Source organism: Aegilops tauschii, chromosome 5 (genome assembly GCF_002575655.3).
Source record: "Aegilops tauschii subsp. strangulata cultivar AL8/78 chromosome 5, Aet v6.0, whole genome shotgun sequence".
Classification (NCBI taxonomy): Eukaryota; Viridiplantae; Streptophyta; class Magnoliopsida; order Poales; family Poaceae; genus Aegilops; species Aegilops tauschii.
In genome coordinates this window covers 347,438,796-347,491,610 of record NC_053039.3, presented here as the reverse complement: position 1 = coordinate 347,491,610, position 52,815 = coordinate 347,438,796, and the positions used below count along the sequence as shown (strand labels likewise).

The 52,815-nt window shown below is 46.1% G+C and overlaps 4 protein-coding genes and 1 long non-coding RNA gene across 8 annotated transcripts; 1 reads left to right on the top strand and 4 right to left on the bottom strand.

Annotated features, from left to right (window-relative positions):
- Nucleotides 1-721: 721 nt before the first annotated feature.
- Nucleotides 722-21,473, top strand: LOC109772486 (glutamate receptor 2.7). Its single transcript, XM_020331172.4, has 4 exons — nt 722-1,078; nt 17,238-18,526; nt 19,368-20,069; nt 20,713-21,473. Exons 1-4 carry the CDS (start codon nt 793-795, stop codon nt 21,085-21,087), a joined length of 2,652 nt encoding a protein of 883 aa, XP_020186761.1. The 5' UTR covers nt 722-792; the 3' UTR covers nt 21,088-21,473.
- Nucleotides 12,324-14,205, bottom strand: LOC120965139 (uncharacterized). The gene is made up of 2 exons (XR_005757416.3): nt 13,909-14,205; nt 12,324-12,661 (listed from the first exon to the last, which is right to left on the bottom strand). It is a non-coding gene; the product is annotated as an uncharacterized lncRNA (long non-coding RNA).
- A 222-nt stretch (nt 21,474-21,695) lies between the features above and the next one.
- On the bottom strand, nt 21,696-23,471 carry LOC109772473 (transcription factor MYB36). Its single transcript, XM_020331157.4, has 2 exons — nt 22,771-23,471; nt 21,696-22,655 (listed from the first exon to the last, which is right to left on the bottom strand). Exons 1-2 carry the CDS (start codon nt 22,904-22,906, stop codon nt 21,841-21,843), a joined length of 951 nt encoding a protein of 316 aa, XP_020186746.1. The 5' UTR covers nt 22,907-23,471; the 3' UTR covers nt 21,696-21,840.
- Nucleotides 23,472-41,543: 18,072 nt separating this feature from the next.
- On the bottom strand, nt 41,544-46,403 carry LOC109772451 (transcription initiation factor TFIID subunit 10). 4 transcript variants are annotated; one of them, XM_020331133.4, is made up of 7 exons: nt 46,131-46,403; nt 45,600-45,805; nt 45,460-45,524; nt 45,115-45,177; nt 44,915-44,972; nt 44,757-44,807; nt 41,544-41,808 (listed from the first exon to the last, which is right to left on the bottom strand). In XM_020331133.4, exons 2-7 carry the CDS (start codon nt 45,735-45,737, stop codon nt 41,728-41,730), a joined length of 456 nt encoding a protein of 151 aa, XP_020186722.1. In that variant the 5' UTR covers nt 45,738-45,805; nt 46,131-46,403; the 3' UTR covers nt 41,544-41,727. The 4 variants fall into 4 exon arrangements, with proteins under 4 accessions (XP_020186722.1, XP_020186723.1, XP_020186724.1 ...); XM_020331134.4 differs by having other exon boundaries at nt 45,600-45,832; nt 46,131-46,388; XM_020331135.4 differs by having other exon boundaries at nt 45,600-45,770; nt 46,131-46,383.
- Nucleotides 46,404-47,240: 837 nt separating this feature from the next.
- LOC141022850 (uncharacterized) lies at nt 47,241-48,199 on the bottom strand. The gene is made up of 2 exons (XM_073499123.1): nt 47,628-48,199; nt 47,241-47,565 (listed from the first exon to the last, which is right to left on the bottom strand). Exons 1-2 carry the CDS (start codon nt 48,197-48,199, stop codon nt 47,241-47,243), a joined length of 897 nt encoding a protein of 298 aa, XP_073355224.1.
- Between the last annotated feature and the right edge of the window lie 4,616 nt (nt 48,200-52,815).

Sequence of the window (52,815 nt, the reverse complement as noted above, 5' to 3'; positions counted from 1 at the left end):
AACCACGGCTCATCCTCATTAATTAAAATTATTTGATTGTGTGGTTGATTGTTGTTGCTGCTGCTGCAGAAGAGGCTGACTATTAGTTCACGACCGTCCGGTCCGGTGTTGGAGGAGAGGGGGCGGACTACTGGTAGGGTCAGCAACTTAATTTGAACGCCCATGCGGCTTCCATGGCACTGCAGCCACACCTAAAAATGATGACATGGATAATGGATTGGTTATTATTTCAGCACCTTGGTGTAACGTGTGAATTACCTATTACAGTAGATTTGTTTTTCTTGCGGGTGTGTTGTACCGGATGAGTCGATTGAGAAAATTGCAAAAAAAAAAAAAATTGCACTTTTTTGAAATATCATGAGTTTTTCCTCGTCAAACTAAAAGCAAGCTTTTTCTAAACTGATTGAGACCTGAGAAAATCTTGACTGGGGCGTAGACGGACGACCCTGGATAACTAATCAGAGCACGGCATCGATCTCGGCCGAGCAAAAGTACGACAAGTATACCCAACGTACGCCGACTTCCACGATGCATGGCCGGCGGGAATAGTGCCACCATTGTCGCACACAAGAGACAACCGATTGAGAGCGATGGAGCTTGGAGGGAGGAAGATGCATAGTGAGATCGAGCAGCGGGTCAACGGTACGAAACAAGGAAACGTATTGTCTCGCACCGTGGCGCGTACGTGCATGTAAACTGTAAAGGCAGCCAGGAAGCAACTCTAAAACGAAAAGTCGTTTCATTCATCAAACGTAGCAGCGAAGCCTTCTTCGGCCAGGCATCAATCGATCCATGAAGGCGACGAGGCTTCTTCGGGTCCTCCTCCTCGCTCTCGCGCTTCTCGTCGGCGCTTCCGGTGCCGCGGCGCAGGGGGGCGGTGCGGTTCCTCGCCGGCGGCCGCGGACGGTGGACGTGGGGGTGATCCTGGACAGGACGACATGGCTGGGGAACATGAGCTGGACGTGCATGGAGCTGGCCATGGAGGACTTCTACGCCGACGCGGGCCACGAATACAACGCCACGCTGAGGCTCCACCTCCGGGACACCGGCCCCAACGCCGTCGACGCCGCCGCCGCAGGTACTCAAAACCCGAGCATTAAAAATAGCTGATCATGCATGCATATATCCTGGCCTAGGCATCCCCTTATGGCATCTCCAACAACCCCTCGATGCACCGCGCGCTAAAAATTACTTTGCCGCGCATTTATCGCCTGGTTTGGCGCAGCGGGCAGCGCTCGCTTCAGCTGCCGCGCTAAAATGCAGCGCGCGTAGCTTCACCAGCGCGCAAAAATATAGCGCGCGCGACTCTCGCACAAATAACATATGCGCTTCAAACACAAGCAAAAAGATCAAACACAAACAAAATAAATCAACAATAAATAGTTCAGTTTCATTATTTACAACTCAAACAAATAGTTTATCGTTCAATACAACAAAAAGTTCAACAATACAACAAATAGTTCAACAATACAACATCAAACGCACAAATCATGATGCTCTTCGTCGGCCATTCCAAGCCCGCCACTCCTCAATGAGACCCTTCTGAAGATCATCATGCACTGCGGGACGTCGAATGGCATGATAGGAGGCAACAAAACGGGCCACCCTTTGAGCCCTCCGCCGCACTCGCACGGGATGTCCCAAAAGCTCATACTGAGAGTAGTCTACATCTTGGCCACGCTCATTCTCGATTATCATGTTGTGCATGATCACACAAGCGTGCATGATGTACCAAAGCATCTTTTGATCCCAAAATCTAGCAGGTCCTCCCACAATAGCAAATTTGGCTTGCAAAATCCCAAAAACTCTCTTCACATCTTTTCTAGCCGTCGCCTGAGCATTGTGGAAATCAAGATTTTTCTTACCTTCCAGTTTTTTCAACGGCTTCACAAATGTTTGCCACTTTGGGTAGATGCCATCCGCAAGATAGTAGCCACAGTTGTATGTACAACCATTTGCTACAAACTGCACCGATGGCAGATCACCATTTGCAATCTTATTCATCAGTGATGACCGGTTGACCATGTTGATGTCATTCAAAGTGTTGGGGAACGTAGTAATTTCAAAAAAAATCCTACGCACACGCAAGATTATGGTGATGCATAGCAACAAGAGAGGAGAGTGTCGTCTACGTACCCTCGTAGACCGTAAGCGGAAGCGTTAGAACAATGCAGTTGATGTAGTCGTACGTCTTCACGATCCGACCGATCCAAGTACCGAACGCACGGCACCTCCGAGTTCAGCATACGTTCAGCACGATGACGTCCCGCGAACTCCGATCCAGCAGAGTTTCACGGGAGAGTTCCGTCAGCACGACGGCGTGATGATGGTGATGATGTTGCTACCGACGCAGGGCTTCGCTTAAGTACCGCTACGATATGACCGAGCTGGAATATGGTGGAGGGGGCACCGCACACGGCTAGGAAAAATCAACAGATCAACTTGTGTGTCTAGAGGTGCTCCCCTGCCCCCGTATATAAAGGAGCAAGGGGGGAGAGGCGGCCGGCCAAGGAGGGCGCGCCAAGGGGGGAGTCATACTCCCACTGGGAGTAGGATTCATCCTTTCCTTGTTGGAGTAGGAGAAGGGAAGGAAGGGAGAGAGGAGGAGAAGGAAAAAGGGGGGCGCCGCCCCCCCTCCTTGTCCAATTCGGACTAGAGGGGGAGGGGGCGCGCGGCTGCCCTGGCCGCCCCTCCTCTTCTCCCACTAAGGCCCATAAGGCCCAATATACTCCCCCGGGGGTTTCGGTAACCCCCCGGTACTCCGGTAAATGTCTGAAACCTCCCGAAACTCTTCCGGTGTCCAAACATAGTCATCCAATATATCGATCTTTACGTCTCGACCATTTCGAGACTCCTCGTCATGTCCGTGATCATATCCGGGACTCCGAACTACCTTCGGTATATCAAAACACAAAAACTCATAATACCGATCGTCACCAAACTTTAAGCGTGCGGACCCTACGGGTTCGAGAACTATGTAGACGTGACCGAGACACGTCTCCGGTCAATAACCAATAGCGGAACCTGGATGCTCATATTGGTTCCCACATATTCTACGAAGATCTTTATCGGTCAGACCGCATAACAACATACGTTGTTCCCTTTGTCATCGGTATGTTACTTGCCCGAGATTCGATCGTCGGTATCTCAATACCTAGTTCAATCTCGTTACCGGCAAGTCTCTTTACTCGTTATGTAATGCATCATCCCGCAACTAACTCATTAGTCACATTGCTTGCAAGGCTTATAGTCATGTGCATTACCGAGAGGGCCCAAAGATACCTCTCCGACAATCGGAGTGACAAATCCTAATCTCAAAATACGCCAACTCAACAAGTACCTTCGGAGACACCTGTAGAGCACCTTTATAATCACCCAGTTACGTTATGACGTTTGGTAGCACACAAAGTGTTCCTCTGGTAAACGGGAGTTGCATAATCTCATAGTCATAGAACATGTATAAGTCATGAAGAAAGCAATAGCAACATACTAAACGATCAAGTGCTAAGCTAACGGAATGGGTCAAGTCAATCACATCATTCTCCTAATGATGTGATCCCGTTAATGAAATGACAACTCATGTCCATGGCTAGGAAACTCAACCATCTTCGATTAACGAGCTAGTCAAGTAGAGGCATACTAGTGACACTATGTTTGTCTATGTATTCACACATGTATTATGTTTCCGGTTGATACAATTCTAGCATGAATAATAAACATTTATCATGAAATAAGGAAATAAATAATAATTTTATTATTGCCTCTAGGGCATATTTCCTTCAGTCTCCCACTTGCACCAGAGTCAATAATCTAGTTCACATCGCCATTTGATTTAACACCAATAGTTCACATCACCATGTGATTAACATCCATAGTTCACATCGCCATGTGATCAACACTCAAAGGGTTTACTAGAGTCAGTAATCTTAGTTCACATCGCCATGTGATTAACACCAAAAGAGTACTAAGGTGTGATCATGTTTTGCTTGTGAGAGAAGTTTAGTCAACGGGTCTGCCAAATTCAGATCCGTGTGTATTTTGCAAATTTCTATGTCTACAATGCTCTGCATGGAGCTACTTTAGCTAATTGCTCCCACTTTCAATATGTATCCAGATTGAGACTTAGAGTCATCTGGATCAGTGTCAAAAACTTGCATCGACGTAACCCTTTACGACGAACCTTTTGTCACCTCCATAATCGAGAAATATATCCTTATTCCACTAAGGATAATTTTGACCACTGTTCAGTGATCTACTCCTAGATCACTATTGTACTCCCTTGCCAAACTCAGTGTAGGGTATACAATAGATCTGGTACACAGCATGGCATACTTTATAGAACCTATGGCTGAGGCATAGGGAATGCCTTTTATTCTCTTTCTATCTTCTGCCGTTGTCGGACTTTGAGTCTTACTCAATTTCACACCTTGTAACACAGGCAAGAACTCTTTCTTTGACTGTTCATTTTGAACTACTTCAAAATCTCGTCAAGGTATGTACTTATTGAAAAAACTTATCAAGCGTCTTGATCTATCTCTATAGATCTTGATGCTTAATATGTAAGCAGCTTCACCGAGGTCTTTCTTTGAAAAACTCCTTTCAAATACTCCTTTATGCTTTCCAGAAAATTCTACATTATTTCCGATCAACAATATGTCATTCACATATACTTATCAGAAATGCTGTAGTGCTCCCACTCACTTTCTTGTAAATACAGGCTTCACCGCAAGTATGTATAAAACTATATGCTTTGATCAACTCATCATAGCGTATATTCCAACTCCGAGATGCTTGCACCAATCCATAGATGGATCGCTGAAGCTTGCACATTTTGTTAGCACCTTTAGGATCGACAAAACCTTCTGGTTGCATCATATACAACTCTTCTTTAAGATATCCATTAAGGAATGTAGTTTTGACATCCATTTGCCAGATTTCATAAAATGCGGCAATTGCTAACATGATTCGGACAGACTTAAGCATCGCTACGGGTGAGAAAGTCTTATCATAATCAACCCCTTGAACTTGTCGAAAACCTTTCGCAACAAGTCGAGCTTTGTAGACAGTAACATTACCGTCAGTGTCAGTCTTCTTCTTGAAGATCCATTTATTCTCTATGGCTTGCCGATCATCGGGTAAGTCAACCAAAGTCCACACTTTGTTCTCATACATGGATCCCATCTCAGATTTCATGGCCTCAAGCCATTTCGCGCAATCTGGGCTCATCATCGCTTCCTCATAGTTCGTAGGTTCGTCATGGTCAAGTAACATGACCTCCAGAACAGGATTACCGTACCACTCTGGTGCGGATCTCACTCTGGTTGACCTATGAGGTTCGGTAGTAACTTGATCTGAAGTTTCATGATCACTATCATTAACTTCCTCACTAATTGGTGTAGGAATCACTGGAACTGATTTTTGTGATGGACCACTTTCCAATTCAGGAGAAGGTACAATTACCTCATCAAGTTCTACTTTCCTCCCACTCACTTCTTTCGAGAGAAACTCCTTCTCTAGAAAGGATCCATTCTTAGCAATGAATGTCTTGCCTTCGGATCTGTGATAGAAGGTGTACCCAACTGTCTCTTTTTGGGTATCCTATGAAGACGCACTACTCCGATTTGGGTTCGAGCTTATCAGTATGAAACTTCTTCACATAAGCATCGCAACTCCAAACTTTAAGAAACGACAACTTTGGTTTCTTGCCAACCAAAGTTCATATGGTGTCGTCTCAACAGATTTAGATGGTGCCCTTTTTAACGTGAATGTAGCTGTCTCTAATGCATAACCCCAAAACGATAGTGGCAAATCGGTAAGAAACATCATAGATTGCACTATATCCAATAAAGTACGGTTATGATGTTCGGACACACCATTATGCTGTGGTGTTCCCGGTGGCACGAATTTGTGAAACTATTCCACATTATTTTAATTGAAGACCAAACTCGTAACTCAAATATTTGTCTCCGCGATCAGATCGTAGAAACTTTATTTTCTTGTCACAATAATTTTCCACTTCACTCTGAAATTCTTTAAACTTTTCAAATGTTTCAGACTTATGTTTCATCAAGTAGATATACCCATATCTGCTCAAATCATCTGTGAAGGTCAAAAAATAACGATACCCGCCGCGAGCCTCAACATTCATCGGACCGCATACATCAGTATGTATTATTTTCAATAAGTCAGTTGCTCGCTCCATTGTTCTGGAGAATGGAGTCTTAGTCATCTTGCCCATGAGGCATGGTTCGCAAGCATCAAGTGATTCCAAAAGCCCATCAGCATGGAGTTTCTTCATGCGCTTTACACCAATATGACCTAAACGGCAGTGCCACAAATTAGTTGCACTATCATTATTAACTTTGCATCTTTTGGCTTCAATATTATGAATATGTGTATCACTATGATCAAGATCCAACAAACCATTTTCATTGGGTGTATGACCATAGAAGGTTTTATTCATGTAAACAGAACAACAATTATTCTCTAACTTAAATGAATAACCGTATTGCAATAAACATGATCAAATCATATTCATGCTCAACACAAACACCAAATAACACTTATTTAGGTTCAACACTAATCCCGAAAGTATAGGGAGTGTGCGATGATGATCACAGCAATCTTGGAACCTCTTCCAACACACATCGTCACTTCACCCTTAACTAGTCTCTATTTATTTTGCAACTCCTGTTTCGAGTTATTACTCTTAGGAACTGAACCAGTATCAAAATGCCAAGGGGTTGCTATAAACAATAGTAAAGTACACATCAATAACATGTATATCAAATACACTCTTGTTCACTTTGCCATCCTTCTTATCCGCCAAATACTTGGGGCAGTTCCGCTTCCAGTGACTAGTCCCTTTGCAGTAGAAGCACTCAGTTTCAGGTAGGTCCAGACTTGGGCTTCTTCACTTGAGCAGCAACTTGCTTGCCGTTCTTCTTGAAGTTCCCCTTCTTACCTTTGCCATTTTCTTGAAACTAGTGGTCTTGTCAACCATCAACACTTGATGCTTTTCTTGATTTCTACCTTCGTCGATTTCAGCATCACGAAGAGCTTGGGAATCGTTTCCGTTATCCCTTGCATATTATAGTTCATCACGAAGTTCTAGTAACTTGGTGATAGTGACTAGAGAACTCTGTCAATCACTATCCTATATGGAAGATTAACTCCCACTTGATTCAAGTGATTGTAGTACCCACACAATCTGTGCACATGCTCACTGGTTGAGCTATTCTCCTCCATCTTGTAGGCAAAGTACTTGTCAGAGGTCTCATACCTCTCGACTCGGGCATGAGTCTGAAATACCAATTTCAACTCTTGGAACATCTTATATGCTCCGTAAATCATGGTGCACTAAACTATCAAGTAGTCATCATACCGAGCTTTGTCAAACGTTCATAACGTCTGTATCTGCTCCTGCAATAGGTCCGTTACCTAGCGGTGCATCAAGGACATAATACTTCTGTGAAGCAATGAGGATAACCCTCAGATCACGGAGCTAGTCCGCATCATTGCTACTAACATCTTTCAACTTATTTTTCTCTAGGAACATATCAAAAATAAAATAGGGGAGCTAAACGCGAGCTATTGATCTACAACATAGATATGCTAATACTACCAGGACTAAGTTCATGATAAATTAAAGTTCAATTAATCATATTACTTAAGAACTCCCACTTAGATAGACATCCCTCTAGTCATCTAAATGATCACGTGATCCAAATCAACTAAACCATGTCCGATCATCACGTGAGATGGAGTAGTTTTCAATGGTGAACATCACTATGTTGATCATATCTTCTATATGATTCACGCTCGACCTTTCGGTCTCCAGTGTTCCAAGGCCATATCTACATATGCTAGGCTCGTCAAGTTTAACCCGAGTATTCTGCGTGTGCAAAACTGGCTTGCACCCGTTGTAGATGAACGTAGAGCTTATCACACCCGATCATCACGTGGTGTCTCGGCACGACGAACTTTGGCAACGACGCATACTCAGGGAGAACACTTTTATCTTGAAATTTAGTGAGAGATCATCTTATAATGCTACCGTCAATCAAAGCAAAATAAGATGCATAAAGGATAAACATCACATGTAATCAATATAAGTGATATGATATGGCCATCATCATCTTGTGCTTGTGATCTCCATCTCCGAAGCACCGTCATGATCACCATCGTCACTGGCGCGACACCTTGATCTACATCGTAGCATCGTTGTTGTCCCGCCAACTATTGCTTCTATGACTTCGCTACCGCTTAGTGATAAAGTAAAGCAATTATAGGGCGATTGCATTGCATACAATAAAGCGACAACCATATGGCTCCTGCCAGTTGCCGATAACTCGGTTACAAAACATGATCATCTCATACAATAAAATATAGCATCATGCCTTGACCATATCACATCACAACATGCCCTGCAAACAAGTTAGATGCCCTCTACTTTGTTGTTGCAAGTTTTACGTGGCTGCTACGGGCTGAGCAAGAACCGTTCTTACCTATGCATCAAAACCACAACGATAGTTCGTCAAGTTACTGCTGTTTTAACCTTCTCAAGGACCGGGCGTAGTCACGCTGGAGAAACTGACACCCGCCAGTCACCTGTGTGCAAAGTACGTCGGTAGAACCAGTCTCGCGTAAGCGTACGCGTAATGTCGGTCCGGGCCGCTTCATCCAACAATACCACCGAACCAAAGTATGACATGCTGGTAAGCAGTATGACTTGTATCGCCCGCAACTCACTTGTGTTCTACTCGTGCATATAAAATCTACGCATAAACCTCGCTCGGATGCCACTGTTGGGGAACGTAGTAATTTCAAAAAAATTCCTACGCACACGCAAGATCATGGTGATGCATAGAAACGAGAGGGGAGAGTGTCGTCTACGTACCCTCGTAGACCGTAAGCGGAAGCGTTAGAACAACATGCTTGATGTAGTCGTACGTCTTCACGATCCGACCGATCCAAGTATCGAACGCACGGCACCTCCGAGTTCAGCACACGTTCAGCTCGATGACGTCCCGCGAACTCCGATCAAGCAGAGCTTCACGGGAGAGTTCCGTCAGCACGACGGCGTGATGACGGTGATGATGTTGCTACCGACGCAGGGCTTCGCCTAAGCACCGCTACGATATGACCGAGGTGGAATATGGTGGAGGGGGGCACCGCACACGGCTGGGAAAGATCAACAGATCAACTTGTGTGTCTAGAGGTGCCCCCTGCCCCCGTATATAAAGGAGCAAGGGGGGAGAGGCGGTCGGCCAAGGAGGGCGCGCCAAGGGGGGAGTCCTATCCTTTCCTTGTTGGAGTAGGAGAAGGGAAGGAAGGGAGAGAGGAGGAGAAGGAAAAAGGGGGGCGCCGCCCCCCCTCCTTGTCCAATTCGGACTAGAGGGGGAGGGGGCGCGCGGCTGCCCTGGCCGCCCCTCCTCTTCTCCCACTAAGGCCCATAAGGCCCAATATACTCCCCGGGGGGTTCCGGTAACCCCCCGGTACTCCGATAAATGTCCGAAACCTCCCGAAACTCTTCCGATGTCCGAACATAGTCATCCAATATATCGATCTTTATGTCTCGACCATTTCGAGACTCCTCGTCATGTCCGTGATCATATCCGGGACTCCGAACTACCTTCGGTACATCAAAACACAAAAACTCATAATACCGATTGTCACCAAACTTTAAGCGTGCGGACCCTACGGGTTCGAGAACTATGTAGACATGACCGAGACACGTCTCCGGTCAATAACCAATAGCGGAACCTGGATGCTCATATTGGCTCCGACATATTCTACGAAGATCTTTATCGGTCAAACCGCATAACAACATACGTTGTTCCCTTTGTCATCGGTATTTTACTTGCCCGAGATTCGATCGTCGGTATCTCAATACCTAGTTCAATATCGTTACCGGCAAGTCTCTTTACTCGTTATGTAATGCATCATCCCGCAATTAACTCATTAGTCACATTGCTTGCAAGGCTTATAGTGATGTGCATTACCGAGAGGGCCCAGAGATACCTCTCCGACAATCGGAGTGACAAATCCTAATCTCGAAATACGCCAACTCAACAAGTACCTTCGGAGACACCTGTAGAGCACCTTTATAATCACCCAGTTACGTTGTGACGTTTGGTAGCACACAAAGTGTTCCTCTGGTAAACGGGAGTTGCATAATCTCATAGTCATAGGAACATGTATAAGTCATGAAGAAAGCAATAGCAACATAGTAAATGATCAGGTGCTAAGCTAACGGAATGGGTCAAGTCAATCACATCATTCTCCTAATGATGTGATCCCATTAATCAAATGACAACTCATGTCCATGGCTAGGAAACTCAACCATCTTCGTTTAGCGAGCTAGTCAAGTAGAGGCATACTAGTGACACTATGTTTGTCTATGTATTCACACATGTATTATGTTTCCGGTTAATACAATTCTAGCATGAATAATAAACATTTATCATGAAATAAGGAAATAAATAATAACTTTATTATTGCCTCTAGGGCATATTTCCTTCACAAAGATCCAGGCATTCCAAAGGAAGCATGCCAAATCCAAGTCTCTTGATAGGCCACCGCTTCAAGGATTATAGTGGAACCCTTTTTTTGCCGTGGAATTGCCCATGCCATGCCTTTGGACAATTCTTCCAACTCCACCTGGGAAGCCGCGAGCTTTGTTCATCTCCAATAGCCTTGCAGCGTCTTCAGCATTGGGAGATCTCAAATACTCCTGGCTAAACACTTGCACAATTCCGACTGCGAAGCGCTTGACACACATGATGGCTTGGCTCTCACCCATGGCCAAGTGATAATCAACTAGATCAGCCGGGATACCATATGCCAACATACGCAAAGCGGCTGTCACCTTCTAAAAGGTGCTATGCCCGAGCTCTCCGGCGGCATTCCTCCTTTGTTGAAAAAATCGGTCATGGCTCGCTAGTTTCTCTGCAATGCGCCTAAACAACTCGGCGCTCATCCTAAACCGGCGACGAAAATACGACTCGGGGTATGTGGGATTCTCCGCAAAATAATGCCTGATCAATTTGTTGTGGTTATAGATCCTATCCCTCCAAATTTTCTGCCGACCCATAACCAAACCACCGTGCTTTGGTTTTTTATTGATCTGCATAGCTAGGATCATTGCAAGATCCTTCTCCTCTTCCATATCAAATTCTTCTTCGGAAGAATCATACGACGAACTCATCTACAATGTTCAATATAAACTAGGCTATAAAACTTACAATCAACATGCACCAAATTCATGAAGTTTGAGCAATACATACCTTGCGGGCGTTTTGTCGAACACCTTGCGGGTGCCGAGCAGCAGTGAGCGGCCGGGCGCTGTTCGTCGGAGGACTGCCGTGCGCGAGGGGCGGCGGTGACTAGAGGAAGACGGAGGAAGCCGCCACGGCGCGGGATAGGCCGGGGAAGCGCCGGAACGGTCGCCGGAATAATGGGATGCGCGGGCGGCGGTCGCGCCGCGGCCGGATGGGGTAGGTGGAGTTGCGAGCGAGCGCTCGAGAGTTCAGCGCGCGGGAGCGGGCGCAGCAAATAAGCGACGTGCGATGGCGTTTCGGCCCGCGCGCTGAACTAGATATGCCGCGCGCGGTTTTTGCGCCTCCGCTAGAGCGCCCGGAATGGTAGCGCGCGCAAAGAAAAACACTGATTTTTCAGGGCAGCGCTTATATAGCGCGGCTGTTGGAGATGCTCTTATCCTCCATGGCAAACAAACAGAGAAAAGGCTTATCCCCTTGCGCCGACCATCCAGTTCTGTTGATACAGGGTTGTGTTTCCTCACCATTTTGCATGTATCTGTTGCTGTTTTCTCGTTGGCTCAAAGCAAAAGCACTGTACCTAGCTAGGACCGATGTTTTGTTTATTTTTATTAAACGTGACGTGAGCAGTTTCATATCCCAAAAGATTGGACGCGGTCTCCGCAACGGAGTGGACACAGATGACTCTCGGGGGCACCTCCATGGAGCCCTTTGTTCTCAAACATCCAAATATAAACTTTCTAAGCTTAAAAAAATACACAAGTACTTATACATGTATGCTAAGTCTGTGTAAAATTTCATTACGAAATACATCTTTATGTGGCATGTATAAAAAAAATCATGTACTTTTATAGTGAATAGTACATGTGCTAGAAATACTCTTTTTTTTCATTTTTGTGTAGCTTGCATAAAAAAGTAATCCCGTCATGAAACTTAGCAGACAAAAGTAGCATACATCTATGTATATGTGTATTTTTCTAAAGAATTTTTTTAAACTTAAAATTTTGAATTTTGAATTTTTCAAATAAAGAGCTCCATTAGGCATTTCCCCAACGAATAAAATTAGATCAAAGGGGGAGGAGCCCCGCGACATTGTTTTAAAGAGAGAATGTGAGACACTGAATTCGACCTAAGAGGGGGTCGAACTCATGTCGGCTGGGCGAAACCACAACGCCACAACCACTGGGCTATGAGCCCATCCACTTTCCCCAACGATTAGACCTATGCTTCATGCACGCAAATGTTTCTCCATGCTAGTCCCTTTGTCTACTCTACGGGTCATATCCCTTTTCGTCTAGTCTACTGATCTCAATCGAGTCTTGGTTCAGTCAAGGCCGGCCCTAGCATTTCGGAGGTTGTAGTGCGAATGAGCTCCAATGGACCTATACAGAGTAATATAAATACTTTCATCAGTAGCATATCATGAAATTATTATTGACATAAATATTAAAATATAATTTTAATAAATAAATATATAAATAAAGTGTTAATAGACCATGTATATGTGAATACACGATGCAAATAATGATTATAAGATACATGTACTCAAACATAAATAAATATTGAATAAATACAACACAGTGAAGTGTGTGTGTGTGTGTGTGTGTGGGGGGGGGGGGGGGGGGGGGGGAGGGGGCGGCGGGCAAATGCCCTCTGTCCACCGCATAATATAGTATTGACGTTATGTTATGTAAATCATTTTTTTCTAAATTATTTTAGGTATATACTCCCTTCGATCTATTTACTCTGCGTATAAGGTTTGACTCATATACAAGGAAAGCATTGATCCCATTTGGGAACAAATTTTAGTTATAATTATATTAGTTGTGCTACGGCACATCAAGTGCACCTGTTGCGACATATGTGCAGAGTTCACGGGAACAAAGGTTGTGTCAATAGATTTGATAGAATTGTATGGAAATATTTTGTTAGGAAAGTTCAGGGACCACTTTTATGGGTTTTTTGGTTCTTGTATGATTTTGTTCCCACCATGACAAGTTTGTGTACTAATAGTGGTATTAACTCTTAATATCACCATAAGTACATGAAGTTGCACGATGTTAACAAGTACATACATACATAAACTTAAAAAAAAAAATAGAAGTGATCACTTAACTCCTGATGTGGTAACAGTTTGGTACATACCTGCCCTGCAGTTGCTACCAAATTGAATGCCATGTCATCATGACACGTGACACGCGTCTGTGCTATTTTTTTCTTCTTCACAAAACCAACTCACCTTATTTTGTAAATGCATTATAAGGTCATGGGTTCCCCATTCCCCAAATCCACCCGAGTCAAAATCCGCATGATCTCAAGTACTTACCATAATCTTGTTTGTTCCCCTAAATCCTATCAGATCTGAACCACAAAACCAATTCCCCCTAAATATTTTCACTAATTTGGCATAAATCAGTTTTCTAAACTAATTCCCCTTAAAGCCAACCACCACATCCAATGGATCTAGCCAAAATCGATATGTTATACGGGTACATACAGAAAGTTACCAATGAAAAATAACCTATCTTTGCATGAATAATTAAGAACATGAACTGATCATGTGTGGGTAAAAAAATAACGAATTTGAGGCACGGGTCTCTCGATGGAAACCGCCAGATAGAGAACATACCTTACTTCAAGGGGAAGGTGCCAGGATCCTAGGGGATCGGCTCCATGTCGCCAAGGTCGCTACCGGCGATCTCCAACACGTTGTCGCCCAACTATCGACTCGGAGGCGCCTGAGGTGGAAGGTGAACAAACTAAGGGGTTTGAGAAGGGTTGTCTAACAATCTAACCTAATATGTGATATTTCATGGCCACACGGGGGGCCAGTTTTACAATATATCAATCCGCCCACTCAGTCCTTGAGGACTCCTCGTAAATATAGTTTTTCAATTAGGAGGGTTTCTATAAAAAAATATGCACACGCCGGATGCTGCTTGATGAAGTGGCATGCCACGTAGACTGATGGGCCAGTTTTGTACCAAATTGATACCGCATCGGGAGTTATTTGACTGCTTTTCTAAAAAATCAAGTTTTTGTATGGATCTATTAACACTATGCAAGTTCATGTACTGCGAGTGTAATTAACTCATTCCGTTTTCTCAGACTAGTTTGCCCCTGTTTTTACATGTATTAGGAAGTTGGTTATTATTAATTTGTTTGCGGTGATTGGCTTTCTATCACCGTATCTTCAATTCTCTCAACTGATTCTCTCACCTGCTCTGCATGACACGCAAAAAAGAGGCTAGTATTTATTTCATTGGTTGCATGCAAGCAGATTAGTATGGGCAGCAGAGGAAAGAATGGGTGCAAAAAGGCAACACACAGAGAAAATGTAAAAGAAGGAAACAGATATACACAAAGAAAAAAGAAATGAAGAAAGTAGATGTATTTTGAGCCTTTATTCAAGATGTGCCATAGGCTGCTGGACCTTTCATGAAATCAGTAGTTAAAGGGTACTCTTTTTTTTTGCTGGGAGTTAAAGGGTACTCTTTGCAGAGGTCACTTCCACAATTTCACGCGTTGATAAGTGGTGCACTGCATGTGCGCCACTTGTCGCAACATAGGAATTTTCTCTTTTTCGTAGATTCGTCTATTCAAAACATTTTATCTCTTGAATTGTGTGCCCAAATTCTGAACCATTTTTACTATTGGATTTCTCGCATTGAGATTTTTGAAATTAGATCTCATGCTAATAGGTTTCAACGATCTTTTTATCACAAAAAACGGAAGAAAAAACTAGAGTCGAAAGCATGTTTTTTTTTTACTTTTTTCCTTTTCGAGAAGCATCTCGCGGAAGCAAATATGTACCTTCACGAGACGCAAATATATGCCTCTTGTGAAAAAACACGTTTCATTTTCTTTTCCGAGAGACACAACCGTGCTTCCCATGAAAGCAAATCTATGCTTCTCATGGAAGAAAACAAAAATGTTTTTTTTCTCTTTCCAAGAGGCATAGCTCTGCTTCTCCAGGAAGCAAATACGTGCCTTCACGGGAAGCAACCCTATGCTTCTCGTGACTGCAAAATCTAGAAAAACCGGTTACATTTTTTTAATAAAAAAAATCTTGAGAAAGCGCCCAGCATGCCCCACGTGGCAATGGCTCGACATATCACTTGGCATGCTGTTAGGCCGCCAAAGTGACCCTTGCGGGGCTCTCGGAAAGGCTATACCTTACTAATTGCTCTACATCTATTGCCATGGGGCCGTGGGTTCAATCCAGGTCCATCAACCTTCCATGCAAGAAAAAGAACAGAGAGCAACTCACTGTGGGGTACCCCTTGCGGGAGCCCCTCAAGGGCCACTTTCGGCGGGCTGAAAACACGCCATTTGGCACGCTCCCATCCGCCGTCACGTATCACGTGCTCGGCACTCTCTCGGGATTTCATTTTATTTTAATTTTTTGTACGCATTTTTTGATTTTTTTTTTGACTTTTCGGTTTTCCTCATGTTTTGGGCAAAAGAATGCTTTTTTTTAAAAAAAAGTGTTTTTTTTCTTTCGTGAGAGACACAAATTTATTTTTCTTGGAGGCACATATTTGCTTCCGAGAGAAGCACAACTATTTCTCTCGGAAAAAAGAAAAGAACATGTTTTTCTTTGCTTTCATGAGAGGCACACATTTGCTTCCATGAGAGACACAGTGTGCCTCTCTGAAAAGAAAAAAAAATACGTTTTTTTATTTTGCGAGAGGCACATATTTACTTTTGATGAAGGCATAAATTTGCTTCCGCAAGAGACACAGCTGTGTCTCCGGGATAAAAAAAAGCATGTCTATTTATGTTTTGCTTTTGTGAGAGGCATATATTTACTTCTCATGACGGCATATATTTGCTTCCATGAATTGTGTCTCTCAGAAAAGGAAAAAATATATGTGATTTTTTTTGCTTCCGCGAGAGACATTACTTCTCGTGGACGCACATATTTGCTTTCGCGAGTGTGCCTCTCGGAAACAAAAAAGCGTCACATATTTGTTTCTGGTGGAGGCACATATTTGCAATCCCGAGAGGCACAACGCCTCTTTGAACTAGAAAAAATAAACATGCTTCTGGCTTGATATTTTTGTGGAAAAGGAATTCGTCAAAACCTATCAGCATGGGATCTAATTTTAAAGATCTCGACACGAGAAATTTAATGGTAAAAATCGTTCAAGATTTGGACGCGATGTTTAAGAGATAAAACATTTTGAATAAATGAATTTATGAAAAGTGAAAAACTCATAGGTTGCGATAAATGCAGTGCGTCACTTGTGGCAACCTCGAAAGGTAAGAGTGACCTTTGCAAAGGGTACCCCTTAATTAAGATATCTCGAAAAGAAAACTTCTGACTGCTCTGGTGGTATGGGCTGGATATGGGCCAAATCTTCTGCGCGAGGCCATTCGAGATTTCCCCCAGAATCTGGCCCACAAAGCTATCCGAGCCTTCTCTCTAAAAAAAACTATCCGACCCGGCGACTGCAAGTCCGGCGGCGGCGCTCGCCTCGCCGTTGCATTTTTCTAGTATTCTCTTCCCACCCTGCCGGCGGTCCGAGCTCCGCTGCTGGTCTCGCCCTGGGCTCCTGCCTCCTTCTCGTCCTGACACCACCCCGCTGCGCGCAGACAAGGTACTCTTTCTTCTCCCGACCTCCATCTCCAATCGATTTAGAAAGCGCTGTAGCCCTTGAATCCCAATTCGAAGACCTTCTTGATGTTCCAAATTGTACCCATGCGGTGGATGGCAGACATTGGAGTTGGAGCTCAAATATGGCGAGTTCGGCGTTTGAACACTTGCAAAATTAGAGCCGTTTAGCCAACCGAGCTCTCTCCAACTTTTGATTATTATTAGCGCGCCGTTAGTGAGGGTAAATCCTGCATTGCGTGTTTTTTTCCACCATGGATTTGCAACAAATTTATGAATCATGTATTATGAATGAGAGCCACTGCTGTGAAATCTCGTCCTAAGAAATATCAGCATTGCAGGTGTTGATCTACTGAAAAATGTGGGCGTGCAAGCGATCGTTGGGCCGCAGACTTCAACTCAGGCTAAATTTCTTGCACGACTTGGGAACAAATCATCGGTTCCAATCATTTCCTTCTCCGCAGATTGCCCGTCACGATCCGGACTAACTCCATACTTCATCCGGACCGCATGGAACGACTCCTCTCAAGCAGAAGCCATCGCCTCGCTTGTTCAGAAACACAATTGGAGGGAAGTTGTCCCTGTCTTTGAGGATGATGATACCAACACCAAGTTCATTCCTGACCTTGTTGATGCCCTCAAACAAGTTAACACGCGTGTCTCTTACAGGTGCAAGATCCATCCTTCAGCTACAGACGATGCTATGAAGACAGCTATCTCAAACTTAAGACAAAATTGGACAAGTGTATTTGTTGTGCGAATGTCACATGCTTTGGCCCTTAAGTTTTTCCAGCTTGCTAAGGAAGAAGGAATGATGGGCCAGGGATTTGTCTGGATTACTGCGTATGGCTTGACAGATATCTTTGATGTGGTTGGTTCTCTGGCTCTAGATGTGATGCAAGGAGTTCTTGGGGTGAAACCTCATGTTCAAGATACCGTGAAACTTCAAAACTTTACACAGAGATGGCACAGCAAGTACCGATTAGAAAATCCAGGCACCTCGTTAAGTGAACCCACAGTGTCTGGTCTCTATGCTTATGATACCATATGGGCGTTAGCATCAGCAGCAGAGAATGCTACATATGTGAATTTAGACTTTGGGCCGTCTGTAACAAAGAATGGGTCCACTGATTTTGACAGAATAGATACTTCAAAGGCTGCTGAAAAACTGCGAGGTGCACTACTGAAGACCAAATTTTCGGGCATGAGCGGGATATTTCGTATTGAAGACACACAGTTAGTATCATCAAATTATAAGATAATCAACATTATTGGTCAGGACAGAAGAGAAGTTGGCTTTTGGACTCCAAACTTTGGTATCTCTGGTAGTCTAAATATGAAGTCTGATATTAACACCATCATATGGCCAGGAGATAATAAAACTCTTCCTAGAGGCTGGCTATTGCCGAGGAATAAAAATCTCACAATAGGTGTACCTGCAAATCCTGGGTTTGGCCAATTTGTAAAATATGAAGGTGGCCCCGAAGACAAAGGGTTCTGCATCAAAGTTTTTGATGAAGTAGTTGCTAATTTACCCTACCAAGTACCATATACCTACCGTGGATTTAATGATGGGAAAGGAAATAGTAATGGAACATATGATGAACTTATCTACAAACTTTATCTTAAGGTATACACAGACTTCTCTTTGCTCTGTTTTGCTCATTGACATGATCTCTCCTAGACAGAGGAGCTAAAGCTTGGAAATAATGATCGAGAAGATCAGAAATAACTATTCGAGTTGTGTTTTTCTTATTGCTTTTCTCAAGTATACAGAACTAATGGTTTACTCCTAATCAATTATTCGTCTGCAAACATGTATGATTAGCCTACCCCAACTTGTTTGGGACAGAAAGGCTTTGTTGTTGTTGCTGTAAACATGTGTCATATATGATTACATCTCGGTACTTGTTCATGAGGGCCTACCATACTGTCTGTTTAGTCAGTGTGCATAAAAGATCAGTGTACCTTGCCAATTTTACTGCTATCAGATCACAATTGGGTCAGATTCTTTCTTTTGTACACTTATGTTACATGAGAGTTCTTAAAACATTTGCTTCCTCTTCTAGGGAATTTATTGTTGTAAGTGCGTGCATTTAAAGCAGATCTGTATCATTATACGTGGTGGTTTTATTTGAATACTACAAGCAGATGGCAGTTTCCTTGGTTTTTATTTAATCAACTTCTAGTTTCTTAATTACAATCTCCAATCAGAAAAAAACATATAATTCCTCCTTGCACGGATTATTTTTCTCTTGGACATGACACAAGTGCACACACAAAAGAAACATAACCAAAAATAAAATAATCATCAATTCATCACCCATCATAAATATGTAAGATAAATGCTTTTGAATTATGATGATTAATAGTTCAGCTTGACTGTATATTTTTATTGCATAATAAACTTGTAGAGCCATATATCCTGTACACGGAAGTTTCTCAACTCACCTCATACCTGTTCTTGGCAGGAATACGATGCAGTGGTTGGTGATGTAACAATCTTGGCCAACCGCTCTTTATATGTGGACTTTACTCTTCCCTATACAGAGTCAGGGGTGCGCATGCTGGTTCCAGTCCTGGACCGGAGACAGAAGACTGCATGGACATTCCTAAAGCCTCTGACAACTGACCTTTGGTTAGGAACTGGGGCCTTTGTTGTTTTCACTGGTTTTGTAGTCTGGTGTATTGAGAATCACGAAGATTTCAAAGGTACCCCAGCTAATCAAATTGGATCGGTCTTCTACTTTTCCTTTTCAACGCTCGTATTTGCTCACAGGGAGAAGATCAAGAACAACTTATCAAGAATTGTAGTAGTTGTTTGGCTTTTTGTGGTGCTGATAGTGCAGCAGAGTTATACCGCAAGTTTAAGCTCAATTCTCACAGTGGAACAACTTAAGCCAACAGTCACCAATTTAGATGAAGTTATCAGGAAAGGGAGCCATGTCGGCTACCTCAATGATTCATTCTTGCCTGGGCTTTTGAAAAGTTTGAAAATTGATGAATCAAAGATGATTGCGCTTAACTCTGTTGAGGAATACAACGACGCCTTGTCAACTGGAAAAGTTGCTGTCATTGTTGATGAGATACCATACCTTAAGTTATTCCTTTCAAAATATTGCCACAACTACACTATGACTGGACCAATCTACAGGTTCGATGGATTTGGTTATGTGAGTACCGTCTTTCCAGCTGTTGTACAGTAGCACATTTCTGGCATTGTTGAATCCTATATGCTGATTCAATTTGTGCCGCTATTTTCTAGTAGGATCGTTCTAGTAGCTCAAATTTCTATATTTATAATTTCACATGCCATCAAAATATCTCTCAAACAAACATCAGAGTAACTTTTTTATTAAGAGTTTCAGCCAATCTATGAATTGTACTTTGAAATTTCTGAACTTGTGGGATGTGCACATGCTAAAGGACGAATGCAAGATTAAATTTGTTCGTCAGGAACCTAAAATGCATTATCATGTTTGAGCGGAAAGTGGTGGAAATATTATTGGTTTTCTTTTGGGAAATAGAATGCTTTCTAGCTCCTTGAAGTATTAAATAACATGATAAATCTGCTTGATCAGGTTTTCAACTGGTTTACTTGAATTTTATCTTTGTATTAGACTAAACTGTCTGAAGTTCATTAAGTATGATCCATATGATTGCCTCACTTTATCAAGCTGCTTGCATGAATGATTAATATAACTGCCTCACCGTTAGTTATCCTGGGCTGGTATAAATGTTTATATAACTGGATATCCGTGTTATGCCAGGCTTTTATTTCACCGCTGATGCCTTGTCCGATCCTCATTTGTGCAGGCGTTCCCTCTAGGCTCTCCACTCACAGCTGATATCACGAGGGGGATACTGAAGCTCGCATCGAGTGGCAAAATGGCTGAGCTTCAGAAAGACTTGTATGGTGATAAGTCATGCCCCGACAAAGATGACTCCCAAACTTCGAGCAGCCTTACGTTGCACAGCTTTCAGGGGTTGTTCAGCATCTCCGGAGCATGTTCAATCCTGGCATTAATCCTGCATGCTCTCATAACCAACAAAGGTGTATTCAGCAGATGGCTTGCCGCCATTTGCTCTAAGCTCTTCCACAAGAGTAATATACTCCAAATAATGATGAGACCAGTGGCAAATGCTGGTAATACAGGAAGCCCACCAGAAGGACAAGGATCACGAGTGTGAAGAGCAAAACCACCTTTGTTTGTAGTTGTGCGCGTGCATCCCGACTCCTCCTAAGAGGGGGCATGATTGAGTGCCTTATTTGTCTCGCAGTGAGAGCTGAAAATGCCCGGGGCAGATAAGTGTGTAATGAACTACACGGTGAGCATATAACTACTGATGGCCGCGATTCTTTATTCGTTTGTCTGTTGATTTGTATTTGTGTTTAGGTCTTCTACTGCATAGATTGATGCAAACGTTTAATTTGGCATCCAAATCTGTATTATAAGGTGCCACCTGATGCTGTTCTCCAGATCTGTTACATAGTATCACATATGGAATGCAATGTGTACTTAGATATGTATGTATGCAAGCTATATATATGCAAGAATACTGCTGCTTAGTTGTTAGCTCTTGAACTTTTTGTCGATCTTTCTACCATTGTCACTGCATGCGTGCTTGGGTATGGTAAGTTGGTAACTGATGAGGTACTTAACTTTTGGATTAGTTTGAATTGCTACATATGTCCCTTTATCTGCTGTTCAATGGACAAGCAGCTTAGCCAAAGAAGCATCCCCTGGCTTTAAACTGGTGCAGTGAGCATGAGTTTCATTCATGGGGGGCAATCAACTGATATCCCATATATTGGTTCTGCATTTACGATACACTCATATCAAGCCAGATCTTCAAAAAAGAAGCTACTGAACTAGCATACATATTTACATACCTATAGACTATAGTATACCGGATACGGATCATGTTCAGGTCTGAAATGCACTACATATAGTTCTGCTGCCCGTGTCCTTGTACATAGTCCTGGAACACTGAGTCCACTCCTGGGGTAGAGCAGGAGCTCCAAGAACCAGCGCTGCCCGCCTCGCCGCCGATCAGCAGGCGGCTGTCTTCCTCCTCCAAGCACCCTATCTGCTGGAGCAGCATCTCGATCTCGTCCTCCATGTCGCCGTCGAAAGTCACGGAGCTCGCTGCCGGTGTCGAGCTGGAGCTCCCTACGCCCACCGCTGTCTCGCCGGCGGGGCTCGTGACCAGCGGCGTGGTGCCGCCGCCGCCGCTGCTGCCCCAGGCGCGCTGATGATCTTGCACGTTAACCCGGCCCGGGTTGGTACTGGTTTGGATATGAGACCAGAACCCGGAGTAACCAGCGGCAGGAGAGAGCACAGACTGCTGGGCTGGCCAGAGGTTGCCGTAGAAGGGGAGCCCCGGGGCGTCTTGGATGCCGACGTGGCGCCGCTGCACGCTTAGCTGCATCCGCTCCAGCGCCGTCGAGGCGGCGCCGCCACCCGTGGGGCTCATGAGGAGGAGGCGCGGCTGCTGCGGCAGCGGTAGCGCGTACCTGATCGAGCGGCGGCCGCCGCCGAGCAGGCGCCTCTTGAGCTTGGTGTTCCAGTAGTTCTTGACGTCGTTGTCCGTCCTCCCCGGCAGCTGCGCGGCGATGGTCGACCACCTGCTCCCGATGCTAGCGTAGAGGCTGCATATCAGCCGGTCCTCCTCGTCGGTGAAGCCGCCGTGCCGAATGTTGGGGCGGAGGTAGTTGAGCCACCGCAGCCGGCAGCTCTTGCCGCACCTGTTGAGCCCTGCACCCAGCATCAACGTGTTCATATGTAACCCTTGTTCACTCTGGTGGAGCGGCATAATCCGTGGGCCGTGGCCGGGCACGAAGTAGCGGCGCGGCAGCAAGGCAGTACGTACCGATCTTGCGGGGGAGCGCGATCCAGTTGCCGGCGGTGCCGTGCTCGGCGACGTAGGCCCTGAGCACGGCGTCCTCCTCCGCCGCCCACGGGCCCTTCTTCACGCTTGCCTTGTCGCAGCACGGCGCCCTGCCCATCTCCACGCCGAGCTCGAGCTCGAGCTCCCGATCGATCGATCTCCTCCGCTCTGGCCGCCGGCCGCCTCCAGTTCGGCTCACCTCCGGCTAGCTAGCTCGATCGCATCGCATGTGACATGCACCTCCAGCTAGCAGCGGAGTGACTGAGCCGACGGCGATGGATGGCTGGTGAGGTTGTACCGCGAGGACCGGGCATTTTATAGCGAGGGCATATAGGATCTAGCCCTCACGACGTGGGAGGAGAAAGTGCTACTGTAGTACTGTACTGTGCTCTTGACTTCTGCATCCTGGGCGCTCCCTCTCAGTCTCAGGCTAGTCAGCACGAACTTAGGAGTAACATCACACACTTCAATACAAGTTTGCTTATGTGGTACATATTTAATGGGTGTGTCTAGGTCTCAGTCGACTGAGACTTAACTAAGTCTCACTCAAGTGATATAGTATATGAGAAGAAAAAGAAAAAATTGAAAAGAAATTTTTGTACGAATCTTAATGCAAGATCAATGGAATATAACATCGACTGAGACATAACGAAGTCTAAGTCGACTGAGACGTAGCAAAACTGATATTTAATGAAGAGAGAGGTGCTTGTGGTAACTAGCTAAGTTACCGGAACATCACACACTCCAAGAAACAATGAGTCTATATCCTAATAAATACATCGTTGCATGACACTACATACATGTTCCTACCCACTATGGAGGTAGTAACATAGTGTGTAGGTTACTAGCTTATGTTCTTGCCCATTGTGACTAGCCTCATGTGCTTCATTTTTTTCTCTGGCCAAATTAAGTACTCCCTCCTTCCATCTATACAGGGTCTAACGCGTTTTTCGAGGCTAACTTTGACAAAATGTTAGAGTAATAATATATGACATGTAACTTACACAAAGTATACGGTCAAATTCGTATGTGAAAGGAGCTTTCAATGATATAATTTTCACATTATACATCTCATGTACTATTAATCTTGTCAATAGTCAAAGACGGTTTTGAAAAACGCATTAGGCCCTATATAAATGGAAGGAGGGAATAGTACCGATAGAACAAAGTGGGTTTCTAGTCTTTTACAAGGGTCTTACCCTAACAAAACTGCAACATATAATTAGGAAAAAGCTAAAAGAACTATGTATGTTTTATATTAAAAAATCGGTTTTCATGCACATATTTTCTGAGGGAAAAAGTTTTTTTTAACTATCAGCATAGATAGTCGGCAACCTCAGGCGCCGAGAAACCCACTCCGGCGCCGCGCATAGATGCACCCGGATGCCTGGCCTCACCGGAATCTGCTATTTAAATACGGCCACACCTGGCTTACTCCGTGCCGCAACATAAGCCGCTCCACATCCGCCATGACTGCAGGCGACAACGCTCTACGGGCGAGCCTATCGACGGATGAAGCACGAGCTGGCCGCCCTTGCGGCCGTGCCAGGCGGATCGAGGCTGGCATGGCGGCCAGCTCGCCTGAGGTCTACGAGGAGGAGGACGACCCCATGAAGGAGACGGGCTCCGACGACACTGCACCGGAGCCCGCGCCTATGCATTATGGCTTCAGCATGGAGCAGGAACACTACAGCACCGCCATGGCGGAGGAGCAGCCTGCGCCGGTTCCTACGTCAGCGTTCCAGCAGGCGCATGAGGAACATCAGTACGACATGTTCCTCCTAGAGCAGCACCAGCTGGCAAAGGGCCAAATCGATGGTGAGCACGCGAGCGAGGAGGTCGTGGCGGCCATGGCCGCGGCGAACCCCAACTTCGTCGCGGAGCAGCGCGCGATCTACGAGGCCGTCCGCGCTCAAAATGCCACTCGACAAGAAGTGGCTGCCACGGGGGCGTAGCTGCAGGCGAGAACAATGCCAGCTGCGCTGCCGACAAACTATCAGGCGGGCCGGTTCGACGACGACAGCGCCGACGCCACCATTTCCATCATGGACCTCACGTCCATCGGTGATGGACAGGTCGTGGACTCCTCCGAAGACGAGTATGGCACGGGAGGCGGCAAGGCCTTGTGTCCCATGTGGGCCGGTCCGTCTCCCGTGTTCTACTCTTCCTCGCTGGAGACCGCACCTTCACTTTACGGGTCTTACTGCAGTCGTTCATGGAGACGGCAGATGGAGGACATGGTCGCCGACGCGGTATAGAAAGGAAGTGGACGACGGCCAGCCGCGGCCGTAGAATAGGTTTAGGGTAGGGTTTCATTTTTTGTTCTAAATGTTTGAGATGTACTGAAAATCCAGCGTGTTTGCGAGATCTTGTCTGGGTTTCATATCTGTCGTGTTTGCATGAATTTCGTTACAAGTGGTTGAAGGAAATATGCCCTAGAGGCAATAATAAAGTTATTATTTATTTCCTTATATCATGATAGATGTTTATTATTCATGCTAGAATTGTATTAACCGGAAACAAAATACTTGTGTGAATACATAGACAAACAGAGTGTCACTAGTATGCCTCTACTTGACTAGCTTGTTGATCAAAGTGTTGGAAATATGCCCTAGAGGCAATAATAAATGGTTATTATTATATTTCTTTGTTCATGGTAATTGTCTATTGTTCATGCTATAATTGTATTGTCCGGAAATCGTAATACATGTGTGAATACATAGACCACAAAGTGTCCCTAGTAAGCCTCTAGTTGACTAGCTCGTTGATCAACAGATAGTCATGGTTTCCTGACTATGGACATTGGATGTCATTGATAACGGGATCACATCATTAGGAGAATGATGTGATGGACAAGACCCAATCCTAAGCATAGCATAAAAGGTCGTGTAGTTTCGTTTGCTAGAGCTTTTCCAATGTCAAGTATCTTTTCCTTAGACCATGAGATCGTGCAACTCCCGGATACCGTAGGAGTGCTTTGGGTGTGCCAAACGTCACAACGTAACTGGGTGACTATAAAGGTGCACTACGGGTATCTCCGAAAGTGTTTGTTGGGTTGGCACGGATCGAGACTGGGATTTGTCACTCCGTGTGACGGAGAGGTATCTCTGGGCCCACTCGGTAATGCATCATCATAATGAGCTCAATGTGACTAAGGCGTTAGTCACGGGATCATGCATTGCGGTACGAGTAAAGAGACTTGCCGGTAACGAGATTGAACAAGGTATTGGGATACCGACGATCGAATCTCGGGCAAGTAACATACCGATTGACAAAGGGAATTGCATACGGATTGATTGAATCCTCGACACCGTGGTTCATCCGATGAGATCATCGTGGAACATGTGGGAGCCAACATGGGTATCCAGATCCCGCTGTTGGTTATTGACCGGAGAGGCGTCTCGGTCATGTCTGCATGTCTCCCGAACCCGTAGGGTCTACACACTTAAGGTCCGGTGACGCTAGGGTTGTGGAGATATATGTATGCGGAAACCCGAAAGTTGTTCGGAGTCCCGGATGAGATCCCGGACGTCACGAGAGGTTCCGGAATGGTCCGGAGGTGAAGAATTATATATAGGAAGTCAAGTTTCGGCCACCGGGAAAGTTTCGGGGGTTACCGGTATTGTACCGGGACCACCGGAAGGGTCCCGGGGGTCCACCGGGTGGGGCCACCTGTCCCGGAGGGCCCCGTGGGCTGAAAGTGAAAGGGAACCAGCCCTTAGTGGGCTGGGGCGCCCCCCTTGGGCCTCCCCCCATGCGCCTAGGGTTGGGAACCCTAGGGGGGAGCTTCCCCCTTGCCTTGGGGGGCAAGGCACCCCTTTCCACCCCTTGGCCGCCGCCCCCCCAACCCTAGATGGGTTTTGGCCGGCCCCCCCTCCCAAGGGGGCCTATATAAAGGGGGGGGAGGGCAGCAACCTACAGCCTTGGGCGCCTCCCTCCCCCCTGCAACACCTCTCTCTCTCTCGCAGAAGCTTGGCGAAGCCCTGCCGGAGACCCGCTACATCCACCACCACGCCGTCGTGCTGTTGGATCTCCATCAACCTCTCCTCCCCCCTTGCTGGATCAAGAAGGAGGAGACGTCGCTGCACCGTACGTGTGTTGAACGCGGAGGTGCCGTCCGTTCGGCACTCGGTCATCGGTGATTTGGATCACGGCGAGTACGACTCCGTCATCCACGTTCATTGGAACGCTTCCGCTCGTGATCTACAAGGGTATGTAGATGCACTCCTTTCCCTTCGTTGCTAGTAGACTCCATAGATGCATCTTGGTGAGCGTAGGAAAATTTTAAATTATGCTACGATTCCCAACACAAAGATGGTTATGTTTCCTAGCCATACACATGAGTTGTCATTTGATTAACGAGATCACATCATTAGGAGAATGATGTGATTGACTTGACCCATTCCGTTAGCTTAGCACTTGATCGTTTAGTATGTTGCTATTGCTTTCTTCATGACTTATACATGTTCCTATGACTATGAGATTATGCAACTCCCGTTTACCGGAGGAACACTTTGTGTGCTACCAAACGTCACAACGTAACTGGGTGATTATAAAGGTGCTCTACGGGTGTCTCCGAAGGTACTTGTTGGGTTGGCGTATTTCGAGATTAGGATTTGTCACTCCGATTGTCGGAGAGGTATCTCTGGGCCCACTCGGTAATGCACATCACTATGAGCCTTGCAAGCATTGCAACTAATGAGTTAGTTGCGGGATGATGTATTACGGAACGAGTAAAGAGACTTGCCGGTAACGAGATTGAACTAGCTATTGAGATACCGACGATCGAATCTCGGGCAAGTAACATACCGATGACAAAGGGAACAACGTATGTCGTTATGCGGTTTGACCGATAAAGATCTTCGTAGAATATGTGGGAGCCAATATGAGCATCCAGGTTCCGCTATTGGTTATTGACCGGAGACGTGTCTCGGTCATGTCTACATAGTTCTCGAACCCGTAGGGTCCGCACGCTTAAAGTTCGATGACGGTTGTATTATGAGTTTTTGTGTTTTGATGTACCGAAGGTAGTTCGGAGTACTGGGTGTGATCACGGACATGACGAGGAGTCTCGAAATGGTCGAGACATAAAGATCGATATATTGGACGACTATATTTGGACACCGGAATGGTTCCGGGTGAGATCGGGATAATACCGGAGCACCGGGAGGTTATCGGAACCCCCCGGGAGGTATATGGGCCTTAATGGGCATTAGTGGAAAGGAGGGGAAAAGAGCAAGGGAGGGGGCGCCCCCCCAGGCCCAATCCGAATTGGGAGGGGGGCCGGCCCCCCTTTCCTTCCTCCCTCCTTCCTCTTCCTTCCCTCTCCCTAAGGAAAAGGAGGAGAGTAGGACTCCCCCCTTGGGCGCGCCTCCTCCCCTTGGCCGGCCCTCTCCTCCCCTCCTTTATATACGGAGGAGGGGGGCACCCCATAGACACAACAATTGATCTCTTGATCTCTTAGCCGTGTGCGGTGCCCCCCTCCACCATAATCCACATCGATTATATCGTAGCGGTGCTTAGGCGAAGCCCTACGTCGGTAGCAACATCATCATCGTCACCACGCCGTCGTGCTGACGGAACTCTCCCTCAAAGCTCGACTGGATCGGAGTTCGAGGGACGTCATCGAGTTGAACGTGTGCTGAACTCGGAGGTGCCGTACGTTCGGTACTTGATCGGTCGGATCGTGAAGACGTATGACTACATCAACCGCGTTGTGCTAACGCTTCCGCTTTCGGTCTACGAGGGTACGTGGACACACTCTCCCCTCTCGTTGCTATGCATCACCATGATCTTGCGTGTGCGTAGGATTTTTTTTGAAATTACTACGTTCCCCAACAGTGGTATCAGAGCCTGGTTTTATGTGTTGATGTTATTTGCACGAGTAGAATACAAGTGAGTTGTGGGCGATACAAGTCATACTGCTTACCAGCATGTCATACTTTGGTTCGGCAGTATTGTTGGATGAAGCGGCCCGGACCGACATTACGCGTACGCTTATGCGAGACTTGTTCTACCGACGTGCTTCGCACACAGGTGGCTGGCGGGTGTCAGTTTCTCCAACTTTAGTTGAACCGAGTGTGGCTACGCCCGGTCCTTGAGAAGGTTAAAACAACACTAACTTGACGAACTATCGTTGTGGTTTTGATGCGTAGGTAAGAACGATTCTTGCTCAGCCCGTAGCAGCCACGTAAAAGTTGCAACAACAAAGTAGAGGACGTCTAACTTGTTTTTGCAGGGCATATTGTGATGTGATATGGTCAAGGCATGATGCTCTATTTTATTGTATGAGATGATCATGTTTTGTAACCGAGTTATCGGCAACTGTCAGGAGCCATATGGTTGTCGCTTTATTGTATGCAATGCAATCGCCCTGTAATTGCTTTACTTTATCACTAAGCGGTAGCGATAGTCGTAGAAGCAATAGTTGGCGAGACGACAACGATGCTATGATGGAGATCAAGGTGTCGCGCCGGTGACGATGGTGATCATGACGGTGCTTCGGAGATGGAGATCACAAGCACAAGATGATGATGGCCATATCATATCACTTATATTGATTGCATGTGATGTTTATCTTTTATGCATCTTATTTTGCTTTGATTGACGGTAGCATTATAAGATGATCTCTCACTAAATTTCAAGATAAAAGTGTTCTGCCTGAGTATGCACCGTTGCCAAAGTTTGTCATGCCGAGACACCACGTGATGATCGGGTGTGACAAGCTCTACGTTCATCTACAACGGGTGCAAGCCAGTTTTGCACACGCAGAATACTCGGGTTAAACTTGACGAGCCTAGCATATGCAGATATGGCCTCGGAACACTGAGACCGAAAGGTCGAGCGTGAATCATATAGTAGATATGATCAACATAGTGATGTTCACCATTGAAAACTACTCCATCTCACGTGATGATCGGACATGGTTTAGTTGATTTGGATCACGTGATCACTTAGGTGATTAGAGGGATGTCTATCTAAGTGGGAGTTCTTAAGTAATATGATTAATTGAACTTAAATTTATCATGAACTTAGTACCTGATAGTATTTTGCTTGTCTATGTTGATTGTAGATAGATGGCCCGTGCTGTTGTTCCGTTGAATTTTAATGTGTTCCTTGAGAAAGCAAAGTTGAAAGATGATGGCAGCAATTACACGGACTGGGTCCGTAACTTGAGGATTATCCTCATTGCTGCACAGAAGAATTACGTCCTGAAAGCACCGTTGGGTACCAGACCTGCTGCAGGAGCAACACCAGATGTTATGAACGTCTGGCAGAGCAAAGCTGATGACTACTCGATAGTTCAGTGTGCCATGCTTTACGACTTAGAACCGGGACTTCAACGGCGTTTTGAACGTCATGGAGCATATGAGATGTTCCAGGAGTTGAAGTTAATATTTCAAGCAAATGCCCGGATTGAGAGATATGAAGTCTCCAATAAGTTCTACAGCTGCAAGATGGAGGAGAATAGTTCTGTGAGTGAGCATATACTCAGAATGTCTGGGTATAACAAGCACTTGATTCAACTGGGAGTTAATCTTCCGGATGATAGTGTTATTGACAGAATTCTTCAGTCACTGCCACCAAGCTACAAGAGCTTCGTGATGAACTATAACATGCAAGGGATGAATAAGACAATTTCCGAGCTCTTCGCAATGCTAAAGGCTGTGGAGGTAGAAATCAAGAAGGAGCATCAAGTGTTGATGGTCAACAAGACCACCAGTTTCAAGAAAAAGGGCAAAGGGAAGAAGAAGGGGATCTTAAAGAAGAAGAACAAACAAGTTGCTGCTCAAGAGAAGAAACCCAAGTCTGGACCTAAGCCTGAGACTGAGTGCTTCTACTGCAAGCAGACTGGTCACTGGAAGCGGAACTGCCCCAAGTATTTGGCGGATAAGAAGGATGGCAAGGTGAACAAAGGTATATGTGATATACATGTTATTGATGTGTACCTTACCAGAGCTCGCAGTAGCACCTGGGTATTTGATACTTATTCTGTTGCTAATATTTGCAACTCGAAACAGAGACTACGGATTAAGCGAAGACTGGCTAAGGACGAGGTGACGATGCGCGTGGGAAATGGTTCCAAAGGCGATGTGATCGCCGTCGGCACGCTACCTCTACATCTACCTTCGGGATTAGTTTTAGACCTAAATAATTGTTATTTGATGCCAGCGTTAAGCATGAACATTATATCTGGATCTTGTTTGATGCGAGACGGTTATTCATTTAAATCTGAGAATAATGGTTGTTCGATTTATATGAGTAATATCTTTTATGGTCATGCACCCTTGAAGAGTGGTCTATTTTTGTTGAATCTCGGTAGTAGTGATACACATATTCATAATGTTGAAGCCAAAAGATGCAGAGTTGATAATGATAGTGCAACTTATTTGTGGCACTGCCGTTTAGGTCATATTGGTATAAAGCGCATGAAGAAACTCCATACTGATGGACTTTTGGAATCACTTGATTATGAATCACTTGGTACTTGCGAACCGTGCCTCATGGGCAAGATGACTAAAACGCTGTTCTCCGGAACTATGGAGCCAGCAACTGATTTGTTGGAGATCATACATACTGATGTATGTGGTCCAATGAATGTTGAGGCTCGCGGCGGGTATCGTTATTTTCTCACCTTCACAGATGATTTAAGCAGATATGGGTATATCTACTTAATGCAACATAAGTCTGAAACATTTAAAAAGTTCAAAGAATTTCAGAGTGAAGTTGAAAATCATCATAACAAGAAAAGAAAGTTTCTACGATCTGATCGTGGAGGGGAATATTTGAGTTATGAGTTTGGTCTACATTTGAAGCAATGCAGAATAGTTTCGCAACTCACGCCACCTGGAACACCACAGCGTAATGGTGTGTCCGAACGTCGTAATCGTACTTTACTAGATATGGTGCGATCTATGATGTCTCTTACTGATTTACCGCTATCGTTTTGGGGTTATGCTGTAGAGACAGCTGCATTCACGTTAAATAGGGCACCATCGAAATCCGTTGATACGACATTCACGTTAAGTGGGAGACTGAAGGAATTATGCCCTAGAGGCAATAATAAAGTTATTATTTATTTCCTTATATCATGATAAATGTTTATTATTCATGCTAGAATTGTATTAACCGGAAACAAAATACTTGTGTGAATACATAGACAAACAGAGTGTCACTAGTATGCCTCTACTTGACTAGCTTGTTGATCAAAGATGGTTATGTTTCCTAGCCATAGACATGAGTTGTCATTTGATTAACGAGATCACATCATTAGGAGAATGATGTGATTGACTTGACCCATTCCGTTAGCTTAGCACTTGATCGTTTAGTATGTTGCTATTGCTTTCTTCATGACTTATACATGTTCCTATGACTATGAGATTATGCAACTCCCGTTTACCGGAGGAACACTTTGTGTGCTACCAAACGTCACAACGTAACTGGGTGATTATAAAGGTGCTCTACAGGTGTCTCCGAAGGTACTTGTTGGGTTGGCATATTTCGATATTAGGATTTGTCACTCCGATTGTCAGAGGGGTATCTCTGGGCCCACTCGGTAATGCACATCACTATAAGCCTTGCAAGCATTGCAACTAATGAGTTAGTTGCGGGATGATGTATTACGGAACGAGTAAAGAGACTTGCCGGTAACGAGATTGAACTAGGTATTGAGATACCGACGATCGAATCTCGGGCAAGTAACATACCGATGACAAAGGGAACAACGTATGTTGTTATACGGTTTGACCGATAAAGATCTTCGTAGAATATGTGGGAGCCAATATGAGCATCCAGGTTCTGCTATTGGTTATTGACCGGAGACGTGTCTCGGTCATGTCTACATAGTTCTCGAACCCGTAGGGTCCGCACGCTTAAAGTTCGATGACGGTTGTATTATGAGTTTTTGTGTTTTGATGTACCGAAGGTAGTTCAGAGTCCCGGATGTGATCACAGACATGACGAGGAGTCTCAAAATTTTCGAGATATAAAGATCGATATATTGGACGACTATATTTGGACACCGGGACGGTTCCGGGTGAGATCGGCATAATACCGGAGCACCGGGAGGTTATCGGAACCCCCCAGGAGGTATATGGGCCTTAATGGGCTTTAGTGGAAAGGAGGGGAAAGGAGCAAGGGAGGGCCCCCCCCCCTCCCCAAGCCCAATCCGAATTGGGAGGGGGGCTGGCCCCCCTTTCCTTCCTCCCTCCTTCCTCTTCCTTCCCTCTCCCTCTCCAAATAGGAAAAGGAGGAGTCCTACTCCCGGTGGGAGTAGGACTCCCCCCTTGGGCGCGCCTCCTCCCCTTGGCCGGCCCTCTCCTCCCCTCCTTTATATACGAAGGAGGGGGGCACCCCATAGACACAACAATTGATCTCTTGATCTCTTAGCCGTGTGCGGTGCCCCCCTCCACCATAATCCACCTCGATTATATCGTAGCGGTGCTTAGGCGAAGCCCTGCGTCGGTAGCAACATCATCATCGTCACCACGCCGTCGTGCTGACGGAACTCTCCCTCAAAGCTCGACTGGATCGGAGTTCGAGGGACGTCATCGAGTTGAATGTGTGCTGAACTCGGAGGTGCCGTACGTTCGGTACTTGATCGGTCGGATCGTGAAGACGTACGACTACATCAACCGCGTTGTGCTAACGCTTCCGCTTTCGGTCTACGAGGGTACGTGGACACACTCTCCCCTCTCGTTGCTATGCATCACCATGATCTTGCGTGTGCGTAGGAATTTTTTTGAAGTTACTACGTTCCCCAACAGTGGTTCACTCATTGGTTTGGGGGGGGGGGGGGGTAATCGCTTGGTTGTTGCACGACACTCTCCACCCATGTAACACTTGTATGATAACACTTCTATGGTATGATATAATCTATCACTTTAGTACTCACTCTCTGGACTTGCATAACAATGAAATGCCTAACCATATATATTGTTTTAACTAGTGGACATCATACTGCTAGCGTGGTAACTGTTTATATTAATAAACCACATAGGACATGTGGTTAGCAAACTCAAAATTCACATATTACTAAACATATGGTGGACGGCATATTATAAGATGGCAGTTGGCAGTGACATAACAAATTTCATGAAAACATAATATGATGTGATCTTGTTTTAAAGCCGACGTTGGGGCAAACTAAACAATGAAGAAAAATAGTGAATTAGATTAAAGGTTTGGGAGATAAATCATATCAAAGACTTTCTACATGCATGCACACCTCTAATCCCATTAGGATGTGGCCCTTTTAGCGGAGCCAGACAAAAATTCTGATCTTGGCATGCGGCCAGATTACTTATTTGAATCTTGTTCTCAGACACTGGTTTGTGTAACAACTGTATTTGCATGTCTGCAAGTGCTCTCTTTTTCTTTAAAAGGTTGATTCATTCAGATAAGAATTGTGGTTTTACGTAAAGGGCTCTGCAAGACAGTAAAACCATAACCCTAAACTTTGGTGAGTTATCGTTGATGAGAACCACCCACACCAGAAGAAGTTCACAACGACACGGAATCATCAGTGACGCCACTATGGCTCCACCGAGGGAATTATTCTTGGATTTTTTTGAAGCTGCTTGAGCCACCTGAGTTGTCCCGGATCTTAGAACGATGAACGCACCTTGGTCGCGGCGACAAGACCCTTTGACTAGCGAGAGATCTGCCGACAAAGAAGGAAATCACCGTCCACTACCATTGGTAAGTAAGAAGGTTGGTCTCTACCTTGCAGAGGGACGAATGCATCACACACTCAAAATGAGTTCCACCAGGGAACACCCTTCTCCACTCACTCCCTGGCAGCGGCAAATAACACACAGTCCGAACAATGATAGAGCTAGGAGGACCTGTTCAACAAAGAGGTCATCGCCGCCGCCTTAACTCCTCCCTAGACACCAAAACCTACCGACCTACACTACCCAAGCCCACATCGAAATCCACGTGACACCTCAAAGGTATCAAAACTGAGAGGGGGGGGGGGGGGGGGCAACAAGAGCGGAGAAACCGAAAGCCTAATCTTCGCCTCTCAACCACCTCTCTCATCATGAAAGCCTTGCCCACCCAGCAACTTACTGGCATGTGCTTTTGGTTCTCGCGACCCAAGAAGCCATTCCTCATGTGGTCAGTAGTTTTGAGTAAAACAAATACCGCACCCTTACCAAGTGGTACGAACGACCACATCTAGAAACAATTTGGATTACTACATTACATAGTCTACCATCATTTTTCTAAATAAAAAAAACATAGGGCCGGTGTTGGGATCGGCTATTAACTGTACTAAGAAGACTAATGGAGTAGCATTTCTCATGCCAAACAGCGTACGTACAGGTACCGAGCAAAAGTCAGCCGCGTCCGTACGCCAATAACGCATCGACAACAGTATAAAATTATATTATCGACGACGCATCTAATAACTAAAACCAAATTAATCCCTATGATTGGGAAACATCATGATACACGCACCGATTGGCGATTGTGATGGCCGCGGCGGTTTCAGCTAACCATTTTCTATAATTGAGAGAGCATCCATCACAGTGGTACTGTAGAGCACTGGCACGTACGTAGAGACAATATTTTCTTCTTATCATTTGTAGTGGCGAACTCAACAGAGAGAATAGTACATTTTATGACTTATCAACTTATCAAGTGTATGTGTATACGCAAGAAAATTTTGCCATGCACGCCAAGTTTCAACAAGCCCCGGAATCGCTTTCTTCTTTCTCCCTTGTGCTAAACGAAAGTCCGGCGAAAGCCTTTCCCTGATCGGCCAGGGCATCAGGGAGGATACTCGCCGCGGAAGATGCGGTGAGAAAACGTCGCCCGGCGCACAAAGTTGCTGCGGCGTCGACGACCTCTTTTTCCCTGTTGATTTTGACCATTTCGCCGACGACGAAGGCGACGACGAGGGGACGTCCGGGAGGTATATAGTCGCAAAGTACGTGCTTAGTGGAGCCGGCGGCCATTACCGGCCAGGCTATGGATAGAGCTCGATCGATCTGCGTTGTTAATCTGGTGGCTCATCATGGCGTAACGATTTATATTCCGTTGAGCTCGGAGGTTTCACACCCCGTTGTTCTTCGCCGGTACGGTTGGGTACGGTTGATGCAGTTAACGAGCACTTCTTGTCCATTATCAAAAGTATGTACTCTCTCCAATCTATATTAACTGACATTGGTTTAGTACAAAGTTACAATTTTATACTAAACCAGTGTCAACTTTATACTGACATTGAAAATATGCCAGACATGATGTTGTAGCACAGATAGATGTTTGCACGTATATCAGCTATATTATTTTATTTTATTTTATTGCGGAAAAAACTTTCAATGTATTCATCAAACATTATGGCACTACAAAGAACATGAGATGTAAGAAAATTTTCATCCAAATATGTAGACCACCTAGCGACAGCTACAATCACTGGAACCAGCCGAATGCGCGCCGCCGTCATCGCCCATCTCTCACAGAGCCCGGCAAACCTTGTTGTAGTAGACAGTCGGAAAATCGTCGTGCTAAGGCCCCAAAGGACCAGCACACCAGAACAACAACGTAGATCGAAAGGATCCAACTTGTAGACACACGAACACAGACGAAGAAAGACCGGATCCAAGAAGATCCACCGAAGAGATACGCCAACCGAATCTCGCGAGATCCGATAGAGACACACCTCCGCACGCCCTCCAACGACGCTTGACGCACCATCGAAATGGGGGATGGACGGGAGAACCTTATTTCATCTTCAGAAAGCCGTCGCCGCCTCGTCTTTCTGAGCAGGACACAAACCCTACACAGACTTGAAAAGACATCTAAAACTGAAGGAGGAGTCCTCCATGGGCAAGGGCCAAGATCCACCACGCACCCATGGCCGTAAGGCCACCGGAGGCGAGGCAGATCCAGCGCCGGCAGGAAGCGGCAGGGAACCCTCCGCTAGTTACAACTTTATACTAAACTAGTGTCGACTTTATACTGACGTTGAAAATATGCCAGACATGATGTTGTAGCACAGATGGATGTTTGCACATATATCAGGTACATTATTTTATTTTATTTTATTGCGGAACAAACTTTTGATGTATTCATCAAACATTATGGCAGTATAAAGAACATGAGAAGTAAGAAAAAAATACATCCAAGTCTGCAGACCACCTAGCGACGACTAAATCACTGGAACCAGGCGAAGGCGCGACGCCATCATCGCCCCTCTCTCACAGAGCCGGGCAAACCTTGTTGTAATAGACGGTCGGGAAATCGTCGTGCTAGGCCCCAGAGGACCAGCACACCAGAACAACAACCGTCGTTGATGAAGAGAAGCGTAGATCGGAAGAATCCAACTTGTAGACATACGAACGTAGACAAAGAAAGAACGGATCCAAGAAGATCCACCGAAGAGAAACGCCAACCGAATCTCACGAGATCCGACAGATACACATCTCCGCACGCCTTCCAACGACGCTTGACGCACCATCAGAAGCGAGGCTGAATGAGAGAACCTTATTTCACCTTCAGAAAGCTGTCGCCGCCTCGTCTTTTCGAGCAGGGCACAAACCCTAAACAGACTTGAAAAACATCTAAAAACGAAAAAGGGACCCTCACACCGGCAAGGGCCAAGATCCACCACACACCCATGGCCGTAAGGCCACGGGAGGCGAGGCAGATCCAGCACCGGCAGGAACCCTCCGCTAGGAGCTCTCGTCGGCAGGAGTCGTAGGGGTATATAAACAGGAAGATACTGGAAAATTAAACAGAGAAAAAAGTTTACCGAATTTTTAGTACGTTTCTGTCCGCATAGTTGGTACTTCACATGTACTAGTGCAGACCTGATTATTGGCCATGCATGTGAAAACTTTGTCAAGTTGTTTTTCCCTTTAGAAATGAGAGGATCGGACAAGATCACTATCACTTTCTCCTCTTTTCTTTTTAGAGAACACTAGCTAGTATCGCTTTCTTAAACGATACTAACCCAAGTAATACGCCGTGACAAATGTGTCACCAAAGTGTTGTAATCGCTGTCATTGACAGCTTTGCATAATTTCCACTATGCCAATCAAATCCAAGTCAACATGCATGAAAATTGTAGTATAGCATATTGTGGTGAACATGCATAATTTCCACTATGTCAATCGCTAGTGCCCCTCCGTAACCCTCTTATAGTATTTCTTTACAGAGGGAGTAGTAGCAAGCATGTGTGTTACAATACGACGCTTGCTTGTTATATATGGTGATTATTTTTCTGCGGGGACATATGGTGAATTCTTGTTGTGGCAAAAGTAAACCCCCATTCAACTCACAATAGGATGCATGTTGTGAATTAATTTCGGACACAAGTGGTGAAATCTCCGGAGAAGACGCGAGAGCCGGATGATAACCATAGAAACGCTTTGGAGGCGAAAAAGGAGGATCTAGAATGCAGGTGGCAGTACCGGACTTCAAATGAGGCCAACGTACGACCCCAAACGAACGTCCGTTTTATCCGGATTTCGTCCATTTGGGATGGCAATAGGGACGAAAACGCACATGCGTGTCCGGCTTGGATTTGAGGCGCCCACCGCGGCAGAGCGACCCAAAACGTCCGTTGCATCCCCCGCCCCCGGAATCTCGTCGCCGTGCCGCGCCCGACATGGCCGCTCGCGCTCGCTCGCCGAGCCAGCCCCCTGCATGCCGCCGCACGCTCGGCCACGCGCCCGTCGCAGCCATCGCTGCTCGCCCACGCCGGCCCGCCCCCTGCTCGTCGCCGCTCCTGCCCGCCCCGCGCCCCCGCCGCGCCGGCCCGCCCCTGCTAGTCGCCGCTCGCCTCGCAGCCCCACGCGCGCCCGCGCCGGCACGGCAGCAGGCCCCTGCTCCTGCTCGTCGCTCGCCCCGCCGCCGCGCGCGCGCCCGCGCCGGCCCGCCCCTGCTCGTCGCCGCTCGCCTCGCCGCCGCGCGCGCGCCCGTGCCGGCCCGCCCCTGCCTCGTCGCCGCTCGCCTCGCCGCCCGCATGCCCCTGTCTGCCGCCGCGCGCCCCACGCACCCATCGGCCCCGCGCCCGCAGCAGCCGTCGCCGCTCGCCTCGCCGCCGCGCGCGCTCGCCCACGCCGCCCCGCCCCGAGCTCGACCGCGCCCCGCTCCTCCCGCTTCGAGCTCGGCCGCGCCCCGCCCCGTGCGCCGGCCTGCTTCCCCGCCCCGCCTCGCCCGTGCGCGCGCCGGCAGCCGCGCCGCTAGCCCATGTGCCCGCCCGCACCCGCGTGTATCGGCATGGGTAGTGTGTGTGGAGCAGAGGAGAGAGAGGAGAAAAGGTGGAGAGAGAGATGGTGGGTGGGCATGGTGGGCCAGAGGAGAGAGAGGATGACGGGTGGGTCAGGCCTCACATGGAGAGGACACTGCCCGGACGAGGAGGACGCAAGATTCGTCCGTCCGTGTCCGTTCCAGACCCAAACCCAGACCAACTTTGCTCTGAGGATGGGTCGAGACGGATCAGAAATGAACGTTTTTTTATGATAGAGTCGCGCGTTGGGACGTCTGATTTGTCCGTTTTATCTCAAACAGACAGACCCGTACGATTTAGGGTCGTGCGGTGAAGTTGGCCTGAAAGGCCACAACCACAACAAACACCAGATGAGAACACCCAGCGCTTTTCCCCGATGCCGGCCGGCACAAAAGGAGCCACGCCCACATTGACCTGGTCCGGTTCCCGGGGCTTGAAAGAATGAAAGTGGCGCCGGAGAAAGGCGGGGATCATTGCCATTTCTTTCCACAAAGGAATGTGGCCGGACCGCGAGCGATCCGCCTTCCCGCCGTGTTGTTTACTCCAAAGCGATTGAGCAAAGCGGCAACGACTTGGCCAAGCCGATGCATGGATCGTATCACAGGGTGGCTAGCTAAAGTGGCTGCGGATGTGGGTGTTTTTCTCTCCTTGTCTTGTCTCCGCATGGATCCATGGATCGGCGTCTGATTAGTTTCTGTCCTCTCATCATCATGCCGTCATGGATGTTAGAATAATTAATTTTGAGGTGTACGTGGATCCATCGAGGACAAGCAATCACACAGCACAAGCAATGGACATCAACATTTGTTAACAAGGTTCATCAACATGCATGGCTACATCACCGAGGCATGATTATAAGCGCACCTTCTTCCATTGTAGCAAATCACATGATACACGGACGCCCGGACCGTCCCTCTCATGATCTCTATCAGCCTGTAACTTATGATGTCTAGTCTATTTTGCCTACTCGCGGTGACTTTGTATGTATAATAGTTCTAAATTACATGTTTCCGACTCAAACAGCTAAACCTTCGCTAATTACAAGTCCAACTGCAGCACAACTCACACACATATATTCGACATATATTTTAACAATGGCTTGATTAGCACGCAGACAAGAAAGGTGCTTGGATTGGATGCAGAGGCTGCTGCACCTTCATGCATGACTTCATGGCATAAGGCCATGTCATCATCTCTTGCCAAGTGATGAATATGACAGTAAAGTCAAAAGCTCTTAATCCACTTGCTAGCCTCTTGTCGAATACATTACTGTTAGCTGGTCAGTGTTCGTGCATGCATCTTAATCAGGGTAATTTCTTAAGAGGTTAACCATGAGGATCTAAGTGTTTTAACTCATTCCGACGTGACACTTGAGGTAAACCAACTGATCTTTTTCCTTCTGACCTCGCAAAGCTACAAAACATGACATAGCTCCTTTTGTTTTGTTCTGTCAAATCATGACATGATTAGTGAATTTGTTTTGTATTCAAACAATTATAATACCTTATAAAGTACACGCAAGTTACTACGTTATTGGTGTCTTAAATCATATCATTGCGCCGGCCATCTTTTGTTAAGTCTCCTCTGTATCATCAGCGGCTGAAATATCCGCGATTAAGTCAAGAATTTATCTTCTTTTTTAAGTCCACACAAGTGATAACATCAATGACTTGATTCAGTAGAAATTGTAAATGAAACCGGGGTGTGACCAGCATATAAATATGTAGGATTCGTAATAATGCATGATAGTTGGTTGGTGGCCTAATTATGATATTAGGGCTGGTCGCTTTCAAAAATCCAGCTGCACTGAAAACTTTAGTTTTTTTTCTGAAGATACGAACAAGAAATTTTCCTTATTGAAACAGTGAGTAAGAAATTTGCTTCCTGCTTGACGAATTAACAACTCAAGGTCAACCATGTATGAACGATTGATAGAAGTATGAGGCGACCTTTGAAGTCTTGGACGTGCTGTTGTATGGACAAACTGACAAAACCAAGGGTAAATCCAATAGCTAGCCATGACAAGAACACACTAATAAATCAATCATTCAATGATTGATGAATAAGAACTATATAAACTTGGAAACCCTCCAAAAGGGCCGGTGCTTGGATTGTATCCTTGCAACGATAATTTTCATTTAAACACACGCAATTTGTTTTACAATCAGACAGTCTTTGTCATGGCAATATGGAGGAGGTGATAGTTGTTGATGCAATAGTTGCTTCTGGATAACAAGTCAACAGCAGAATATGCCTTGTTCCTTTCAGTGTGTTGCCATATTTTACCGATGCTTTTCGTGGAGCGTTGTGTCTCGAAATTCAGATTGCATCCTGAATATGACTTCTCTTATAGAACGTAGTACGCAATTTTGACTTATGTTCCTGCAACTAGATGCTGAAGATAAGCTAAGGTCTATCTGATCTCCAGTTTCCATGGGTGCCATACTAGCCAACCATCAGGAATCAAACTCACCCGCTACACAAAGCCAATTTCATGTGATCGACAGTTTCAAGATGCAATCAATCCAAGATAGGGGGTGACTTGGAGAACTTGATAAGCATCAAAATGGTGGCAACCACACACTGCTGGTCCATAATACATAAAGAACAGCCATCGCGTAGATGCTCATAATGTTATGTTGCTGCAACGGTACATAAACTTGTAAGGGCATTTCTTGGTACGGGAAGAAGTGATTGTTCTACTCCTCTCTTGTTGAAGGGCCCATCCCTGCTGATGGGCTGTCCGCAAAATACTCTGGATGTTTCAGGTTAACACCATGCTGCAAGAAATTTGTACAAAGGCATAAAATCAAAAGAACATGAAGCATATGCTCGCACGTACACAGAAACTCTAAGGCTTGGTCGTTAGGGAAATAACACCCAGGGCAAACAAAGTGCGGGTGAGATTTTTTTTCTGGTCATTCAATAACGTAGGGAGAGAAAACCACGTCGAAGATCCATTCCCTGTCATCATTTGGCAGAGGGGGGAGACCCCTACTCCGCACTAGCGAATACTACGTCAAAAAAGTTAAGAAAAAAGAGAAGGTGCCATGAACTGGGGCAGCTCGTTCTCAACAACTGACGAAGCGTCAGCATGCGAGGAGCCTGCTTCAGCATCTCCAACAAGATGGCGCAGCTCGCTGTTGCCATGTTCGAGCTCGTTGTAGTCTACTGCATTGTAGCTGCTCTGGCGAAACTTCCCTCACATTCTCTGGTTCATCGCCGGATCTGGAACACCTCATCACGGAAAATTTGTTGGGGAAGACATCGGAAGAGGAACCCTCCCGTGGAACAACACTGAAGACGTGGCAGAGGTCAATTAAGAGAGAAGCAGACGCATGTACACAGAACGGCAGCGGCGGTGCCGGCCAGTGGCGGAGACAAGGGGGGGCGAGCAGGGGCCTGGCCCCCCCTAACGATCGAGTAAACTCTGCCATGTATGTTGTTAATCAGGGATAATTTTATGTGATTACGTGTACTGGCCCCCCCTATCTCTGTAACGCTAATCTGAAAAAAGGGGAAAGGCCCATGAGGAAGCCCATTCATAGCCAGTCCTAGGTGATCTCCTCGGCCGCTATAGTTTCCTAGCCCTAGCGTCAAGTGCGGCAGCTCTCAGTGATTAACCTATGATTTGCGAGATTGTTGTGCTGCAGCCGCCATTCGCCCCTGCTGCCTCCTGCCCTCATACTCATCTAGCAAACGCACTACGCCTCAGCCGCAATCAGAGTTAGTAAGGCCGGTGCCGCGACAGCCGATCTGCTGAAGTGCCTATCTCTTTGGCTGCAATTCTTCTCCAGCAAAAGCACTACGCATCTAGCCAAGGTTAGAACTACATATTACTGTCTGGACATCTTTTATATAGTGAATGAGTTGCGTCAGTTACAGGGGGCTGGAAGGAGTAGTACTAATCTCTCTCAATTTTGATCCTGTACTTGAAATAAATATAAATCAGATTTTAGTTCTTTTGGTTGTGTGATATGTGATGTCAATTCCAAGACTTATAGTTCATCAATTATCAAGAGAAAATTACCGTCAAACACAATAAAGATCAATTCCTTTTTAAGCATGTACGTTGCTTTGAATTCTCAATTCTCAAAGTAAAAGGGAGATTAACTTGCTTCGGCACTGCATTATAATATACATTGAAAGAGAATTAGCAGCTAAGATTTCTTCTGCTCAAGTTATTAAATATTTGATCTTATTGGTAATCCTAGAGGCGAATTTAAGCTAATATAATTTTAGTGTCGTTTTTATATCATGAAGCGAAATATTATGATAGTTACTTTTTTGCACTTCTATTAGTAGCTTGGCTTGACGGCTTGGCCCCCCCTATCCTCAAATCCTGGCTCCGCCCCTGGCGCCGGCAATAGAGAGAGGGAAACTAAGCAGACTCATGTGGAAGGGAAGGTAGAGGCGTCCGACTCGAGGGCAAAAGACGAGGAATTTTTGCCGGATGTACCGAGACGGCCATATAGATTTCCAGGGTTAATGTGTCTCGTGGGTTTTTTTGTGCCCAGGGATAAAGTCTGAGATCCCGGAGGGATCCTGTGCAACCAAATGAGGCCTAAAGGTGTTAGGCACTCGGTGGGGGTTGGGGTGGCACCTAGAGGCTAGAGGCTAGAGTCTCGTCACCTACTAGTCGGCTACCTACGTAGGCTGAACATGTGAGGTGAGAGTGTGTTCCACTAGTCGGACATCTTTTAGAACAGTGCTCTGTGGTGCACATTTCTCAGTAGCACAGGCTGGTGCACCACCTTGTTCTTTGTACAGACAACAGTTGCAAACATATGATACATGAATGGGGTGGATTTTAGCGTGGTATGCATCTGTGATAACCACCAAATAACTGGGGTTTTAGCCTAAACAGGTCGTGTTTGTGACAAAGTATGAGTATATTGATGACCTGTATCGGTATGGTGGTTAGATTAGACATGTGTAGACTGCTTTTTCTGCTCACGTAATCTTTAGTGATTGCGCCGTTCCCCGTATTACTTGGGAGATGATTTAAACCTTTGTAGTATCACTCAGATTCCCTTTCTTTTAACTGCTTTTCTAATTAGGGCGGAAATAAACAATTGAGTTCATCTGTTCAAGACAGAGAGCAGGATATATATATTGCTATCTCTTCATAACCTTGTATGCTTTGGCTGCTTTGGAGCATGTGCAATATCCATAATAGTAGATGTCTGTGTAGTTCATTCTTCTACAGATACAGGCCCTATAACTCAATGTTAAGGAGCTGCCACCAGTATGGCCTCCAAAACATGGTTAGAAGGCAAAACTGTAGGAAATCGTTTGTCAATTAGACATGTAAGTGTCAGGAGCTTAAATGCTGATTTCATGTAAGGTGCCGTTGTACTGGTATGCTGGTAAGATGTTCCTAGCTGCCACCGATTGGTCAGTTTGTTAGTATGAACTTCGGTGAGCTGTGAGAAGCTTGGAACACGTAAAACTGAATCCATATGAATTTGATTTTTGCCTCTTAGAAAAAACCCGCATCGAGCAATCCGCTTGGTCTACAAGGATCAACTAAAGCCATTCATCCAAAGTAATTTTCAACGGATTTATCAGTGCAGGGATTCAACTCCTAAGAATGTAACTGGCTGAGTGTTATTCTGCGTTCAAACAAAATAAGTGGGCTTCAAACATGAGAAATAAGGAAGTAAATGGTGTGCTGTTTCATATAAAAATAAAACAAAAACTCAGATGTAATAGAAAAATGGTTTACCTCACGCAGGGCTTTTGAAAGATCATCCATCGTCAATACAAGACGTCTATCCTGAAGTACAATAAAGCATGTCATCAGTAAGCCATAAGAAGTAAGAATGGCATGCCAGGTTTCATGGTAGAAGTAACATGGAATTTCTAATTAAGCAGTAAATTCACCTTCAGTTGTTTGCTCTTGTTGTCTTTGATAGGTGCTGCAACCCTGGCTTTGCAATGCCTAATTCAAGGGAAAGGATAGTGCAATATCAAATTGGTGTGCAAGATATACTACAATTGCTATATGTTATGCCATGCTGACACCAATAAACAAATTGCATTGAGGTAAAAAAACGAACTAGTGCAGTTGTGGGTTCACGTACTGAAGGGAGTCACTTGCGATGTCTGAAATGAACTTTTGAGTAGCTACAGCAACCAACCTTGTACTGCATACCACAAAATTAGGAAAGAAAAGAAAGAAAAAACATGTCATTCATGTGGACGAATAATCACCTGAGTTGAAGATTTCTCTCAGACTATGCTTAGCAATTTCTCTCAGACTAAAACAACAACGTGCTAAAAAACCTCTATGTGGCTCCATATATCACTATGCTTAGCAAATTCCAGTTCGAGATTATCCTAGAGCAGCAAAGGGGGTCTCAGCTTAAGTACCGATTCAGACATGAAGTCTTCTCGGGAGAGGAATTGGAGGTGTAAGGAGTACTCACAGGCGTAGGTCGGGGCAGTGGAAGCCGCTGCGGCCGAGGTAGTGCTCCACAAGCTCATCCGGAATCTGCCGCGCCACCGAGTCAAACAGGGAACTCAGCATAACAAAAGGGGATTAGGGCAGGCGGCGGCGGCGGCGTACCATGGGGTTGTAGTCCATGAGGGAGGAGAGGAACTCGGTGAGTACGGCCTCGTCATCGTGCCGCCCGTCGCTGCTGCCCGCCCCCATGCCCGGAGCCATCCCTCCGCCTGCGCCGCTGGGGTTGTTGCTTCCCATCATCCTCCCGTCCACTTCCTTGCTGCTATGCTGGGTCTGAGTGGTGGAGAAGAGTGACGACAGTGGCGGATCTAGGATTTGAAAACAGGGTGATTCTCCTAAAAAACATTGACAATAAATATGACATGTGGACGTTCTAACTAACTACCAATACCACGTAGAAATAGATCAATATGGTCTTACAAGCATACTAAAATTCTCAATTAAGTCTCAGTTTTGCATCAAAGAAGACTTATAAACGTTCTAACTAATTTACTTTCTATCAATCATAAATTCATAGAATGACATAACTGAACACAAATTACGTACTGGATGGTGGGTAGCACAGGGAAGAGCAAACCCTAAATCTAAAAATGGGGAATGGCCGAATGGGCAGGGGACGAGCTGAACTGGTACCTCAAATCAACAAGGATGGTTGCTGGCTTGCTGCTGCCTGCCGGCCGAGCGCCGGTGTGCGGAGTGGGCGGCGTGCGCCGGCTTGCAGGGGCGCCTGGCGGCCAGAGGCAGGGGCACGGCCCGCACAGTTGCGGTGGCGCGGCTGCTGCCGAGCCCCAAACGCCGAGCGGGCGGGACGGAGAGGCTGCGGCTCTGGGCGTCCGGCCAGCGGCGAGCGATGAGCGGGGAGACGGCGAAATTGGGAGGTCGGGACGGGAAGCGAGCGGCTGGCTCGATTTTTTTATTTTTTATTTTTGAGTAGAACCAAGCTTTTATTATCAAAGTCCACACGGTGTGGGATACAAGTGGGGTTGGGGTTGGCCCAGCTATACATGGCGCCCCGGACCCAGATAAAGAGAATGCTTGGCTAGTCTATGTGCTTCTAGATTGTTCGCACGACCTTTGAAAATAAAATACATTGAAAAGAAAGTTGTTGTAGTCTAATCTCCTTGATGATAGCATCATGCTCACCCATGCTTCCACTATGGATGGCAGTTGTTGGAGCAACTCGAGGAGGAAGAAGAAAGGACACACAAGAGCTTCAGGTAGAAGAAGAGCGCACAGGGAGTTTTGCGGCACCGCACACACTTGTGCCTTTTCTCTGTTTCTTCTCAACACACAGCTGATTACAAAGTCTTTTAATAGAGACACCCACGTACTACTCCCTGCTACGTACTGCCTGATCCGCTATTTTCTCTCCACTAGCCGGTAGCATGGCCACAAGTAACAACCTCTTTGACACGGCCACACGATTCAGTCGGCGTCACGCTTATCTCCTAATTACTCGGTCCACATCTAAGCCACTATCGGCTATACAGCACGTTCATGCAACGGAAATACGCGTACGTGCATGCTACTAACCTGATGGACGCCCGCACATGCATCCATTCTCTACTGACTTCCTCTCAACTAACTAACTCACTCTATCAACCGGCTTTGCACAGTGTACGTGATCACAACTTGACGTACACAACCTGCCGCAGCTTAGACTAAATGCATGACCGAAACTAATGCGACGAAATAAACATGATGAATACTTAGACAACAAGGTAAACTCTATCAATCACCCCCTTAACCTTGTTGTTGTTTATTCGAACACCTCCATGTCGATCTTCGAAGCAGCCTCGGCTCGTCGTCGGCCGTCGCGGCAGCAAGAAGCGCCCGCTGCTTCCTTGGCTCGGTGCAATCCTTGGAGTAATGCCCGTACTCTTGACAGTTGTAGCAACGCACCTTGCGTATGTCGAAGTTGCCCTTCTTCTTGCCGGTGCCGCTGCGGTGGCGAGCAAGCCAGTCCTCCTCCGTGAGGAGCAGGCGACTCCCACCACCCTGGTCGTAGTTGCTGGCGCCCTCGTCCAAGTCGCTCCGGTCCTCCGCCGTTTTGAGCCTCCCACAAGCTCTTCCATGGACATGGTTTTAAGATCAAGAAGCTGTTCAATGGCAATAGCTACCTGGGTATACTTGGACGGCACGATGCGGAGAAGCTTCTTCACGACCTTCACCTCGTCGAGGTTCTCAGCGAGCGTGCGCAGCTTGTTGGCGATCCCGTTCATGCGCATGGCGAGCTCATCGAGGGTCTCGCCGCTCCTCATGCGGACGTCATCAAACTCCTTGAGGAGAGTCTGCGCCTTGGCCTCACGGATGCGGGCATCGCTGACCCGCATGATCTTGATGGCATCCCATGCCTCCTTTGCCGTCGCCTTCATGACAAGCGTGGAGTGCATCTCGTCCGGCACGGCTCGCAAAATTGGCGCAAGCGCCGCCCTGTCCTGGCTGAAGCTCCTGCCTCCCTCGATGGCGTCCCACACGCGTTGGGCCTCCATATTCACCTTCATGATCAGCGACCACTCGAAGTAGTTCGTCGCCGTCAGCGGCGGGTAGACGACGGTGCTGCTGGCCTGGTGGACGACCTCCTGCTGCACCACCACCTCGCGGTAGCCACGCCGCGTCGGGCTCCGGCCTCGGCGCACCACCGGCGAGGCCAAGACACGGCGGCGACCCGGCGACGTAGTGCGCGAACCTTCAGTCACCATGGCTCTGATACCAAATGTTGGAGCAGCCCGAGGAGGAAGAAGAAAGGACACACACAAGAGCTTGAGGTAGAAGAAGAGCGCACACGGAGTTTTGCGGCACCGCACACAGCAGTAACCACTTGCTTTGCATCTGACGTGATCACAAACTGGTTTAAGTGAAGATCTGCTGCAAGCGCCATATCTTCCCGACATGCTATAGCTTCTAGCGTTGCCGGATCATCCACTCCTCGAATCACCAAGGCCGAGCTTCCAAGAAAGGCACATGTATTGTCCCTGCATACTACTGCCGCTGTCCCTCGGCTTCCTCTTCAGCACCCCGCGTCGACGTTTATTTTGGCGTATCGCGATGGAGGAGCTTTTGGTCTCCTGTTTTGAACGGCCACTCTTGGCCCCGTTCTCGCCGGCTCCTGTTTCCCATCAATTGCCTCAAGCTCATTAATGTATCTACCCACAAAGGTGATGATCGCATGCGGACTCTGAAAATGCCTTCATGTATGGATTTCCTTCTTGCTGCCCAAATAGCCCAGAGTGTCACGGCGGTAGGGGCTGGCTGCCTGAGAGGTGCGGGCCAGCCCAGCCCACCAGTCCCTCCTCGTAAAAAAATCCAATCCAGAGCAAACCCTACACTCCATTTCACTTCACTCTGCTCCGTCTGTTTAGAACCTTAAAATGTTTATTTTGGACCCCCAGCCAACCCTCCAAATGCAACCCCGTAGAAAGTTTGAATGCCAGCCACGATATCCCTTCTTCAGTCCAGCCTTCAGTAAATTACCATCAGGGTAATACTTAGCACTAAGAACTTGCGCCCACAAAGAGTTTGGATTCTGGAGAGGTCGCCAACACTGTTTTGCTAACATAGCAAGATTAAAACTGTGAAGGTCCCTAGACCCCATTTCCCCTTTCTTCTTCAGCACACACAACATCCACCATGCGAACCAATGCATTTTCTTCTCGTCTTGGCTATCACCCCACCAAAAACCAGCAATCTCATATGTAATTACCTTGCAAATATTTTTTGGTAACTTGAAAACAGACATTGCATATGAAGGTATTGCTTGGGCTATGGATTTAAATAATATCTCTTTACCTTGCATTGATAGAGTTTTTTCTTCCATCCCTTTAATCTCTAGCTGCCAATCAAGTGTTGAAAACAATCTGATCTGTTCACTGATGTCTACTATGCAACCTTCTTCTTGTAGACGTTGTTGGGCCTCCAAGTGCAGAGGTTTGTAGGACAGTAGCAAATTTCCCTCAAGTGGATGACCTAAGGTTTATCAATCCGTGGGAGGCGTAGGTTGAAGATGGTCTCTCTCAAACAACCCTGCAACCAAATAACAAAGAGTCTCTTGTGTCCCCAACACACCCAATACAATGGTAAATTGTATAGATGCACTAGTTCGGTGAAGAGATGGTGATACAAGTGCAATATGGATGATAGATATGGGTATTTGTAATCTGAAAATATAAAAACAGCAAGGTAGAAAAGCAATAAAAGTGAGCATAAACGGTATTGCAATGTGTTGAAACAAGGCCTAGGGTTCATACTTTCATTAGTGCAAGTTCTCTCAACAATAATAACATAATTGGATCATATAACTATCCCTCAACATGCAACAAAGAGTCACTCCAAAGTCACTAATAGCAGAGAACAAACGAAGAGATTATTGTGGGGTACGAAACCACCTCAAAGTTATTCTTTCGGATCGATCTATTCAAGAGTTCGTACTAGAATAACACCTTAAGACACATATCAACCAAAACCCTAATGTCACCTAGATACTCCAATGTCACCTCAAGTATCCGTGGGTATGATTATACGATATGCATCACACAATCTCAGATTCATCTATTCAAACCAACACAAAGTACTTCAAAGAGTGCCCCAAAGTTTCTACCGGAGAGTCAAGACGAAAACGTGTGCCAACCCCTATGCATAAGTTCACAATGTTACGGAACCCGCAAGTTGATCACCAAAACATACATCAAGTAGATCACGTGAATATCCCATTGTCACCACAGATAAGCACATGCAAGACATACATCAAGTGTTCTCAAATCCTTAAAGACTCAATCCGATAAGATAAGTTCAAAGGGAAAACTCAATCCATTACAAGAGAGTAGAGGGGGAGAAACATCATAAGATCCAACTATAATAGCAAAGATCGCGATACATCAAGATCGTGCCGAATCAAGAACACGAGAGAGAGAGATCAAACACATAGCTACTAGTACATACCCTCAGCCCCGAGGGTGAACTACTCCCTCCTCGTCATGGAGAGCGTCGGGATGATGAAGATGACCACTGGAGAGGGATTCCCCCCTCCGGCAGGGTGCTGAAACGGGTCTAGATTGGTTTTCGGTGGCTACAGATGCTTGCGGCGGCGGAACTCCCGATCTAGGTTATGTTCAGGGGGTTTCTGTATATATAAGAGGTTTTGGCGTCGAGAACAAGTCAGGGGGGTCTCCGGGCTGTCCACGAGGTAGGGGGGCGCGCCCAGGGGGGTGGGCACGCCTCCCACCCTCGTGGTCAGACCAGGACTCTTCTGGCCCAACTCTTTTACTCCATGGCCTTCTTTTGGTCCAAAAATAATCTCCGTCAAGTTTCAGGTCAATTGGACTCCGTTTGGTTTTCCTTTTCTGCGATACTCAAAAACATGGAAAAAATAGAAACTGGCACTGGGCTCTAGGTTAATAGGTTAGTCCCAAAATCATATAAAATAGCATATAAATGCATATAAAACATCCTAGAAGGATAATATAATAGCATGAATACTTCATAAATTATAGATACGTTGGAGACGTATCATTCACATCAACCATGGTTGGTAGGCCTAAGTATCAGAAAGAGCTTCATTCTCGATATTAACTCTCTACAACAATTCTCTCTTGTAGTGAGATTGGTATTGGGGCTGAAAAATATACTCAGCTTTGCATTGCTCACAATTTGTCCTGAACTAGAACAATATGTTGCGGTTATGAAGAAACTTTGCTTACTAAAGATGGCTACACACATGTCAGTGATAAGAACCTTCAATGTATGCAGCTCTTGAGTTACAGGCTCGAGCTTTGACTCGGCCTCCTCTGCACGTTTGACTAAGGCAGATCTCTCTTCCTCAAAAGCAGCTTCAATTTTTTCCAAGGTGTCTGTCATAAATAGCAGAGACCCGTGGAAATCTAAAGACAGTTTTTCTGCCTTTTCTCGGAGTTTCTTCTCTTTCTTTAGCTCTTTTTGTAAGACGACAGCCTGTGACTCGGCCTGGTTCAACATCTCCTACATATAAGATTTACAAGGTCAGTCATATTAGTGATAGCCCCGAGCCGCTGCAGGCGATTGACCCGACACTTGGGGGCTACATTATTCAAATTTCTAAAAAAAGTCTCGAGTCGCCGCTAGCGAACGACCGAACACTTGGGAGCTACATCAGTCAGTTTTGGCTTATCTTATATCAAGTCCCATATAGCTGCAAGCACTCAACATGGCACTTGGGGGTTAATGCATTTGTCCTTTTTTCTTCCACATATACTTAAAAGACCCGGCCCGGCCCTTGGGGGCTACCAACTGCTCAAATTCATAAGTTCATATCTACATAAGTCCCAACTCATTATTTCTTGATGACCCGGCCCTTGGGGGCTACATATGAGTACAACTAAAGTGGTTACATCAAGGGCGGGTCAAGGCTGTTAACCCGGATTTTTCTACAAAGTTTTGTTGAAGCAAGTCTCAAGCATATCACTACTTTCTCTACGTAAGACTTGGGGGCTACATATATATATATACATAAGGAAGAAAAACAACAAGGCATACCTCATATTTTTGTTTCAGTGTTGACCATGGCGATTTTAGTATATCGACTTTCAGACAGTCATGTTAAATACCCTTGGTGAAGGGAGTTCACATCTACATCCTCCAGAGATTGAAATTATAGTTTGGTTTTCCATTTCTCCTTCCTTGGTGACTCATCTTTGGCTGCGATTTTTGCCAAGATACTTGAAGTTTCTAGAATACTATGTTTTTCTCCAGTGATCACCACTTCCGTATGAGTCGTTCCCAGAAGTAGTTCTGAAGCGAGATTTTCATTCCCCTCCATTATAGGACTGGAGGCACGGGCATGACTCCCCGGTTCATCTTGATGAGTCAGCTCGTCCTTGTCAACTGACTTGTCTTCGCCAGCCGGCTTGTCCTCGTCAGCTAGCTTGTCCTAGATCTCCGGGTTGTCCGTCAACGGGTCCCGAGAAGGAACTTCAATCTCCACCGCAGCAGAAGTTGACCCTCCGGGTTTGTCTTGACAAAGGCTTTTGCTCTGAGGTCACAGAAAGAAGAGTCAGCTAAGAAGACAAGTATAATAAGAAGTAATATGAGTTTTTGAAATACTTACCCACGGTTAATATTGAAAGTCGGCATTTGGGTAGCACTGGACTCATCAGACGATGGGGACGTCAGCTGGTAGTCCGGGTCAGGCGGATGGAGAGGCTCTTTGAGTTGGCCGGCTCGGGGGCGTGAAGGATTTGGGTTGTGTGATAACCCACAAGAATAGGGGATTGCAACAGTTTTCGAAGGTAGAGTATTCAACCCAAATTTATAGATTCGACACAAGGGGAGCCAAAGAATATTTGTA

Excerpts from the sequence above, each read along its gene's own strand:
- LOC109772486 (XM_020331172.4), top strand. The coding sequence starts at position 793 with ATGAAGGCGACGAGGCTTCTTCGGGTCCTCCTCCTCGCTCTCGCGCTT. Across the intron at positions 1,079-17,237 it reads CGTCGACGCCGCCGCCGCAG|GTGTTGATCTACTGAAAAAT; the intron begins GTACTCAAAACC and ends TCAGCATTGCAG. Across the intron at positions 20,070-20,712 it reads GGTTCGATGGATTTGGTTAT|GCGTTCCCTCTAGGCTCTCC; the intron begins GTGAGTACCGTC and ends TCATTTGTGCAG.
- LOC109772473 (XM_020331157.4), bottom strand. The coding sequence starts at position 22,906 with ATGGGCAGGGCGCCGTGCTGCGACAAGGCAAGCGTGAAGAAGGGCCCG. Across the intron at positions 22,656-22,770 it reads CGCGCTCCCCCGCAAGATCG|GGCTCAACAGGTGCGGCAAG; the intron begins GTACGTACTGCC and ends TGCTGGGTGCAG.
- LOC109772451 (XM_020331133.4), bottom strand. The coding sequence starts at position 45,737 with ATGATGGGAAGCAACAACCCCAGCGGCGCAGGCGGAGGGATGGCTCCG. Across the intron at positions 44,808-44,914 it reads ACAAGAGCAAACAACTGAAG|GATAGACGTCTTGTATTGAC; the intron begins GTGAATTTACTG and ends ATTGTACTTCAG. Across the intron at positions 41,809-44,756 it reads TTTCAAAAGCCCTGCGTGAG|CATGGTGTTAACCTGAAACA; the intron begins GTAAACCATTTT and ends AATTTCTTGCAG.
- LOC141022850 (XM_073499123.1), bottom strand. The coding sequence starts at position 48,199 with ATGGTGACTGAAGGTTCGCGCACTACGTCGCCGGGTCGCCGCCGTGTC. Across the intron at positions 47,566-47,627 it reads CTCCGCATCGTGCCGTCCAA|AGCTTGTGGGAGGCTCAAAA; the intron begins GTATACCCAGGT and ends TGTCCATGGAAG.